The sequence below is a fragment of the Tachysurus fulvidraco genome, chromosome 23, assembly GCF_022655615.1.
Source record: "Tachysurus fulvidraco isolate hzauxx_2018 chromosome 23, HZAU_PFXX_2.0, whole genome shotgun sequence".
NCBI lineage: Eukaryota > Metazoa > Chordata > Actinopteri > Siluriformes > Bagridae > Tachysurus > Tachysurus fulvidraco.
Window position 1 is genome coordinate 11023951 of NC_062540.1, and position 72089 is coordinate 11096039.

Consider the following 72089-nt stretch of genomic DNA (forward strand, 5'->3'; position numbering starts at 1 on the left):
ATATACAAGTATATGTGGTCTAATGTATTATGTTTTCTTTTACATCATGTGGACTGTCTGGTGCTTGTGTGTCACTTACCTGAGGCAAAGATGGGATCAGGATGCACTATGGGATGTAGCCAAGCAGATGGAGGCTGTGTGAAGCTCTAGGCAGTGTTCTGCTGGAAAATGTTGGGTACTGGCATTCATGTGGATGTTACATTGACACCTACCACCTACATGAATATTGTTGCAGACCAAGTACACTATTTAATGATAACACTATTTCCTAATGGCAGTGGTTTCTGTCAGCAGGATAATGCTCCCTGCCACTCTGCAAAAATAGTTTGGGAATGGTTTGAGGATCATGACAAAGAGTTCAAGGTGTTGACTTGGCCCCCAATTTCCCCAGATCTCAGTCTGATCGAGCATCTATCGGATGTGCTGGACAAACAAGTCCAAATCATGGATGCCTCACCTCACATCAAACAGGACTTTGGATCTCCTTCTAAGGCAACTGTAATACAACAGCACTTCAGAGACCTTGTGGAGTCCATGCCTCAAAGGGTCAGATATATTTTGGAAGCACAAGGGGGACAATACTCTGAATTAGGAAGGTGGTTTTTATGTAGCTTGTTGATTATAGAAATATTAGTTTGTTTGATTTTTGCTTTTGCTACAAAAATGTTACACAAAACTGATTGTTCAATTTGCAATTAGAAAATATTTTTTATAATACAAAAAATGTTCCTGTGACCATTTGTTTTGTTCTTACAAGCATATGGCTGTTTTTATAGGCATTGCCTATTGATTTGACTCATTTAATTTGTGTAATCTTTAATCCTATAGAAATGACATTGTTATGTGCAATGATAGATATTTTTCTTTTGCTTTTTTAGCAGTCTGACATGCATTGAATGTTTCAATATCTATGTGTTTAAAGATATTTTAATTGTCTACTATCAAAAGCAAAGTAAACAAACAACAGCTGTTAGTGCATTTTATTTATCATCATTAACATTGCTTAACTCATTCATCATACATATTGCTTAATATGTTTGTGACCGGTAACAGATACTGAAAACAACACAAACAGTCTAATAAACATGTATTACCACATTTTCTAATGTAATGCTTTCACATCCATGCCAAGAGCACCACTTTAATATTGCAATACAGTATGACCTCAACCTTCTCAAGTCACAAACAAATGTGTTGAAATATATTTAAACACTAAGCCTTTCTCATAGCCACCAAGTTCATACTTTTAGGGAACTTCTATCTCAGGCAGATATTTTACAATTCATATCCATATCATTTGTAATAATCAAGACTATTTGAAGCAAATGTAAGCCAATATGTGGTTCCTGTTATGTACTTATAGCTGGTGCGTACATCTTTTATGAATTACAATAGCATCTATGCACTGAAGCATCTACTGGACAACATTGTTAGCCCTGAGGTAAAGCCTGTATGTTATGTTCGTATGATATAAATGGCATGGGAACCTGATGGCCTCTCTCTGAAGACCAATCACTTCTTCTTGGCAAGTGGATTCAGCCAGGAGAAGGAGAAGCTGATACGCACAGACTCGCTTGTAACAGCAGGAGAGCTGACTCCCACCTCTGAGAGATCTGAATCTGCATTCTGTCAAAGATAGACACAGAGCAGATTTACAGATGTACAGCCAAATGTAAACAAATAGAAGACCCTGTCAGCTCAACTTCTAAGTAAAAAAATCTACACTGCCTGGAAGATTTTGGGACCTACCTGACTAATTGTTTGTATGTTTGCTTGCTTCTGCCTTTCTACCACATGGGGGCATAATAGTAGTTGTGAAAGCTTGTATCAGTGTTCGGCTCCATCTCTCTGTTGTCCTGGGCTCCCAATGAGCAGGGTTCACCCTGGAAAACGAGAGAGGGAACACACACTGAGCCCTTAAGCTATGTCTGTTTATCTTTTAGTAGACTGTTATGTATTTGTTCAAATTCTAAATCTATGTAGATTTTCCCTAGGTTCATTTTTTTGCCGAATATTTAACAATTTTGTCATTTGCCCTTTCCCACCCATTATCTCTGCCCCATCACATGACAGATAACAACTGTAGAGGGTGAAGTCTAGTGGGTGTCTCCCTTTATGTAAATATGTAAGAACTAGCAAGACAGACCTTTCCATCATTTTATTTTACATTCATGAAAGCTTTTTAGGGAGAGACGCAAAGGATATTGTCACTTAAGGAAGTGTACAGACAATTCCACTTCCATCAAAGCACTTATAAATTATATTAGTGCTAACAGTACGCATGCGTTGTCAAAATATGCCGCTTCAGTGATTAGCAATACCTTACATGTTGATAAGCAAGTACCTGATATTTTTGTAATTTCCCAGCAGTGCTATATGGAAAAAAGGCACTGAATGTTCCCCCATACTCTCTGGAGGATGACGAGAAAGGCCAGGACGTAAAATATATGGATGATGGCCTGAGAAGAGATGTAAATGAAAATGGAGAGAAGCAGACAGACTCTGGTGTGGAAAATAACAATTATTTGTATAATGGGGTTGAAAAGCAAAGCTAATGTAGACAGTGACACGCCAAGATTTTCTAGAATGGCTGATGGACATGATGCAGGAATCACTTGAGGGAAAAAGAACTGAGGATTGAAGTTTGCAGGGGCAGTAATGATGGAGTTGTTATGGTGATATAGTGGCCACAATCTTTTGAAAATGGACTAACCTGTGGAGATAAAGAAGCCATGCTCTCCTTGTTGGCAGCCCCACTGGCAAACTCACAACAAATATTCTTGTCAACCTCTGACATATTTGGTTGGTTGCTCTCTAATGAGCCTCTTCCAAGTTGGGTCTGGTTCTCATTAGAAAGAGGGATAAGGCTGCCACTCATCCACACAGACAGAGGTGTCTCTGTCTGCTGGAACTGACCTGAGGGTTCACTCATGAGTTTGGGTGTATTTTCAGGAATATCCCAAGAATCCAGAGTTGTTGCTTGGTTTTGGTTAAGCATTGGCCTGTTGTTGAGTGTAAGCCAAGTGGGGAAGAGCTTAGTCTCTGCACCAGCTTCTGAGGTTAAACAGTGGATTCCTGAATCATGCCCCTCATACACTAACTCTGTCTGGCCCTTATAGGGGGGAATAGGGATAACAGTATAGTGACACTACAATAAAAAATTCCCATCACTTATAAAAACCTTTCCTTTTATTTTGACATAGTAATAGATTTAAGATAATATAAAAATAGCTTCACTATACCTGTTGTGTGTTCAGTCCAGTTTTCTCACATATGCCACTTTTTTGTCTTGCTGAACATCCCTCTGCTTGTGCCTGGTTTTCCTCCTTTGTCTGACTTAAAACAGTCTTTATCTCATAGTTTTCCAATTTCAGTTCTTGGTCTAGCTCAGAGCTGTCTATTGGACTGTACACTGGTGTATGTTCAGGTTCATGTTCAGGTTCAGGTTCGTGTAACACTTCTGGCTCAGGTTCTGGTGTTGGTTCTTCTGGAGGCTCTTCAACTTCCTCTTCAGCTGCATATTAAATAGCAACTGTAATATTCTGCATTTCATAAGAGTAACACAATTGGATTATTTGCCTAAATATACACACAAATACTGATCACTCATGGCTCACGTTTGATGAAATCAAGCTGGTAGAGAGCCCTCTCCTCAGCATTAAAATCAACCTTATAGTGATCCATGTTTTCATATCCAGGCTGTAAGGTCTCCACTGGAACAGATTTAGTTGCCTCGCTCACCCTATAAGGTAAGGAGTCAGTTTCATTAGCAGAAAATGCAAGATAGTGAGATAAAGTGGAATGAAACAAACATTTGCCAAAACTTCACATAGAAACTTACTGTTCAATAAGGCTTTTTGAGGTCTACAAGAAAGCCAAAAACATACTGGATTTAAAAAGCAACAGAGCAAACCGAAATATAGTAGACATTTCGCAGAATAATAAGAAACCCCAGATACATGCTTGGAGTACCTGAAGAAATGCAGCCATCTCCGGCTCTTCCATGGCATTCAACGCAGTCTGCATTAACTTTGAGTTTGTGTCAACATGCTCACTGTAGGTATGTACCAAGCTTTGGGCCCAGCTTGTCTTTTCATCATGTTCGTATGTGATTCGCTGTAACATAATCTTACGTCTTTCTTCCAGGATACCACACAGACGGTCAAACTTCTCACACAGTATCTGCTTTTGGTTTCCACTATTTTCCTGTTGGAGTGTGCATATATTCTTATCATGCTAAGCATTTTTGTGTTGTTTGCATGCAAGAAACGAAGTAAGAGATATGTATTAGATGCTTTAGTGTCTCAAGGTTCAATAGAGGTCCAAGCAAACCTCAATACTCCTACAGATCTCCTCCAGATCATTAACGCATGCTTGGATGCACTCATTAGTGGCAACCAGGGACCCAATTCCACCACTGAGTTCGGTCTATAAAACAAAAATTGGGTACAATTCATTCACCTAAATTTGCAACATGATCTGTTTACTATTAGCAAGATTTTTTTTTTAAATATACATTTATATACAAGATATGGCCAAAAGTATGTGGACACCTGACCTTCACACCCACATGGAGAACCTGTTGTCACAAATTCTAAAGAACACAATTTTCACAAATGTCTCGTTCAATTCAGTGGATCTAATACGTACAATCATGTTCCAGCTTGACAATGCCTCTGTGTACAAAGCAAAGTGCATAAAATTGTGGTTTGCCAAGGCTGGTGTGGACGTGCCATGCAAACAGCCCTGACCTCAACCCCAAACCGTGAACACCTTTGGGATGAACTGGTATGCTGACTACACTTTAACATCAGTACCCAAAAGTGGAGGCTGTTATAGCAGCTAAAGGCACTGCAATTTAAAGGCCATGATTTTGTAAAGGGATGTTCAACAACACACCTTTGTGTGTGTGGTCAGATATCCAAAATACATCTGACAATATCATGACAATTTTCTGTGCACATAAAAACTACATGTAAATTTCTGGCAGCAATAAGCTGTCAGTCTTACCTTTTGCTGCTGATATACATCACAGATGGGGGCCACCTGACAGGACTTATGTGCTCCAAACACTTTACATAGTGAACATGTGGGGATCTGACAGGTGATGCAGTAAATGTTCAGCTTCTCCCCTTCATGTTCTTCACAGTTTATTTGTACAAGTGGTTTTGGTGGAGGCCTACAACTAGAGACACATTTTACACAATAACTGTAAGTAACTGTAAAGAATTAACTTAAATGAAAAAAAGATAGAAATCTAAACCTTTCAGATGCTTGCTTGTAGACATCGATAATATTTTCTACTAGAAGGTTTCTCTGGAGCCCATAAACACCATGACGGTCCAAAACAACTTCATGTCTACAGGATGGACACCGAAATCGACCTCCAATTCCAACCTGGAACAGAGAAGGCTGCAATCTTTTACTTAGTAATATGTTCTCTTATCATTAAGCTGCAAAGAACTCCTCCTGCGCTGTTACTGCTGCTTTCAGACATACTGTGGTTCCGAACCTTAGATTAAGTCAGCGAACTGGATAACAGCTCTATTAGCATGGTATTGCATGGCATGACTGCTTATTATAACTCATTTTGGCTTGTACTCCAAGATGTACTTTTCAGAACCACTTTGGGGACATGTGGCCATACGGGGGAATTCTTATCCATGACCATCAGCTGCTTTTGAATTAGGTTTTGTTACTAAGTAAAGTACAAAAATATGTAAAAATCCCCTTGTGTCCATTCTCCTTTGTAAGCTCATCACTGGCTATGGAAACAAACAACAAACTTTTATAAACAACCACGTCTCACCGGTGCCATTATCAAATCCAGATAAGGACAAATAATTTGCAGTTGCTGTCTTTTTTCTTCTGAAGTAGCGGATACACAGGAGACCATGATGTGGAGAGAATGAGAGTGAGAGACTGAGATGGACACAGGGGCCTTAAATAGTTACACCCTTTAAAAGGCTTTAGCAGCTGAGATATACAGGTCAAATGGAAACCAGAGTCCCGGCTCTGAGCAGAGGCCCAGTGACAATCCAGAAACAGCAAGGTGTTTGTCCAGGTTTCCAAATAATAATCCAAAATTGTAAGTTACAAAAAAAAAAAAAAAAAAAAAAAAACTGAGCATCTTGAAGCATATATGTGTTTCAGGAATAAATCAGCTTACATTATAGCATTAAAAAAACAAATTGCCCTTTTTGTTTCACAGATTTTGCTTGTAAATGTAAATAATAAATGTAGGTTATTACATGTATTATTGGTTATAATAATAATAATAATAATAATAATAATAAATAATAATAAATAATAATAATACTAATACTAATAATAATAATAATAGTTATTATTATTATTATTATTATTATTATTATTATTATTATTATTATTATTAAAAATGATCCTCCAGCTTTGCTTGACTGGTAACACTGTTCTGGCACCTGGATGGTGGAATGAACCTTCCTATGTAACAAACTAAAAAAAAAAACTCTTCTTTAAACTACAATGACATATTTTTTCTGTTTTTTTTTTTTGTGCTATTTCTTCTGAACAGAGATCTAGACATATGGTATCCTAGTAAACCACTGTTTATGTATTCATTGAGACTTCAAAGCACTTTTGTACATTGCTCTGAATAGGGGAGTCTGACAAATGGTGTAAATATGAATGTAAAGTAAATTTGTATTAATAAAAGTTTGTGAAAAGCTTGTGAACTAATGCTTTATAAAATGTTGAATATTTATTAAACCAGCACCAAACACCCATATAATCTTAGAACGTGGCAGAAGACGAATACAGGTGCAAAGGTACAAAATTTTACCTCACAGTTCCCAGTGTATTCAGCATGTCCATTGTCTCAGACATTAAAGGGCTATATTTATAGGGTATGTGTACAGTATTTACAGGGCACACACCTGTCTAGGATTTGCGTACTGACAAGATTATCAGCCTATGGTAGTAGAGTGCTTAAAATCTTAAATTTTACAAATTACACTGTATGCTATATTGCATTTTTTTTCTGCTTGCACTTGAGCATTCTGAATATCTTATTATCAACTGGAAGACTAAGCAAAACTGCTCCTTAGCTGCTTACATATATATCTGCTGATTTGGTTGATCAGTTGATATGGGATCCGACTAAGCAGGTAAAGGATTGAACCTTGTTTAAGGACCAAACAGTGTCAGCTCGGTATTGCTGGGATTTGAACTTCCAAACATCTGCTCAAAGCCTTAATCACTGAGACACCACTGAATCATTGCCCAGAGGTCAGAGAGTAATGTTTGTTAAATAATTCCCCCATAACAACAAGTAAACTTGAACTCACCTGGTAAAGTTCATTAGCACATTTGCGGCAGAGGTTGTGTTGACATGGCAGAATAACCACAGGTTTGGTAAAGACTTCCAAGCAGATCGGACAGATGAGCTGCTTCTCCAGCGTGTCCAGTGAAGCATCCTTGTTGTAGGAGCTCAGGTCCAGTGGAAGAGACATGACTGTGTCTCACCTCTGATGTACTATGAAAATTCAGTGTGAGTAAGAGAACTGTTGTGTCTCTTTAAGGATCTTACCATCCTCGTGTCAGCTTTTATATGCCTGTAATTTGTCCTGGATTTCTTCCTCTGCTTTGAGTTTTGTTCCCCTGTTGCTCAGACTGGGTCCTCTCCTGTACTGTTACCGGGCAATAGATGTGCCAAGAGCACTAAGTTCAGTGTGTGTGTGTGTGTGTGTGTGTGTGTGTGTGTAGAGGTGTCTGGTTACTGGCTGGCAACTCCTCCTTCCACACATACCGCAAGTCAATTCCATATCAGCTACACAACATGCTGACAAGTGCAGCTGCATAAATAAGTACACCAGAAACAGGAATATAGAATTAAATTAAACATTAACATTAAATTAAATACTATGAACCTTTAAAGAAAAACCTTTAAAGAATTTTTTTTACATTTATATATTTTTTTATTTACAGTATTGTCTTTAGAACTTTTCACTCTTGTGTTCTCACTCCACAAAATCTAAACCATACCGAGCTGTATTAAAATTCCAGTTAAAATTGGTTTAAGCTTTAGATTAGGAAAGAAGCAAGTGACTTTCACACCTACAGTATATGTAATACTGAAGCACACCTTTGTCTGGCATGTCTTTGAATGCTCCAATGAAATTCAGGGAATGAATTTGGGGCATGGAAGCCTTTATTATCTCCACATATACATTACATTATTTGCATTTGAGGCTTAACTGATGAGGTTGGAGTGCAGTGGCAGCTATAATACAGTGCCCCTGGAGGAGTGATGGTTAGGGGCCTTGCATAAGGGCCCAACATTGGCAACTTGGCAGTGCTTGGGCTTGAACGCCGATCCTTCAATCAACAACCCAGAGCCTTAAGCACTTGAGCCAATGCTACCACAACAGTAAATGTGTTTCAGCATGACAATACCCCTGTGCATAAAGCAACCTTTCATGAAGACCAGGTTTGGGAAAGTTGATGTGGAAGACATTTACATTTCTGGCATTTGGCAGATGGCCTTATTCAGAGCGTCTTATTATATCTCATTTTATACAACAATAACTGGAAAGCCTCCAGCACCTACTGAGCACCTCAGGGATGAATTTAAACAATGGCTGCCCACCAGGCATCCTGTAGCATCCTCCACATCCGACCCCTTTGCCTGACCACATTAATGCTCTGGTGGCTGAAAGGGCAAAATCCCCACAGCCAAACTCCTAAATCTGCTTGAATGTCTTTCTAGAAGAGTGGAGGTTGTTATAACAGCAAATACTAGACCCAGTCCATGCTAATGCCCATGGATTTTAAATGAGCTCATATTAAGGTGATCAGGGATCTTCTATTTGAACCACAAAGGCATGCAGGCTTTCATTTCAGATAAATTGGAGGCAAAGCAGATAGTTGATTGGAAACTAAGATGAACTGTTTAAAATACAGTGAAATCAAGTGGCTTCTGATTGGATGGAGCAAAAGCCTTCAGCCACAACAGCCCTTTATGGATAAGACTGAGAGTGATGGTCAGGTTTCCACATACACACAGTCATGTAGTGTGTATGGGAACTTTCTTTGTCCTGTGAACATCTTATATTCTGTGAAACAACATTTTGTAGGTGTATAAATTTCAATAATAATAAAAAAGCAAAAACACACAAAGCAAAGCTAAAAGTAGGATTCAGAAACATTTATTATACAACAGGAAACAGATCACATCTCTCTCACGCACAATATCCCTGCTACAATGAAAAAGCTAACATAATACATCCTACACAATACAAAACAACTTTTAGCTGAATAGCCACATCCACACACACACACACACACACCATTAGAACTAGTGTTTTACCGCATATGAAAATAAATAATATTATTAGATCACATTGTCTCTACGTTGCCACTGCTATCTTCAGCGTGTCTAAGAATTTTGGGCGGTGATTGCTTGATTTTCATCTGCTGAACTGATGTGCCATTGTCTAGATAAACATAAAAATGCACTATTAAAATCTAACAGAATAAAATGAAAAATCTGAAGGAATTCAAATGAGGCTTCATGATTCCCTTATAAGCATAAAGAGTATTCCTAACTTGTGAAAGGTACACAATTAAAATCTAAGCAGGGACATTAAACTCACAAAACATCTACACAACATAGGCCTTACGTTACACACACACTTCATACACAGATGAAACAATGTTAATAATCATTCAAATACACCTAAGATTAGATTAATCTATTTTCATAAGCTATGGTTTGTTTTATAATTGCAAAAATGATATTCCTAAAGTCTTTTCCTTCTAAAGTGTGAGAGGAGGAAAAAAAAACAAAAGAAAAAAAAAACCCACACACACACATCATTAATAAACCAAATGATGCATTAAATTTCAACATCATTACCAATGTGACTGAAAATGCCATTAAGAGAAAAGACGTGAGGTGAGGAGTAGTTCTGGATATACATTTTCAGAGGTATTTATAGATGATATTTGCCCTCGGAGATCAGTGAGAAAGAACCAACACTAAAGGAGTGAGAGGTTAAACAAATAGATAGATAAAGAGAGAGTTAGAGAGAGAGAGAGAGAGAGAGAGAGAGAGAGAGAGAATACAGAAGAGGGCTGAAGTATACAGACCAAAGAAGCAGAGTCATGATTAAGTAACAATCATGTGGCAGTAATGATATTGTTTACACAGACCAATATGGCGCAGACAAACCCCAATCCCCCCACCCCCAAACGCCTGCCTAACACACACACACACACACACACACACACACACACACACACTTTGTAATTGCACAATATCATACCTGCTATATATAAACTACAGGAACAGAAAGTTCGACTTGCACAATTCGATTCATTCTGTTCTTACACGTGTCCCTAATCTACATGGAAACTACATGCTAATGTGATGAAATACATATGTCCCATATGGGAGACTGGTGTGGTGGCACAGTGACCTACAGATGTTTAGAAAACAAAAGAGAAGTTGCATCTCACTTTTCAGACTGTGATTATTTTGTATTAAAAAAGCTTAAAAAAAAAAATCCGTTTTTCTGTTCTTTCTCAGACATTTTACTTCGTAAACTGATCAGTAAATGTCAGTGAAAGACAGATTCCACTTGTGTTTAGAAAACTATAAACTTGATACACAATCAAGGTTAAGTTTCCTGTCCTCATTCCTCAGCAGATGGCGCTGTATTTCTCTCTCTCACATACATACTCTCACTCACACACACACTCTCACTCACTCACACACACTCTCACTCACTCACACACACTCTCACTCACTCACACACACTCTCACTCACTCACACACACTCTCACTCACACAGACACACTCTCACTCACACACATACTCTCACTCACTCACACACACTCTCACTCACTCACACACACTCTCACTCACTCACACACACTCTCACTCACTCTCACTCACTCACACTCACTCACACTCACTCACACTCACTCACACTCACTCTCTCACACTCACTCACACTCACTCTCTCACACTCACTCTCACTCACTCTCACCTTGTGAGGACCATGTAAATATTAGCACGGCTTATAAATGCTATGTTCACACCTAAATCTAACCCTAAGCTTCACAATAATATCCAAAAGTAAGTGTTCTAAATAATGATTTCCTCCTGAGGACCAACCAAATGTCCCCACAAAGTGAAGACATTGTTATATATTCCTGTGTCTCTGAGGGGGCATTTGGTGTCCACCAAGTAACATACTAAAATATGCCCCCGCCCCTCCCCCCAAATGCGATGTGCACACACACACTACCATTTTTCACAAAACCTCGATCATTCAAATTCAAATCATTCAAATCTATAAATGCGTCGGGGTTCGGAGCCAAAGTTGCAGATGCAAGCTGCCTAGACAACAGGCAGTGTACACTTTTCTTTGCTAAATAGTGCGTTAAAATAGGAACCCAAAGACATTTGAGCTAAAATGGTCCAAACATGATTAACTATTACTCTATTCAATCAAAATCAATGTAAACAACTAAGTTCATAAATCTATTAGAAATGAATCAATAATTTAGTCATTTAGATTCAAGAGATTTGTCTTATGAAGAGAAGGTTAATAAATTAATCTAAATGCCTATCCAAGTACAATGAAGACTATTTCTGAAAAACTATGCATTAGATTGAGGTGAGTGCATGTGACCGCATCAAGTGAACATGTTCTCTAGCTACAGAAACACAGGACTGAGCAGGCTCGTGTGTGGGACCGCATGTGGGACGTGAGAAAGGCTTTCAAACAGACTGCAAAGGAAAAAACAAAACTGTGCTCCATTACATGAGCAGAGGCAAGCCTAAGCTTTGAGAGTTTTGACATTGCACAGCAGAGAGACACAGACACCTGTCCACTCGTTCAGGCCTCACAGCAGTCCCTGGGTGGAGGACGCAGGATGGCTCCCTCTGCTGCTCTGGTGTTCTACAGGAGGGAAAGCGAGCGAGTCGTCTAGTCGAGTCCACTGTCGGTACGGTAGCTGGTGTGGTGACCATCTGCTGTCAGCTGAGTGGTTTCTGTAGCTGAGGAAGGCTGCACCACGATGGGATCTCCGTCTGAAGGATGAGACACGGACAACACGTGCGATTACTTTCGTTTGTTTCAGCCTTTTCATTTTATTATTAATCTTTGGTAGGCATCCTAATTAGTAGAAGGGGTGGCTGTGAACTGTCGTCTATTCAGGCTAGTAGCAGTAATTCAAGGTGACTTGCAGAATTGAAAAATGGTTTTGTCACTCACTTATTCTTTTCCACAGAATCAGTGCCCTCAAAAAAAAAAAACAAAAAAAAAAGGCAAAAAAAAACAAAACACAATTGCATCAAAAAATCATGATGCATGTCTTCAAAATAAATTTAGCTGTCCTAACTTCTAATAGAATAGTACAAAATTTAAAAGATCTGTTAACCAGAAAACCTTCCAAACTGTTCCTTGGTAGTACAAAGAAACTGGATGCATGCTTTTTCTGTTTGGTCATTAATCCAGTATCGAATGTGTGTGTGTGTTTTTTTTTGGGAAAACAAGGCAACGCAATATATATTAAGAACTGGGGGGGTGAAAACTTTTGCACAGTACGATTGCTGTAAAGCATACTGGGTGAGAAACACGTAAATATCTATTGTATCTTCTAAAGGAAGGCAAAAAAACAAACAAAATAATAGCAATTTACACTGATCACCCTGTTCAAAAGTTTACACCCCCCCTTACATGTATAGTTTTGAGAATCAGGGGAACGTTTGCATCTTTTGTAATCGTTGCGTAAAAGTTTCTTAGTTGTCTTAAGTAAGAAAAGATGGATCTCAACATCATACAGACTCTGTTAGAAATGGGTCAAATATGAAGATGTTGGAAAAGCAAATAATGTGCAGGAGCTGGAGAAAGAGCAGTGGGCAGTTTAATCTCACAGCCACGTATTATTGTGGTTCACTGGCGCTACGATTGTGAATGTGTTTTTTACACCACAAAAGAAATAATTATAATAAAGACAGAAACAGACTATATGAACCAAACGTCCAGGGTATGGAGCTAGATCTGATCCACCTCGTATATAAGCCTTAATAAACCCTGACCAACACAACGCTACACAACATGAACCAACAAATGAAACACACATCCACCCTCTATCTACTGCCACAGACTTTTGGGAGGAAAAGCCTGATAAGGTGAAAAGCCTGATCTGTGAACTCCTCCTTGACCGTTTGTTGGTGAATGTAAACTGAAAAAGAAAAGAAAAGAAAAAAAAAAAAAGGTCTCCGAGCCCTTCTCCGGTGGTCTTACCTTTCTCATCTGCCTTTAACTGAGCCTCCAGGTCCTCAGGGGAGACATAAAACTCAGGATCGTTTTCCATAGGAGGCTGTGGTTTACACTTCCCACAGCAGCAGTTACAGCAGCAGCACAGGCAGCAGCAACAGTAGCAACCGGTCGCAATGCCGCAGAAGATAAACAGCGCCTGTGGATTACAGATTGTACTGAATAAGACACGTTTAAAATAAATAAATAAATAAATAAATAAATAAATAAAAATCTCTGAACCCTCAGCTTATCCGAAACATATCCAAAACATCTGCATATGTATGTGTGTGTGTGTGTGTGTGTGTGTGTGTGTGTGTGTGTGTGCGTGTGTGTGTGTGCGTGTGTGTGTGTGTGCGTGTGTGTGTGTGTGTCACTCACTTTGGCCCACCAGCTGGACAGCACAAAGTATGTGTTAACGTTCTCCTCTCCAAACTGCTCAGCCACGTAGAGGCCGAGAGAGCCGTACTGGTCATAAATGTTGCGTTTGGTGGGATCGTTGAGGATGGCGTTAGCGTTATTTATCTCCTTAAACTTATCTGCTGCTTCTGGGTTATTAGGATTTTTGTCCGGGTGAAACTTCAGAGCAAGTTTCCTAGAATGTGAGTGAGAGAGATAACTTTTAACCTGAACACATGTCTGAAGGTGAATTTTTTCAAGGGTTAAAGTGCCGAAACCTTATCGTTATTATAGGGATTTTTATAATAATGACAATGATGATGATTCTTATTAATTTTCTGCCTTAAAACTGATCATGCACACAAAACAGCAAACTGTATAAACTTCAGACTTTAAGGGACTACTGTGTTTCGCTCCAGCAAGCCCCGACCTGATTGACTATAGTTAAGCAGTGATCAAACAAACATTTTGAAAATTATGGCCATAGTTTTCAAACATTTGTCAGAAACAGAGGTATTAATAAAATCTTTTAATATTCATTTTAATATTAATAAGATGAACAAAATCTATTGTGAAAAAAAATTCCTGCCATACTTGTGTGAACTCCTCTTAGACAGCACATCAGGACTTCACCAAATTTCAGTTAAAATCATTGTCAGACACCAAAAGTTATCCAAAGATTACTTTTATAGACCAAATATTGCAGTGCCAACTGTCAAACGAACGATTGTGTGCGCGTATCGCCTTTTGGCCAACCTTACACCAAACTTGTGTGGATTATAACGATACCTGAGCAGTTTTGAAAGAGTGCCACCTACTGGTCATGAGATGTGTTAAAGTGTTTTATTTTTATTGCTTACAACTACTGTATTATTTGTCCTAGTATCATGAAACTGGTATTTTTAGACTCAGTGAAACATACTATGTTGAATGATACCTTATTTTAAACAGTGAGTTGAGCTGCTGTATTTATAAAGGAGTTCTCCATCTGTTTATCACCGTTTTTCACATTGTGATGATTTCTCTTCAGTTCTCTCAGCTGTACAGTGTATAAGAGCTCGTCTCTGTTCTGATGATGCAGTGCGGGGATTTTGATCACTGTACTGATTAGGCTCATGTAAAACTTATAGGTCACGTATCTACAGCCTGATCAAATGCAGAGAAAAGCACATTTTTTAATTCAAAGGTGTCAAATGATATCTCACATTTGGGGTGTTTATTATTAATATTAAATCAATTCATACATATTTTTGATGCTTATTTGTTTGCAAATTTGGCCATTGCAATGCCCGGCTTTCAAAGAACCACACAAACAATCAAATAGCAAAAACATTTCAAGAGATCGGACTGGCAAGTACAATGCAAGGACTAACAGGTACAACGTTCGTATTTAAGTAACAGTTAGCTAGTATCTCTTTTCTCTTACTCTCTCTCACAAACACGCGCACACAGACACACACACGGACACACACACACACGGACACACACATGGACATACACACACGGACACACACGGACGGACACACACGGACGGACACACACGAACGGACACACACGAACGGACACACACACGAACGGACACACACACGAACGGACACACACACACACACGGACACACACACACACGGACACACACACACACGGACACACACACACACGGACACACACACACACGGACACACACACACACGGACACACACACACACGGACACACACACACACGGACACACACACACACGGACACACACACACGGACACACACACACGGACACACACACACACGGACACACACACACACGGACACACACACACACGGACACACACACACACGGACACACACACACACGGACACACACACACACGGACACACACACACACGGACACACACACACGGACACACACACACGGACACACACACACGGACACAGAGTTGGGTTTCTTACCTGTAGCACTTTTTGATGTCATCTGGTGTAGCATTTTTAGTAACCCCGAGAACCTGGTACAGTGTTTCCCCAGATGTGGAGAGAGCACGCTGTCTTTGCTGGTCCATTACTTACACACACCCAAACACCATACACACACACTCCTTCACAACCACACACATACACTGCTGCCTCTGTTGAAGAGAAAGTCATGACAGAAGACAGAAGTGAGAGTGGGTATGATGACAGCCTGTAGTTCCTTATAGTTCAATTGTGCAGGGCTCAATACTGAGCATATTTTGTCATTTGCAAGATGCATCTCATTACATGACCGCCTGATCCATTGATCCATGTGGTTTCCTTTTTGAGTCACTGGTTTCCTTATGCATCAGATTAAGTTGAGCAATGAGTCAGCGATGTGATTCTGTATTTTACTCAGCTGACTGTTTCAGAGATCTCTGGCTAGAACTTTACTGTTGACTGACTGGTTGTTGATTTATGACAGGTTCATCTTGAGACTCAGGTAACTGATTGCTGCTGTGGCTGTGGATGACTATGCGAATTTGGCCATTTTGTAGCAGTGTCCAATAACACAGAGTAGAATGTCTGCTGTCCAGTCCAGTAAATGATTCTAATCCCATAATGCACCATGATACAAGTGCACAAGCATGGTTCTAAAAGCAAGGTCCGGGCAGCTACAGAGGTCCATGTTTTTTTTTTTTTTTTCATTAGTAGCAGGTTAAACTGGTCAAAAACAAGTATACAATTACAACCTTGGACCTTATTATTGAAATGTTCAGGCTTTCTGACCAAATATTATTGAACAGATTTAAGTAATATTCTTGAACTAATCCTGTGCATTAGGGAAATGAATTTTACATCTAAAGAAGCTCAAATTGTTTACAATCTCTGCACTAGTGCCCGGAGAATTCCCATACTGCACTGCGTCGTTCGGTTTAATTCAATCTTCGGGAAGCATTTTATCCTGAGGCAGAGCTGTTTGATGAAGACTTTCATTTCTTCCGAGTTCACGTTTATGATCAGACGCATGATTACATCATTTATTACACATGATCTGATCTTCATGAAAAGACCAATAGTCTGAACTGAATGAAAACTCTTTTTGCAATACATAGGTGTTTTTCTGTTCCATTATAGTTTTTATTTTTTTATTATTATTTTTTAAAACAATATACTAATTCTGTGTCTCTACTATCTTTCTATCACCATTTCATACATAGCATGAATACAGAAATCAGAAAGCCTTTACCAAATACTTCACAGTAACAGAAAATGGATTAAACCGCATAATAATTCAAAGCTGCTGACAATTATATCTATTAACATCTCACGTTCCAGCAATATTCATGTTAGGATATTTCAGCACGTACTAGCTGTCGGAAGAGAAGTGATTCTTTCCACTGGACTTCTCAACATCAGCACATTTGACCTTTTCAGCATGTGAGAAATTTATTCTGAATTTAACTCCCTTGTCCTTGTCTTTTTTACAGATAGTATTCTATCATTCAATCCACAAGTTTGGCAAAATAAACCTCTTCGACAAATGTACAAATAATGACCTCATATCTCTATAGGTCATCTTAAAAAAAAACATATGATTTCTATTAGAAATGATAGAAATATCATATGGAAATGAAGAACATGGGTAGAAACTAAGTATTCAGAGGTTCAGCTATAAATAGGAAAATGAGTGGAATAGATTTGGAGGCATTATAAACATTTTTGTACGTTAAGTGCATACTGTATCTGTACACAAGTGTTTGATAAAGAAATCTTTGCAGACATCGTGGCTGTTTGTTCTACATGGGCGTACACATAACACGGGAGTCTCCGTATTACTAATGTCACGAGTTCGTTAGCTGCGGTGAACTAACAGGAAATATGTCGACACATTTTGCTTTTAAAAAAAAACAAACAAAAAAAACAAAAAGGAGGCTTGGAGAACTATAATAAATGAGTGAATATTTGAATACTTAACGTTATATGTGTTAACACCTCAAAATGCCCCGAGATCCCTTGTAGAAGACAACAATAATAATAAAAAAAACAACAAATTTTTGAGGAATATTAGATGGACCCAGTAATAGCAGGAAGTGCAGCAATTTGGATTATATAACACTGTGTCTTTAGAGCAAGACAAATATTTTCTATATCTAAAGTCTAGGATGGCACATTTTTTGTTCCCATTTGTACTCATCTAATTGCATAGATGATGAAATTCTGAAAATTACAACGGGGACAAATAATGACTTCTAATTTATGTACATTTCTAGTATCTACTGCATGAGAGGCTCAATACGAAGTGTCTGTATGCAGCCTGTGTGAAAAATGCACTCTGTCAGTCCAGTTATTTACTGAACCTACACTGAACAGATGGCCCGTATTTATCAAGCTTTCCAGAGGAAAACACAGCTTTAATGGAACATCTGAATACACGGTGAGTTATTTCCATCACATTTCAAACACTGCATAAAGCTTTACACTGGGATTTAATCTCAGAGTGCCAATCATGTGTTTAAATCATATACACAGACCAGCCATAATATTATATCCACCCAATATTGCGTATGTCCCCCCTGTGACACCTCAACACTTCTGATCCCTGTCAAGGCATAAAATCCACAAGATCTCAGAAGGTGTGCTGTCTTATTTGGAATCAAATCCTTAGCAGGAGATCCTTTAATTCCTGTAAGTTGTGAGGTGAGGTCTCCATGGATCGGACTTGTTTGTCAAACACATCTCACAGATGCTCAACTGGATTTGGATCTGGGAACTTTGGAGGCCAAGTCAACATATTTAACGCAAAACATTCCTGAACGATTTTTGCAGAGTGTCAGGGAGCATTATCCTGCAGAAAGAAACCAATATGACGGAATACCGTTACCAGTAAGTTGTGTACTTGGTCTGCAACAATTTTAAGGTAGGTACAAAGGTGTCAGCATAGGCACTCCATTCCACCCCATAAGCTGCAAGCTCTCATGTACTGTACAGTATGTGCTGACACCTATATATTATAGCCAGCATTAACTTCTTCAGCAATATCTGCTACAGTAGCTCTTCTGTGGAATTGGGCCAGACAGGCTAGCTTTTGCTCTGGACGTTCATGATCCTGTTGTTGATTCCCCGATTGTCCTTCCTTGGACCACTTTTGGTAAGTAGTAGGTGCTTCATACTGGGAACACCAATCAAGGCTTTGGCGTTCCCAGTATCAAGGTCCATCACAGTTTGGCCCTTTTTAAAGTCGCTCAGATCCTTACACTACATTTTTTTCCAGCTTCCATCAACCTCAAGAACCGACTGTTCACTTGCTGCATAATATTGATTACTGTAGCGAGATATTATTATATTTTATTGAATAAGTCTGTGTGTAACTACTACACATGTATCTTTGACATTACCATAAAATGACAATAGACAGTTTTACTGAAGCTTGAAAAGCTTGTAGAAGAAAGAAATCATTTTGTAGGTCTTGTACATGAGGAAGCCATTTTCCCCATTCATCTTCCACTGCGTTGCTGTGAGCTGGCACCCTGAGGCTAATCACTCATTCGTAGAGCATTAGCGGATTAGTTCTAGTGTACCAAGTTATTTCTGTCACCTCTCCAACCCTGAGTGTTTCTTAATACTAGAAATAAAATGAGAGAGAGAGGGAGAGCATTTTGATTCAAAAAGTCTTCTGCAATGTACTGAGTTTTGGTTTAAAACAAATCGCCCCACTTAAAGGCAGGGCCACCGATTTTTGAAAGCCAATGTCGACATTTGAAATCACCAAAACAAACACACCCCTAACCCAAATGGGCCCCACCCCTGTATTGATAGCTCCGCCCACATATACATACGTAACCCAGGCAACTGGAAATGGAAAGAAATGTGTCTATCATAGCTGAAGGAAAGAACAATACGATTGCAGATAAACAAACAAGCAAAAATGACACACAAGCATAATCATGCAAAGGACGGCATATATTAGTTCTGTGTAACAAAGCAAAACCAACGTTCTTAAGTAAAGTTGGCCGCATATTCACAGATCGAGTTTCCCGAGTCACTAACTCCTGAGCTAAACGCTGTTACTACACAAAACACGGTTGTAGCTGCCTCTCTACATTACTACGATAGAAAAGAGGTGTTATTTGTGTAGTAACAGCGTTTAGCTCAGGAGTTATTGACTCGGGAAACTCCAATCTGTGAATATGCACCAACTTCCCGCTCCTTCAGTTCTCTCCTGTGCTGGAAAGCTGATCCTATATTAACACGGGTCCTGCTTCTTGCCTTATCGTAAGCCTTTCTTCGCTTTCTTTCTTTGTTTTTATCCTCCAGGTCAATGTTAAAACCGCTTTCTTCTAATGTCACACATGCGCAATGAACACTCTCTCCGCCCATATAGACAGGCCCCGCCCCTTTCTGCTCATTAAATACACGTTCGTTTTGATTTTTGTTTTGATTCTTGTTTATTATTCGGCCCGACTCAGTTTTCTGAAGCATTTCTCAAAAATCGGAGACCCTGCCTTTAAGTGCCATGTTGTTAAGGCAAAAGTAGATAAAGTGGTGATGGCAAGAATTTTTCTGGAACAAAGTAATTCTTTTGATACAATCACCACTTCTTTTCATCAAATAAATACAAATGATCCATAAATACACACAATTTTACAGACCAGTTTCTTCCAATGACCAATGGACCATTGCAATAACAATTCATGCTGTTTCTAGGATAGATTCTGGATGTGTTTACAGGTTCTGTGATGTACCAGAAAGCCTGACTACTATAAAGCAGTTGGGAGTGCTGCAAGGTTCCATTTTAGGGCCATTTTTGCCAGTCAATACATTGATGTTTTTCCATCTGTATGATTCTTTGCAGAGTCAGATGAATAAATTTATATTTTACATCCTCATGGAAAAGATGCATGTATATTCAGCTTTCTATTAATTATAAAGTGTTACCTGAGGCCATCCTTAAAAATATTTTGGTTTGCATTAACAGTAAAAAAAGTAGTTAGGAAGGTAGGTCTATATATTTTTCTTTTCAATTTTCAATGAAAAAAAGTACAATTTTGGTGATGGTGATTACGTAGGTATGAATTAAAAAAATTAGCATATCGTGACGTCACTGACTGGGTCTTCAACCGGTGCCTTCGGGCGCATCATTGCAAACCCCATTTGCAACCGACAAGTTAAAGCGGTGTCGAGCTGTTTTAATGAATTTTTTAGATGTATTATGGTGCCCGAACCCGTATGACTTTGAACGTTGACCGCGAACATTGTTTACTGCAGCCACAGCCATCATTACCAAGCACAAACCGTTGACTCCGACAGTGAATGCGAGTGTGAGACGAAGCGAACACACAGGCCATAGTGTGACATCTGGTAAACATAGATGACGTCACGGGTCTTTATTCAAAAGAAAAAAACGTAGCCTTCGTTTGTATGTAGGCCTAGGCAATTTATATATTTACAGTACTTACTAAAATATAATTAATATTATTTTATTGCATTTGTATTAGTTGTTTGAAGAGTAAAAAAAAAATTGTCAGTCTTAACGCAAATTTAGAACCGGCAAGTCGGTCGGACTTGAAGCAAAAAAAAAAAAAATTGAGTCGGTCCTAAATAGGGTCTGTCGGGTTACGGCAAACAAGAATATTTTTAAGGATGGTCTGACCATCACACTCGTTTTTTTTAATGTACCCATTCAAAAACAAGGGGCATTAACACGCAGTTTGCCTTTTTATTAACATCGACTTTTCTATTTCTCCACCAGATTTTGGTGCATATCTGTGGGGATTTGCTCATTCAGCCACAAGCGTGTTAGTGAGCTCAAACAATGATGTTAAGTGAGGAGGCCCGGTTTGTAGAACAGCTTCTTAATTTCTCAATCAACCCTAAATGATTTTTGATACATTAGATTATTCTGATGACAAGAAATATTTGTTAATATATATTGTTAAATATTTGTTAAATATATATATATATATATACACATACTATATATATATATATATATATATATATATATATATATATATATATATATATATATATATATATATAAAAAAAGCCATCTGGGATGTGGTAGCTTAGTGGTTAAAAGTGTTGGACTTCTGATCAGGTGGTTCCGAGTTCGAATCTTGTGTCCACTAAGCTGCCACTGCTGGGCCCTCAAACAAGGCCCTTAACTTGCTCATTTGTACAAAATAAGATAAAAATGTAAGTCACTCTGGATACGCATGTCTACCATAAATGTTAATATACAAGCCATAAAAAATCTCTAAGATTTCTCATCGCTGCTGCGGTCTACTAGAGTTAAGAACTACTAAACTTTCAGAATTAAATGACAATCAGATTTTGTATTTTTTTGTTATTTTTTCATTATTTTACACAGAACTAATATTTGTTCATGGCTGAAATTGTAATTATAATGCGGTCATTCGATTTTACCCAAACAATTATATTATTTATATTGTTGTTTATCTGTGACTTCAGATGGTTGTTTTTTTTTAGGCAACATGCACACTGATTATAAGTTTTTTAAAAATTAAAAGACAAACATAAACCTTATTTGTATAACAGAATTTTTTGGTGACAGTCCACGTCATAAAAACAGATTCAAAATGAAATAAAAATAGACTTAAGAATAGAATTACAATGGAAATACAATTGAACTGCACAAGAAGGAGGAGGGAAAAGAAAAAGAGGAAATCTAAAAAAATAACATATGAATGCAGATGGAAAGCAAAACAGAATGATTATTAAGAATTTAGTACAGACTCTGTACAATAAAACTGTGTGCAATGAAGATTTTTGCAAACAAGCAAACAAAAATACAGTTGAGGTACAGAAGCAGGTGTTTTTTTCAAATGCCCAGAAAATCCTAGTTCTACCAATGTCTACTAATATTATAGAATACTTTCAAAATCAAACCGAGGACTGGAAAGTCAAACAATCAGAACAATCAGAACGGATACAAAGAGGCAGGTTTATTTTCAGCATCCACCAGAGATTTGCTGTAAACGACTTGTGGAACTGAGCACAACAGCACTATAAATACAGTGCGGTGTGAAACAGCGAGGCAAAATGTCTTTTTAGCCCGAGACTATAGCCAAGAAAAGACATGCAGAAGATCAGTGAGAGTCGTGTTCTGTCGCAGAGGTGCACGGCTGCTGCTTTCTTTACTGCTCGTATGGTGGGCAGCCATGATGATCATGAAGTCACTTGCAGAGCTCTGGCTTGAGGATGACCCGTGTTCTTGACTCCGAATTCCAAGTTGTGTTGGAAATGAGAAACGTTATGACCTTTAGACAGGTTCAGCAACAGTTCCACCACTTTCTTTCCCTGGCACTTTTCTTACTCATTTGCCTGCCCTCCTCCTCCTCCTCCTCCTCCTCCTCCTCCACCCAAATACAGACAAAATCCAGTCTCAGTTTAGGACTTTTATTTTGAACATAATTCAGAACTAATACTATTCTGAAACTAACCTGCTTAAGTTAAACAGTACATAAATACATATAAGTAAATACATGAATACACACACACACACACACACACACACACACACATTATATATAAATGTATACGCACATATTCAGTACACCTGTACCTGACCTCTCTTAGCTCTATTGGATTATTTCCCTCCTCTGCATTGTCCCTTCCTTGTTTACGCTGTCCTATGCCACTCTTTATGTGGGCTGAAAGATGAGAGCTGTGCACATGGTTGAGCTTCTGCCCTGCTTTGAATCAACTGTTTGCTCTCATGCCGCACTGGCATGAAAATAAACACGGTTCTTTGGGAGTCTGTCATCTTTACACACACACGCGCGCGCGCACGCACACACACGCACACCTCAATACAGAGCTCTTTTGAATCAAAGGACATGGTGCTGTTGCATGTCTGCACCCCCCACCACCCCCACCAACCCCAATGTCATCTGTTTCTTTAAACCTGCTTAAAATACAACCGTTTTCAGATAAAAGTACCTGAATGGCAACATCCGGAATTCAAAGAGCATTCACAAAGCCATGACGAGATTTTTGTGTGAGGGAGCAGATATCTGCAATACAAGAAAACACACTTCCACTGCAGTGACACCAGCCGTTGCCATGGTTATTAACACGGTGGCACGTGTGTGGATGTGTGAGGACGGGCAGAGGGGGAACAGCCAGCGCTCTAAACAGAAATTAAAATCTCGAAATTAAAAACCCGACTAGCATAAGCTGTGATGTACTTAAATGTCAACAGAAACATAATATTTGTTGGTATAATAGATTCATGCGGACACTCTTTCTGGGGTCTAAATATTTTTAATCCCCACACAGAAGTGAGTTCATCAGAGTAGGGAAAATTGCTTTCCTGTGAGTTTTAAGGCCAATGAACCATTACTACACTTAACTGTTAACCGAGCTTCACCTAGCATGTCGTTTTATTCTGTGAGACATCAGCAGGCAGCCGAACGGTGAAAAAAACCCCTGAGTGTCTGTTTATTATATGTTAATTAGGACTATACCAATATTGACAAATTGGTAGTTAATTCAGATTTATTCCTTTTAATAATGTGCCACTAAAAACATTTTCCTGTATCTACACTTTAGCTATGATGCTGAAACCAATCGAGGGCGACATGTAAACAGCGCTGTACGATCAGCTAGCGTTAACGTAGTCATTATTAAAGGAAAGCTTGAGCCTTGGAGGTGAAATGCTGCTATTTTTTTTTTTACCTCCTTGCTGTTATCCTTCTACAGCTCCTGAGGCGAGCGTTGCAATTTTCTGTCTTTAAAACTAGATTTGTTGGACAAAAAAAAAAGTTTTTAGACAAAATATTGCAAACAAAACATAAAAATAAAACCTAAATTTTAACTTTAGCCATTTAACCACACCGGTTTTTAAATTAAAAGCCAACACAATCATTTATTAATATAATAAATTCTACACTTGATATCACTTTAGGGTTAAAATTTAGATCTTATCATTAAGTACATTATAATCAAGAGTAAATTAAAAGTAAGTAATACAATATTATCTATAATTTATTTTTGCCAGTGGTGGCTCTAGTGGTTAATGTTGCGTTTGTAATGTCATGTAATGTGTTTGTAATGTACTGTAATGTAATGTAATGTAATGTAGTGTTGATGTTTGGGGTTCAAGTTGGGATATGTGAAGAAAGACTTTGCTCACTGTGCTGTAATGTAGATGTGACAAGTGTCCAGGTTTCTGCCAAGCTAACGTTACTTTTAGAGGTGAAAGGATGATTGTGAAGCAAAGACTGCAATGTTTGAACGCCAGAGATCCCAATGCACACGTCCCATGGAGTTAAAAAGCAGGCTGTTCACATTAAACCGGTTTATTCGTGCAACATTAGAATGAATCATCTGCACTTTCACAGCTTAACTGACACTCAATATGGACTATGTAGTTACACAAGCATGTTATAATCGGTATTAAAGAGTTCTTTTGTAGATTGTTAAAATGACACCCATTCCACACCAGTGCGGCATTTTAGGGACACCTTTTTGGGAGAATTTCTACATTTATTAATTGCCTGATTTTACTATTTTGAATGTGTAGTACATTTTAATTACAATGTTAAACATCTACTATATTAAAATCTACGATATGAAACAATACTAAACAATTTTTTTTTTTTTTTTTTTTTTTTTCAGTTTATACAGACGACAAGCGGATTGTTTTGCATTTGCATTCAAAATATTCTGAGAATCAAATCCTGAAGCCAGTATTGTGAATCGAATCGTGAATTGAATCGAATCGTTTCGTTACGGTCCAAATCATCTGCCAAGACGTCAGAGTTGAAGAACAACTTTGGGCGTATAACATGAGCGCAGCGTGTATTAGAGTGCTGTCCTTCTACATATAGTAGCTGCATTTATGTTTGGTCCGTCTGGTGCTGCTAAACAAAACCATGGTTATACACCACCATGACAGTGGTTGAAAAATCGTGACTTCATTTGCTAGACCACTGGGCAGGTTGGAGGTGCCAGGGTTCTGTATTTTGTTTGTTGGAAAAAATCTGACTAGGTCTAAGATTAGTAGCTATCGTTATGTAATAAATGATAGTGAATTAGTTCATGTGTATTAATACAGACTGAGAGAAACCTATAACTAATACAGCTCATTACGTTTGGGTCTTTGGTACTGTAAATACCAGCAAACTTTCAGCTACGTTATGTTTTGTCCTCACATCCCACAGAAGGATGTTGTTTTGTGTCGGAATTTTCTGCTGACGACTTATATTTTTATACTTTGTGCTTTCTTTGCCCGTCTTCATCAGTTTTCACGTACTGGAATATTTCTGAATAGATGATCTGTCATTTCTACACTCAAAACAAAGCCTCCTAGTAAAAATCACTCATCGTACAGTAGTGCAGCAGGTCGAGGGTATTTAGATGCAGTTACGTCACACCTCGGGGAAACACACAAAAGCAATGTTTTTTTTACGTTTACAGAAAGCAGGGTTGTTCTTTAAGTGATGATAATAATAATAGCAACAACAAAAGTAGTCTAGGCAAAAACATGCCGATTTGTCCATGCTTGATTAAGGTGAGGCCCGATCCTGTTCAAATCGTGATGAAACGAATGAAATGAAAAAAAAAAAAAAAGAATAACAATATGGTCATAAAAGTAACGCACTACAAAATGTACACAGTGTTATGTTTGAGAACTTCACAGTCACTGTGTGAAGATGCTAGCGGCCAACCTCCAGAGGAAAAAAAGGCAGGATGTGAGATGTTTTTTTTTAGCTCAGCCTATAATATCACATCACATACATATCAATGATTCAATGCCTGAGGTTTGTAAAGAGGCTAAAGAGGTGCTGTATCCGGCTTTGACGGCTCCTGAATAAAACTTAAAGCAAACAAGTTTAAGCCGTCGTGCGAGTTCACATTAACGTTTAAGTCCATGATAGACAATTACACGACTTGCAAGAGTCAAATGCACGATTCGTTGAACTTCATTTTATAACGTTCATGTCAAACAGAAAAAAAACCCCCAAACAAACAGAAAAACAAGCGATCTTAGTGACTTTAACTGTAGCATTGTTATCGGTGGCAGATGGGCTGGTACAAGCATTTCAGAAACTGCTGATTCCTTGGTAGGAAGGTTCACACAGTTAAAAAAAAACAAAAAACAAAGCAACATACAAACAAAAAACATGCCTTGTTGATGATGGAGAGTGGCCAGACTGGTCTGAGCTGATAGGAAAGTGACGGTATCTCAAATAACGACTCTTTATAAACACGGTGAGCAGAAAAGCATCCCATGTCAAACTTGGAGGCAGAATGAGCGACGACAACAGAGAGAATCCAATCCTGTCAGCTAAGAACCGAATCGGCACAGGATCACAAAAACTGAAGGGATAAAGCTGAGGAAAAAAGTAATAAAACTTTTTGATCTTTTACTGGATCTCATGACAGATGACCTCTGTATTGGTTACTGATTGATGATTGCATCCGATCCTCTACTACGATGACAATAATGTAATAATTTTTTTTATTCCCTCAAAATGTTTTAAAAATTTCCCTAGAAACGTATTACAATCACAATTTGTTGTTACATTTGATTTCTTTAAAGGACATGGGTAAAATATGGATGGCACGAGAACAAACACATTCATTTGGCTCAGAAATCACACCCGGCTCATCAACACCAGCTTTTCACCAGCTGCGTCCTCGCTTCCTGACAGGGAGCATCCGTCTTCCTGCACTGGCACGTTCTCACCCTTTTTCCCCAGTTTTGTCCCAGTTCAACTCAATTCAAATCTCCTCCTCTGACTCTTTAGAAAACATTTTATCTGTATATATATCGTCTGTCAACATGGTCTAGAAAACAGAAAGGACAGAGACTCTCAAACTGTTAACGGCCATGAAGCCCGTCCAGTGTTAAACCAGCTTATGATCACAGTACAGATTTATATTAGGGAATAATCCAATTATTCACAAAAGCCAAACCACAGTTCCACTGTGTTAAAATGTAGATCGTAATCTACACAAACCCAACAATGTTACTATAATAATGTCTCCCATCATTAATTCATACATAAACAGCCCCCTCAAACTTATTGGAATGTTAATTCTAATTCCTGTGTTTTTGTTAGACACTGAACACACTTGGGTTTGAGATCAAAAGTCGAAGATTATATTATAGACCAGAATTTCAGCTTTCTGAATTTTCTAATATCTACACCAAGATCTGTTAAATGACTTAGAACATGACAGGAACATGTGACTGAAAAACCCCAAAACACCACAAGGCAGAGAAGAAGGTATCACAACCAACCAACTGAAGATGACTTGAAGAGAAGAAATACAGACGCTGTATAACAGAAACAATCCATGAATTCACAAGTCCACAGACACGTTCACATCCGTTGATGGAGACTTCAAAGCACTTTTGTACATCGCTCTGGATAAGTGTGTCTGCCGAATGCCGTATGTCAAATTTACAGAGAAGTACATCCAATCTAATTGGGAGGAGCTTCATCAAGCAGCAAAACAATGATCCAAATCACACACAACATGACAAAGGACTTTATCAGGAGTCATTATCAGTCTTCAATCCAACTAGGCATCATTTCACTCCCTGAAGAGAAGAATGGAAGGATGAACCTCTCAAAACAAGCAACAACTGGTGATGTCAGTGGTTCGCTGGCTTGATGGAGTTCATGAAAGTGAGGGATATACTGTATAACCAAATACTAAGTGTTATTATATGTTCAATAATTTTGCTCACCTAAAAACTTAGTGGTCTTCCATCAAAAGTACAAGGTTTGGAGTTGTTTAACACGTACAGATATAAACAGCAGGAAATAAAAGCTGAAACTGTAATCTATCATCTCATATTCAGTTTTTGAGCTCAACACCAATAAAAAGAAAGTGGCTGTACATAACATAATGTGCTCTTTGGCTGCATACCGCAGATCATGCTGTTATAACCAATAGGGTTTCAAATGGGGAACTTCACTACTAATCTTTAAGCCATTAATCAGCAGCATTCACACAGGATGAAATCCTCTACAATATTAAGGCCACTCATGAGATCTGTGCCTATATAAAACATACCTCATGCTGGTTGTTCTGTTAAACACATTTTGCCATTTAAACTGACTATACAGATACATAATATAATCATTGAAATATTTATTCAATCTATATCTACAGGCTATATGTGAGAAGAGAAAACTACAGTGTACATAAGCCACAGCACTTAACACATACATTTTCTTAACATTTTTATAATCTGTGTTGCTGTTGTTGTTGTCTTTGTGTACTGGAAGATGATGCCACTAAAACAAACTCCTTGTATGCACAAGCTAACTTGGCAGTAAAGTTCCTTCTGATTCTGATTCTTATATTAATAACACAAGGCTGGTATATTCTTCTGATTATAGTGTGTGACTTTAGTGGGACATGCTGTAGTCTAGTTTAGAGTTAAATTGGAGCAGAAGACTTGCAAAGAAAGTGACGTTTCTAGTATTCACACAAATTTTATATATAAACATTATAGATATATGATTATCTATCTATCTATCTATCTATCTATCTATCTATCTATCTATCTATCTATAAAACATTATAGATATATGATTATCTATCTAATATATATATATATATATATATATATATATATATATATATATATATATATATATATATATATATATATAAAATGTGTGATTTATATGAGATTATTAAATGTCCACTGTTAAATATTTGAACACTATATTTTACATATATTTTGCTCACAGGATTTAGACGACCAGCTGGAATTAGAGAGCTTAATCTGTCCCCACACAGGCAGAGTCCCAAATCACGTCTTACTGCCTTCCCCTAAGCACTTCAGAGTGTGAAACACTAGCTTCTGCGCCATATGCAATGTACTCTATTTAAAAACGTAAGGAAATGTACGATGATTTACCCACACTGTCCATATTCGTCAGTTAGCATCAGTTTGTTTTACAAGGCTAGTGATCAGCGCTGCTCCATAATCCAATCCTATCTTAAATGCTACTGCTAGCTAGTGAAGGTCCATGATTTGAAACGCTGTACTTAACTACATCCGTGGATTCTCTTACCTTTGGAAGGAAGATAAACTTGTCAAGAGGTCGTCTGTGTCTTGCTGGAAATACTTTCTGAGTTTCTTGTTTTGTGTTCAGGAGGCGTTATTCACACATTCATGTACCGGAGATCATAATCGCTTCACCTCGCTTTGGAGGAAGGACTCGTACACTGACGTCAGGGGCGGAAACACAGCGAGGGAATCCGTTTTCCCTACGACTGGAGCTCTTGAACACACCACGTGATGCTCAGTTCACAGCGCTCCACCTTGTTTCCAAATAAAATGAACCGTATACAAGAGAAAAGTCCTTCGGACCATCTGGCTAAACTGGCCTTAAAGCATGCAGAAATTGACATTAAAGTGTCAATGAGTAAAACAGAGGTTAAATGGATAATTGCAAAAGAAACAAGAAAGAAATGGCAGAAGGAGTGGGATAGTGGAACAAAAGGTAGACACTTTCATCATGTTCAAGAGAACGTAGGGCTAGAAAGAAGAAAGTTTGGCAACAGGAAAGATGTTTTAATGTCAAGACTGCGTCTCGGACATCGTGCATTAAATCAGGGTCTATATAAAATGGGTAAACATGAAAATGGAAACTGTGATAAGTGTGGTCAAGCAGAAACAGTAGAGCATGTACTTGCATATGCAGGAGCAAGAAATAAATGAATTCAAGCACTACGATCGTTTGGTATAAATGATTTCTCCCTTCGGGTTCTATTAGGAAACGAATCAAAACAGTTTAGGATATTCCAGGAATTAGTTGTTTTCTTAAAACAAACAAAACTGATCAATAGAATTTAACATACAGTTGTATTAATAATTTTTATTTTAATTTTTATTTTATTATTTTTATTTATTTATTTATTTTTCTTCCAAACCATTATGCGCTCCACACTCCAGTCCAGTATGTGGCGGTAAATGCACCTAAAGTTGGTTTGCCATCCGCCAATAAAAATAAGAAGAAGAAAAGTCATTCAGCTGTGCAAGCAAAGATTACACACACCTCTGATTTGTTTGTAACCGGGCTAATGAATCAGCTCATCATGGAGCCCAGGCATTTATCATATTAAATATAAATAATAGCTTTGCAGTAGTATTGTTCTACTGTTGAAGACTGAGAAAAAAAAACATTGCCTCAGATTCCTGTTGCTGACCAAAAGCATGGAGCCTTATGGAGCCTTGTGTACCCTACTGCTATTGTAGCTCATCCACTTCAGAGCTCCAGGTGCTGTGTTTTTCTGCTGACCACAGATGCACATTGAGGTACACTTGACTTCCTGTCAGCTCAAATGACTATTTTCCTCTGGACTCTTTCATCAAGGTGTTTGGCTGAATAACTGATGTTCATTAGATGTTTTGTTTTCCATCTGTTGTGTTTGAAATTTCCAAGAGATCAGCAGTTTCTGAAATACACAAACCAGCCTGTCTGGCATCAACAAACATAACACACTCAAAATCACTGACATCACTTATTTTCCCATTCAGATGTTTGATGTCAGCATTAACTGAGACCTTTGACCTGAATGTTTACCTATTCCTAGAGCCTTGCCCAGGAATACGCCTATCTATCTATCTATCTATCTATCTATCTATCTATCTATCTATCTATCTATCTATCTATCTATCTATCTATCTATCTATCTATCTATCTATCTATCTATCTATCTATCTATGCACATGAAGTGAATTGGGTGCATCTGGCAACACGCGTAATCTCGTTAGTCACGAACTCTCGCGAGATCACACGCGTTGCGGCCCTGTTAGCGTGTATTACAAGCTGCTGTTTAGCAGTAACAGGTAAAACTGAGTGACGCTCACTTTGTCAACACGATTTGTCCGCTTTTGTATTTTATAGCGTGGTTAATGTTCAGTATGTCGGCTGATTAGCAGTCTATAGTTAGTGAGTATTGGTTCAGACGGGAGAAGAAGCTCGTGTTTGTGTTGTGGAGAATGTGGAGGCTTCAGTGTTGTTGTTGCTGCTGAAGGCCTGAATAATCAGTGTGGTTGTCATGCTGAGCTTAAACTATTATCAATTCAATAACAAAAACCTTTTAAATTGTTTGGCAAAGCGTTTCATCGTGTGAGTCTTATGTTAAGGTGTTTTGTTATTATTGTTATTATCCTTATTATTATTATTAATATTGATTTCTTCTATTATTATTATTATTATTATTATTTTCTTCTATTATTATTATTGTAATTAGTATTATGGTTATTAAATTGTAATAGGTCAGTTGAAATAGTTTGAAAGTCAGCACTTATCATTTTTATGATATATTTATCATATAAGTCATATGATGAAAAATATCCAGTTTGTTTCCAACAAAAAAGCACCATGGCTTAATAGAATTTCAGTAGAATGCAGCCAGTGATTGGACAACTAACTAACTGCCTAACTTTTTTATTTATTCTTCAAGACCCCAATGATGAGTTATGCTGAAAAGCCCGAGGAAATAACTCGTGAGGAATGGATGGAAAAGCTCAACAATGTCCACGTTCAGCGGGCGGACATGAATCGGCTCATCATGAATTATCTGGTGACAGGTACTCACTATGTGTGTGTGTGTTTAATCATTTGTTCTTTATTATTTTGAACAGCTTAAACCTTGTACACAACCTCTTTATTTTTCCAGAGGGTTTTAAGGAGGCAGCAGAGAAATTCAGACTGGAATCAGGAATCGAGCCAAGCGTCGACCTGGATTCACTAGATGAGAGGATAAAGATCAGAGAGATGATACTGAAGGGCCAGATTCAAGAGGCCATTGCACTGATCAACAGTCTGCATCCTGAACTTTTAGATACTAATCGCTACCTATACTTCCATCTCCAGGTTAAAAAAAAAGCTAAACTTATATATGTCCTTGAGGCTTTTACCAAACAAACAAAAAAATGATATGAATTGAATAAACACTGCTTTTCACATCGTAATCTACTAGAGTTTTAGAATTATAGTAAAACCCAATATAATTTCTATCACAAGTGTATACGTGTCTGTGTGAAAATAAAACGTCCTTCTCCTCATTTCTTTGGTGTGCAGCAGCAGCACCTGATTGAGTTGATTCGCCTGCGGGAGACGGAGGCGGCGCTGGAGTTTGCGCAGACGCAGCTGGCTGAGCAGGGCGAGGAGAGTAGAGAGTGTCTGTCTGAGATGGAGCGCACACTGGCACTCCTGGCCTTCGATAACCCTGAGGAGTCACCGTTTGGAGATCTGCTCAACATGATGCAAAGACAGAAGGTGACTTTAAATTTTTAATTTAAAAGTTAGGGACCTTGGAGGTGTGCGAAATAAAAACAACTCAAATAAAATTGTAATGGAAATCACAAACAACATTGGAAATGCCATAATGAGTATAAATAATGGCCCCTGGAATCTAATGAGAAGAAATTAAATTCCTGTAAACATAATGTCCATCAGCCTTTTTTTTAATATCAATATTTTGCCTGTAATAGAAACATATACCTATTGGGTCTGTGGCATTTGTTCTACAGTTAAAGGCATGGCTCGTTTAAAAAGTTTTAAAACTAAACCCCTTGACTAGCTGGAGTAGAGTAGACTAGCTTCTCTTAGACTTTCTTTAGTTATGTTTAGATTAGTTCTCTTGTTCAAATTTTTGTCGCTTGTCTGGTGGTGTTTCTTTTGACTTTTTTTAGATAATTAAATATAACAAGATTTAAATAAATGTGATTAAATAATCAGGATTTACCCAGTAAGAAATAATTGTTGTGTTATGTATTTATTATCGTTATAGTTTGGTCTTACAGTTTTTCCACCGATTCACCGCTTGTGTGTATTCGTAGGTGTGGAGTGAAGTAAACCAAGCTGTCCTGGACTACGAGAACCGAGAGTCGACACCAAAACTGGCAAAACTCCTAAAACTTCTGCTCTGGGCTCAGAATGAACTGGACCAGAAGAAGGTCAAGTACCCTAAAATGACTGATCTGAGCAAGGGCATTATCGAGGACCCCAAATAGAAAGGAACACAAGTGCTGCTCAGATTTAACGCTGGGTGGGAAACAGAATGGACATTTTTGCCTCCCCTTTCACTATTTATATTCAGTCAGTGACTGATTTTTTTTTTCTTCTGTTTAACATACTTCTATTTGCTATTGCTTATCAGAGACTTTTTGCATTAAATGGGTCGTGCAAATGGGAATGTTTGTATTTAAGATCTGATTCATAGCCAAAACAGGAACACTTTTGAACACTGACACATCTGTTCTGATTTTGTTACCTCTGTACTTGACACAGTGAATTGAATCGACTTTTAACCATTGTGTTTTGAAGAGAATTGTTGTTCTGTCTACTTTGTCAAGATCATCTTTGTTTTACGGCAGATCATCCTTACGTGTCAGTTAAACGTAACATTCAGGTTTTCCTACCTCATTCTTGGATCTCTGTCCACTCGAGCGTGAATCATCGCAACGGGACTGATGAAACAGACAACGGTGGAACTTTGTTTCTGTAACTTTATTTGCAGTGCAAAGGACTGTAATTAGCAAAAAAAAAAAAAGACTAACAAAATGTATTAGAGAGTATTCTGGAGGATCATCTGCTCTGTAAATATCTCTCATTTCATTGCCTTCTATTTTCCCTGCTCACATTGTATATTATGAAGAGTTCAGTAAGGTCTCGGATGCTTTAAATAAGTATTAAATCTTTTTTTTTTTTTTTGGATATTACTGTACAGTTTGTAAAGCAGCTCTGTTTGTTTAGTTAGTAGTTTAGCTCTGATCTAGTTCTTAGTGCATGAAGATAAGAGCTACTTTAATTACGTTACTACACTAAGCAAAGCTCTACAGATTATTATGTATATATGAGCATCTCGGCTACACCCAACCTCCAGGGCGCGGATAAACACACACACAAAACCCAGATGCTACAGCGAATGCAGTACATCCGCTGATCACATCCGTGTGCCTTAAACCACAGCAGTCTGTTTTCTGTCTTAAAGGGAGCGACGTGGTCTAGTGTTGAAGGTTAGTTCAGATCCCAGTGTCGCGTTTTAGGGTTTAAACATCAGCGATCTGGATTACGAATAAACCCAGAATAAGAAATATACAACTTTTATCGATCTAAACTGATGGTGTTGCGTTTGTCAGAGCCGCCGTCTGATTGTTTTGGTCAAAAGGGGCTGAGTCACGTTACTTCCTGGTTGAAGCGCACAGAGGGGATGGAGTGACTGCGTGGCTAAAAGAGAGACGGAGAGAGAAAAAAAAATCGCGTACACGTGGATTATTAGGAAAGGCGTCTCAGTTGGTGGACACCAAACCGCCCAAGTGTGTTTATTTCTCCGGCTCAGCTCTCATCTCATCTGTGCAGCCTGTCAGAGATGATGTTACTGAGATATAACGGCGACCCTGAGACTTTAACGCCGTTTGGTTTTCTCGCGTTGATCGACTGAACTCAGACCTCAGGAAATAAGGCACAGAAAAGCAAAGACGACTTCTTATTGAATGGCAATTCTACAAAAACATAGCAAGAACTCCAGTCCAGACCTGGCCAGTGTTAAAGACGGTTCTGCAGATCATTTTGAAGCAGTTGGACACCAGAAAAAATGTCCTGAGTCAAATCAGTGTTGGTCCAGGTGAGTGAGGGAGTGAGTGCGCGCGCTCCGAACCTTTAGCCCAAATCACTACCTTTCTCCCTGTATAGGGTCCCTGTATAGGGTTAGATATAACTAATCAGTCGCCCTTTATGTAGTGCACTATATATCAAATTATGAGGATTTGGTATTGTGTCTGTTTTTCGATAAAGCTGTGTTTGTTTAGCAACAACAAAAACACCTTCTAACAATTATTTCCTTTGTTTTTAATGGAGGCATGATGGCTGTAATGTAGAGTGCTGTTATAAAAGTTTTCTATTTGGTCTAAAGTCAATGTCTAATTATAACTGTTAAATAACTACTACATTAGCAATGGATCAGGAAACTAAAGTCATGTAGCTTGACATGTCTGTGGGTAGTAAGTTCCAACCTCAACACAAATACATGGTGCAGACTATAATTAGTCAACAAAAATATCCGTGTATTAATGTATATTGTATGAGATATACAGGCTGTATGAGAGGGGATATTTAGTTTTATCCACGTTGCCAGATGAAAAAACCATCCACAGTTAAGTTTCTGTGCTTCATGTGGTTTACATGTTTTTTGTGCAGGTGTATTAAATATAAACTTGCAATATTATGCTAATAGTTTAGCCCTTTATTGTGACATATAAAGAGATATAATTATGATGTATTTAAAAATGACTATTTAATCAGAAAGGAAGGCAAGCCTTGGCAAGGTGTAACTTTCCAGACTCATATTTATCATCATACACATTGGCTTCTAGTTTCTCGTTCATTCATCTTCAGCAAATTACTAAATCACAGAGTATATCTTGGAAACACTGGGTATGGGGCAGGAACACACCTGGTTTGGGACATCAGTTTAGCACAGGACGTGTATAAATAAAGAAATACATTCACAGCCAAGCTGGTGTTTAAATTAACACAGTGGCAGTAACAATATTCTGAAATATGTGTTATGGTAACACCAGCTGTCCTGCCTGCCACTGATTATCAGCGTTAGTCCACAACACCGAGCCATCCTTATCCTTTTCTCTCTGTGCAGGCCTGTAGCACGGATCTGGACGGTGGTGCTGCTGTTGGGGACATGTCTCTTGTACTGCGCCCGTGTGGCCATGCCCATCTGTGCCGTGAGCATGGCCGAGCGCTTCAGCTGGTCCAAGAGGGAGTCAGGAATGGTGCTGGGCAGCTTCTTCTGGGGCTACTGCTTCACTCAGGTCCTCGGCGGCTACATCAGTGACAGGTCAGCACTGGGATGATGTGATTATCACTTATATCTATTTTTCATATGATTAAAAATACTTGAATCTGAACTAGCTGGTCTTTAAAGTGACTATGACTGTGAGGAAAGTGTGACATGATGTAATAGAACAATGTTCTGTCTCAGGACTGGGTAATGGCACTTTAGCCACGATGTCATCCTGCTTTACATATTCACACAAAACCAAGACTAAAAAAACAAACTATTGGAAAGTAAAAACTGTTGTGTACTATTGCACACAGTCAGATTTCTTGTGAAGAATACATGACAAAAACAAACATAAATATTGTATGGTTTAATCTGAAATATCTAATTGTGATCCTTTATGTTGCATCAGTCCTTGTTATGGTGAATTGTTATTACTTCGGTATTAAGTGTGACTCCATTTTCAGTCATGCCAAGTATCATTTACAGCATGTGTAGGTTACAGCCTTCTGGTACTCCAAGCATTAGTTTTTGAAATGCTCTTCAGTAAAACTGCATTCATGCCTCTTGTTTGTGATGTAAATAGGGTTGGAGGAGAAAAAGTGATGTTGCTGTCTGCTGCAGCATGGGGAGCCATGACCGCGTTCACGCCCATCCTGGCCCACTTCTGCTCTCAGCCCATCGTCTCCATGACCGTGTCCCGCTTTCTCATGGGCCTCCTGCAAGGTGAGTGACGGGTCAGAGATGCAGAGAGATGTCCATTAGGTCTTCATTTTAGGCTCTCTTCTTTATTACCTTCATCTCTTCATCCAAAGTTGGATTTGATTTGCTCCTCAAAGCCACAGAGGTGCTTAATTTTTTTTTTCTTTTTTTCTTTCTTCCTTAAAAAGCCACTCAACTGATCACATCATTTTGTTTTACGTGTCTATGATCAGACCCATAAAGGTGAAAAGTATACAGCGTGTACATTGCAATAAAAGGTGCGCCTTCTCAAAACGACCAATTCATGGTTGTCACTGAAGAGCTGAATTTTGAGAGAAATTATTTTTAAGAGGGCAGTTTTTGTGCAGCAGTAATGAGTGCCATTGTAGTGACTCTGCACTCCCTGGAAATGTTATACTGTAATTGTTGCAGAAAGAAGTAGGCATAAAATGTATTTTATGGACTACATCTGATGTGTTATGTCTCTTGCTTCTTCCCAAGTATTATGGCTCCAGTCACTCGCTGATGTTTGATTGATTTTTGCTCTCAGTGAGCACAGTTAGCAGCTGGATTAGTGCATCAGTGCCAGATGCTAATGTAGACTCTTAAATCTCTGTCTCTTCTCAAGGTGTTCATTACCCTTCTCTGGCTAGTCTGTGCTCCCAGAAAGTGGTGGAGAGTGAGCGCGGTTTCCTCATGAGCACTGTAGGGAGCGGCTCATATCTGGGGTGAGTCATATAGCAGCTCATAGATACTGAAGTGAGCAATTTGAGCTAGTTAATTGTGAGCTAGCTGATTTAAAAAAAAACAACAACAACAATACATGGAATTATAAATCAGTTCATAAAGTGTTTAACCCATCTCGGGGAATAATAAATATGATATTCCATGGTTTCTTTACTGACCTGAGTAACAGGTTGGAGTCTCTTTAGCATGAATACCAATTTTGTTTATCTGTTATTGCTGCGCTAATGACATTCTAATGATCTACTTCAAAATAAATCTTATAGCTTCAGTCTGTAATTTAATTAGCAGGGATGTACATTTAAAGTGATGATCAAGAATGATTTTTTTTTTCCCTGTTTTGAATTCAGCTGATGCAACTTCCTGTTTAACAGTAAAGTATGACGGACGGAAGTACAGTGTACAGTACAGTTCACACTTTATACAGGTGTATAAAGGCTGTTTAACAGAAAAGAGTGAAGCATGTGATGTGAGATGGATTCACGCGTGTTGACAATCCGTCCATTCACTTAAGACATTAGAATCTGAAATTACTCATCTTCAGCTTGTTTTTAGCTTTACAAGTTACACAAATGTATTGAAAAGAATACTGTGTGTGTGTGTGTGTGTGTGTGTGTGTGTGTGTGTGTGTGTGTGTGTGTGTGTGTGTGTGTGTGTGTGTGTGTGTAGGACATTAGTGATTGGAGGAATAGGCTCACTCATGCTGGACCTGTACGGTTGGGAGAGTGTGTTCTACATCTCCGGCCTCCTGTCAGTGCTTTGGGCTTACTGTATGTGGAAATACCTTCTGAAGGGAGAAGGTAAGGCTTCACTGCTCATGCTCCACATGCTGCACCAGGAGGGATGATGATGAATTACATGGATTTAGCAGCTTCAGGCTTTAACTATTGGCTGAGATGTTGCTCAGTTTTTTCCTCTCTGAATTGTCATTGCTTTGGATAAAAGTGTCAGATAAATGAGGTAAATCTAAGAATGTAAACAGGTTGTTTTTAATGTTGTCATCTGGATGTGGAGTTTTATTCTTCATAACTGACTGTAAACTTAAAACTACAAAACAATTCAACTAGTTTACAGCAGTAATGCTGATTTAAAGCTATTACTGACATCCTGACAAAGACAAAAGCTTTTTTTTTTTTTAATAAAAAGTGCCGTATTGTAAATTAAAAATCATTAGAATGTTTATTTAAAGGAATTTGTTTTTCAGATGCAATTAAATATTAATGTGCAGGTAATTTTTCTATAAACAGAAGAAACATTCTGTGCCTTTGTAAAAAAAGAGAGAGAAAGATGAGGGGGTGAAACAACTTTGTGTTGCACGGGGTAATTTTCTGTTCACATGTTTTTTAGATATTCTTATTTGTATATACATTCAATTTGTATGTAATAATTAAAAGTATGCCAAAAAGACATCATTTCTACATCAAGAGATATAAAAGTATTTTAGCGAAATAGTTTAGGAATGATAAAATGATTTTTATTTTTAAAAGCAGGATATGGAATGTTATTATAACGAAAATAGTGGCATTATAATAAATAATTTTTTTGAATGTATATATTTCATTTATTCATTCATTTTCTACCGCTTATCCGAACGTCACGGGGAGCCTGTGACATCTCGGGTGTCTTCGGGCATCAAGGCAGGATACACCCTGGATGGAGTGCCAACCCATCGCAGGACACGCACACACACGCACACACACTCTCATTCACTCATGCAATCACACACTGGACAATTTTCCAGAGATGCCAATCAACCTACCATGCATGTCTTTGGACCGGGGGAGGAAACCGGAGTACCCGGAGGAAACCCCCAAGGCACGGGAAGAACATGCAAACTCCACACACACACAAGGTGGAGGCGGGAATCGAACCCCCAACCCTGGGGTTGTGAGGCGAACATGCTAACCACTAAACCATCGTGACCCCATGTATATATTTTAATAATAATAATAATAACAATAACAATAATAACAATAATTATTATTATTGTTATTATTGTTATTGTTATTATTATTATTATTTTTTTTTTTTAGGATTATGATAAATTGAAATGATGTCCTGGTGTGTGTTTCTGAATGTGTGCTGACTTCACTATGTAAATATTTGTGAGGTCTTTGTGTGTAATGTGATCAGTGTTACTTCCCTGTCACTGTCTTAGTGTATATTGTACAATTAGAGCAAATAGTAACAAATGGTTTATGTGCTTTTGCATCTCTGGTGCTTTTAACATGGAGAGACCACTTACTGCTGCAACTCTAGTCATGTGTATGTATTGAGCTGCTGAGATGAACTGTTGTTGGTGCAGTCATATGAGAGATCTGTTTAATTTTTTGCTCTTTCAGTTGATGGCTTTAGCTTTTAGTTGATGTTTTATACCATTGTATGTCTTCAGGTCCCATCATTACACTAGAATCACTGGGCAGCGCTGGAACCCAGTCCAAATTGTCCCGAAGAAACTGGCTTCGTCTCTTCAAACAACCAGCTGTGTGGTAAGATAAGTACCTGGGTGTGTGTGTGTGTGTGTTCAGTCATTTGTAAAGGATCTTTTATTGACATAATGTCTTCCACCTTGTGTCTATTTACTTCTCACTCTGCAGCAATAAAATATCCTGTTTTCAAAGTTTACATCAGATTATGTTAACACTACTTCCTTAGATACATGCCGTATATAGCCATTTGTGTTAGTTTAGAGCTTGGCAATATACAGCAGAGCAACTGTTCTAAAAAATATCAGGAATTATGATTATATTAAATATACTATTAAGGAGACATTTGGATGTAATGATCTGGAGAAAAGACTGAGTAGAACAGTAAAAAACTTAAAATGTTTAATAAATGGATAAGAGCCTTAATCATCTCTCTCTATCTCCGTGTGTGTTTGCTATCTTTCAGTGCGGTCATTATTACACACCTGTGCACTGCTAGCACCTTCTTCACTTTGTTGTCGTGGCTGCCGACTTTTTTTAAGGACACCTTCCCTGATTCCAAGGTAAAATACTTTGCCCTGAGGTGTGTGTGTTTGTGTGTTTGGTAAAAGTATTTTACATTATGTCCAAATAATGGTCCCCTATCCCACACTTAAAGGGGAAATTCCACTGGAAATTAATTACTACAAGGTCACATGAGCTCTTTCGCTTTTCTCGTGACAGAATGCCTCCTGCCTGCTTGGTTAAAAAAAAAATAAACACATAGTTTCCTAAAATACACACTGTATTTGTGTCATCTTAAATCTGCTCATGTCGGTCGCATGCATGCAAAACGCGTATCGATCCTGTATCGATCTTTTAGCTATAAATAGGACGACAGAGACTTAACTAAGAATAGAAAGCTCCGAAACATCTTTGGGGAAGACGTAAGGATTAGATTGTTATATTGTGTGCAGATGGGCAAAACCGCCTTAACACAAATTCCACTGAAGCTTTTGCTGTGGTAAAAAGTTTAAAAGAGCAGCTTTAGCTCTGCCTATCATCAACCCATTTCATCCATCCATTGTATATACCACTTACCCTACACATAGGGTAAGAAGGCAGGGCACAATCTGACACACTGCAGACAATTTGGAGATACCAGTCAGCCTACAACTAATGTCTTTGCACTGGGGGGGAAACTGGTTTACCCCGAGGAAACCTGACCCATGGGGAAAAATATGGAAACTCAACACACAAAAGGCAGAGGCAGGAATCAAAGCCTCAACCCTGGAGCAAACGTGCTACCCATGAAGCCACCATCAACCCTGTGATTTTTACATTAGTAGTAATATGTGGGGTTGTTTCCTCCTGGTGGTCCAGCAGCAGGATCCTTGGCTCTCATTGCTGCAACCCGGGTTCGATACTCTGTCAGGGAGCTAACCCAGTTGCTGAAGAGTTAAACTCTCACTGCCGGTCCCATACAGTATGGATAAAATGGGAAGGTTGTGTCAGAAACGCCATCCGGCGTAAAACCTCTGCTAAATCTAATATGCGGACCACATGATCCGCTTTGTCGACCCTGAACAGGGAGCAGCGGAAAGGAAAAGATTAAATAATAACAATAACATGGGGATGTGCTAGGTTGTGAATTCAAATCCCAGGTCCACTAAGCTACTTCTGATCCAGTGTGGAAATTTTGATGAAATCCAGTGATTACAACATGATTATAGCTAACGCATGCTCCTTGAACGTGTGGAATTACACAAATGAAGATTTAACAGTAAGAGTGCATTTTAGATGAAATTCCAGCAGGGGGTGCTGTCACATCACTGCTCATGATTGAGCTTTTGGCATTGGCATTCATTAGCAAAATACAGGGAAGAAAACTTTGACACAATTCAAAGTGCTGGGGCTTGAACCCTGATCTTCTAATCAACAACCCAGAGCCTTAAACGCTTAACTTTTCTGGCTTGGATTTTTTTTTTTTAGGTCTATACAAATTAATTGATAACGAAAGTAATCATTGTGGAATATTTTAGGGAGTGAACATTCTAGTGCACTGGAAAGATTTTGTAATCAAGGCAGCCTTTAAAATGGCTGAATCTCTGATCGATGCTCTGATCACTGAATTAGCAAGCTAATTAATACACATGATTCGAACGTTGTAGAGTTAAAGCATGTGTTGAGTGTTTCATGTTTCAGCCAGAGCTATGCTTCCCATCTTGGCTTAATTTACTTTCTCATCTTATTGTTGCTTTAAACTCTCAACCACTGCTCTGTCAGTCCTCTTGTTCTCTGCCTAAGCTAATATTTGTACAAACCTGTGTGTTTACAGGGTTGGATCTTTAATGTGATCCCGTGGCTTGTGGCCATTCCCTCCTCGCTGTTCAGTGGCTGCCTGTCCGATCACCTGATCAGCCAAGGTATGAAGTTGTACACACAAACACACATGAGGTACATGGGTGTAAATCCCCCCATCCGAGGATTGTCCGAGAAAAATTATTTAAAAAATATCGCACTCTCTTGTGAAAAATATATGTTTGTATACCTAAATAATTGTGTAAGTAGAAAAAAAAACAACGCAAAAATGCATTTAGAAACAGTTGAGTTCCCCCTCCCTCCCCTTCCTCACAGTGGTTTGACCCACTGCCTGCTTTCCCAGGTCATCTCACCTACTCTGCACACACGAGTCAGGTGTGTGGCTGCGGCTCAGTTAATGTTAAACTCCATTAAGTAGGGGATTTTTATTCACTTTAAATAAAGCGATTCTCTTTCATGTAGTTGATGCAGACTCCTTCATAAATTAGTTGCGGCAAAATGCTGATTACCGATGTAATTTTCCATGAATCTGCTATATTAGCGATTACAATATTACTTATATAGTTAACATTAGCTTGTTTACAATAGCTTGTTGCATAGTGCTCTGCAACTAACATTCCAAAGTCGTCGAAAAACCTTGAAAATAACCATAATGACGCAGTCTCCATGCTACAATAATAATGATAAAAGCAAAGTTTTTCACTGTGGGGACATTTTTGACTGCATTATTTGTGTCCCCTTCAAAAATTGCTCATGAGAAATTTTAGATTTATTGTCCCCCCTACTGTTAAATGAAATTTACGCCCATGATATGGTGTGTCCCAAATTGTACAGTTATGCACTATTCTACCATTTTGTAGTATAAAGTGTCAGAAATGTTGTCATACTGAATAAAAAAAGATGATGCAATAAATCAACTGAAAACAGTCGCAGCTTTGCTCACGTAGAGAGAGAGAGAGGGGGGCCGGGCTTCCAGGCACTGAGGCCGGGTGAGAAAATCTTCAAGATGGCCGACGACACGCCTGTGGAAAGGCGTCTTACAAAAGCCATTTAAATTAGTTGACGTTGTGTGATTATTTTTTATTTGTTTGTTTGTTTGTTTGTTATTTTTTACATATATTATTATTGATCAACATTTTTAAAATTCATATTCTTCTAAAGCTAATGGTATTGCATCATGTGCATTTCACATCGTTTGCTATCTAAAGGAAACAGTATTCATTAAATTTCATGGTGTTTAAATTTCATAGTGTAAGTGCACAGTGTATAGTACATCATTTGGGACACGACTATGGGCTCTTTGATTAATTCCCTCTGATTTGTGCCAGTAATGTGGCTCTAAATATACAGCAAAAGTTGTCAAGCTGTAACCGAGACTTTTCATTAATGCCTGGCTTTTAGTGATTGACATTTACTGTGCTGTAAACCCTTCATTTAACGCTCTCATAAACTTCTCAGCCTGTAAAATGCAACTCTCTTTGACTTTAACACATTGTTCTGTGTATTTATTCAGTTTTCCTCCTCTCACTCTGTTTTGTTTATACTGTTGTGGTCCCGGAGGAATGACATGCTGTTCTCATGTGTGTAAGCTTAATAGAGGAATGACAAAGAAAACCCACTTGACTTTATTTCTGTGTTTCTTGTAGGGTTTGATATCGCTTCAGTGAGAAAGTTAATGCAGGTAGGCATCACACTCTCGTGGGTAAGGGCTAGTTACAAAACAGTGCAGAGATGGTCTCCTAATCTCGCTCTCTCTCTCTCTCTCTCTCTCTCTCTCTCTCTCTCTCTCTCTCTCTCTCTCTCTCTCTCTCAGTTCTTTTCTATGGGTGTATCCAGTGTGTTCACACTGTTTCTATGTGGCACCACTACCTTCCCCATGGCTGTGGCCTTTGTGTCTGCTACTATGGGCCTGACCACCTTCAGTCACAGGTAACAGCACTGTTTGCACTATTAGGACAATTTTCAGAAACAAGTCATCGTTACAGTTGTGTGAGATTTGCCCCTGCAGGGTGAAGCTTGCCAGAAGCAGAAGTGTATTTCGGTTATGTGCTAATCTGACCATTTTCCTTGCGAAGCATCGACTTGAGCAAGGAGTCATTATAAAGACGAGTGATATGTTACACTGAAATGTATGTACCAGGTTGTTAAAATACTCAGGAAACTGATCGACAGTACTGACAGTAATAAACCATTGTACAGTATTTTGTTGTCACATCATCTTTGTCATTGCTTATACATTGTGGACTCTATATTGTTATATTAAACCTAACCATCATCTCATCTATATAGAGTATCCTCAAATTAGAAGTTTTTTTTTTGTTTAACTTTACAATTCATTTCAGTTTTTTTGCAAGTGCTTGTGTTTTTAAAGATACTATTAAAACTTGTCTCCTATGCCTTTTAAGAAAGCATCTGAGATTGCAAAAGCTAAGTGTTCACACATTAAACCTAATGTGTCCATTAATGTTTTACTATCTAAAGTTTGTATAACTGAGCTTTTTTATCGATTTGTTTGTGTCTCTGCAGTGGTGTTTCAGTTAACGTCCAGGATCTTGCACCGTCCTGTGCTGGTGCGTTGTTCGGTACGTGTTATCTTTCCTTCTGCCCCACAGCTGTATGAGCATATAATAGACATCTGACAGAGAAAGCACATGTGCTGCTGTAAGTAATGATTGTTTGTGTTTTGTAGGTGTGATGAACACTTGCGGTGCATTTTCAGGTAATTTTTTTATGTTTGCTCTGTCAGGTTTTTTTTCCCATGTTGGGTTATAAATCTGTTGCTGGAAAGAACGAGGGATGCACGAAAAATGAAACGAAGCGTATCCACCTGTAGAATATTTGCAGTACAAATCATTTGAAATAATGAGATTGTATGATAAAATAAACGTTAAACGCATATTAAGAAGTTGTGGAATTCCACACTGGATATGAAAAGTCTACACACTCCAGATGTTTAGATATGTGATTGATTGGTTGACGGATTGAAAAGATTCTTGGTTCTTTCTTGATTTAGATGTTTGTTTTGGGTAATTGTTGTGTGAAAGGTGAATATTCCTTTTCATCTTCATCTTACTAGCAGAAGGTTTTGCTCTAAAATGGTTTGGTATTTGTGGCTATTCCTGATTTCATCCATTCCATTTATCCAAGTTCTGGCTAAAATAGCAGCCCTAAAATCACCACCACCACCACCACCATGCTTCACTGATGGTAATTCAGTGATTTTTTTTCTTCTTCCCTTCTCTCCATTTTAGGACTTGGTCTCATCAGAACATAACACATTATGCCACATGACCTGAGGTGGTTTAGTTGAGCTTGGATGCTTTTTGGGTAAAAAGGCTTCCACCCTACCTCACAGTCCAGACCTGTGAAGATGATTAGATTTGACGAGACACATGTAGAGAGTGATCAGTGCTGGTCAGATATTCCTGCAGCTCCATTAGAGCAGTGGTCCCCAACCTTTTTTTCGCCGCGGACTGGTCAATGTTTGATCATTTTACCGCGGCCCGCTGGTGTTGGTGGCTGGCGGCTGCCGGCTATACAATTAAATTAAAATTAATAATTTTAATTTAATTGTATTTAAACATGCCTTCTTAACTCACTACAATGCTAAATCAATGAGAACCCTGAGCTTGTTTCTTTGCAACGAGACGGTTCCATCTGGGGTAATAAGAGACAATGATACCCGAAGTGTGTTGCTTATGTCCAGTTTATTCCATTGGTTTGTTTTGGGTGCCGTCACTGCAGAAAACCCCGCTTCACACAGATAGCATGTCGGAAATGGCAATAGGGATTTAAGTGCTGTGGTCTCAGGGTATTCCACAATGACTTTAATCCAGAACACCGGCAGAGTTTCTAACTTTCTAACGACGTCTGTTTCGTGCTCATTTTGCTAATTTGTGGGTTAAATTTGAGCAAACACAATATACACGTACACCAAGCACTGTTAAACATGACAAAGTACCGGTGAACAGAGAGAAGAGCGATACACACCTTCTCTCTCCACCAAAGCTACAACACCACTGCCGCTTACAGCCGCTCAGCTCCAGGCGTCACCTAAAACTGCCCCGATATCACGATATTTTGCGCATGCGTGGTATTGGTGCGGCTTTAGGTGACGTCTCTCAGCTCCCGGTTAACCTCTCGTGCATGGAAAGTCGCACAAACCCGAGAGAAATACACCACAGTAAATAAAATGGACATAATTTAATGTTCCTTGGGTGGCCCGGTACCATTTGGCCCGGGGGTTGGGGACCACTGCTTTAGAGTAACCGATGGTCTCTTAGTGGCAGAACGAACCAATCACGTTTAACCAGTGGAACTATTCCGATCAACACCAAATATAAAGATATTGAACTATTTCAGGTTAGTTTCTGTCTTGTCCTTTTATACATTTCGGAGAGACGTCCTCTGCTTGGTGAAATCTCTGTGCTGCTCAGATTTCTTTTATTACCGATGATAACCTTAATGTGTTACACGGTATATTTAATGTTTTGGGAATTCTTTGACCGATAAGCTTCTGGAAGTTACATATCATGTACGCTACTGAAATAGCATACCATTGTACACTTGGAGTTAACAAAATTTGTTAACAGAAATGAACAAACTTTAGTTTTGGTGGATGATTTCAGCTGAACAGGATTAGCACTTGCTATTAAAAAAAGATAAGATTTTCAGATATTTCTTCATTTAATACAGTGTATTAAAACATAAAACATAGATTTCAACTCCTTCTTTTGTTGTATCACTAGAAAAGAGAAGCTTTTTATGAAGAAATTGCCTGTGAAATATGTCAGATGTTTTAATTTTTAACCCTTTTTATCAGGACACTTGTGTTCTAGGCTGCCGGTAGAATGGAAATCGGCTTATTAAACTTTTTCAATCCGTATAAACAGATGAATTATTAAATTAAATGAATCTTTTAAAACGTTGGCTTTCAGCCTGAGACGTTTTTATATCTGATCACATGACTTGGCTTTATAACACCTTAAGATTTAACACTTTTAAAGGATTGATATCACCTTGGGGGCATCTCAAAGACCAGAAATGTGTTTCATATCAATATTTACTTTTGACTTGAGACGTTTGTGTGGGAAAAAAAAATGACTACTGAAATTTACTGCTATGGATGGCCACTCCAAACCAGGCAGAAATGACAACTTTTGTCCTCTGGTAAAAAATAAATAAATAAATAAAGCGCAGAATTTTCATGATTGGTGATTTGATAGTATTTGTGTGTGTCTCTCCACAGGAGTGATCATGGTGTATTTCTCGGGCTATCTGATCGAGACCACAGGTTCGTGGGCGTCAGTGTTTGCCCTCATCACCGTAGTGAACCTCTTGGGTTTAGGAATGTTCCTAACGTATGCCGAGGCACGCAGGGTTGACCTCGAAGCTATGAAGGGACGCTACATACACATCTGAGCAAAGAGAAACGGAACAAACCCCCGTTTTTAACGGATGCCTTCTGCAGACTGGGACGCTACAGAGTTTGCAAGGACAGTCTGCACTGTAATTTCCATCCCTTCTGTACTGTCACGACTTCAGCAGGATCTGGCAGCATTGGCTCGATAGGTTCCGACGCCAGCTACACCAGTCTTTCAGTATTAGTTTTTCTTCTCGAGTGTCTCACGGTTACAATACGACAAAGTTACTGAATCTGAGACTATGAAGAATGTTGGCTGTAGTTGTGTAGTCTATTCTAAAGTAAAGTCGTCTACAAAGACTTAAAATTCTGTTCTGAAAAAATGTAAAGGTGAAAAAATGTAAAGACTGCACGTTTTGTTGTGTGGTCCTTTTCTGTATTTGTTGAGCAACATGGCTTGACAAAACTCAGGCATCATCATTGTCATTATTGTCTATATAGGAATTTTTTATTTTAATTTTTTTTAGACCCTTTGTTCCATTGCTTTTGCTTACCATTTGCTCTCATCTTTATTTAATTTGAAGACCAAAGATAATCAGTTATTGACAATTTTTTCCCCACATTAATTCATATCATATTATTAACACTGTATGATTTCCAGTCCTAGACCATGTTCAACATTCCCTGTTGCACATTTCAAGCTTTCATGTTTTTGTTCATCGATCAAGAACCGTAGCCTTTAAAAGCTGCTTTTGCGAGGTATTTGATGTTCCTGGCAAAGCTGAGCACTTAATGATGTGGGTTGATGTTTCTAGCAAAGAAGCAGCACTTACAGCACTGTGTGGCCTGAGAGAAACATCACAGATGTACTAGTGATTTTTCTAGTATTACTTTGGTTCCTCCACAGTGGTGTAAGAGTAGACAGAGTACAGACTAAGTACAGAGCTGAGCAGTGGATGGTAAAGTGTCTCGGTCAAGGGTTCAACAGTGGGACCTTTCAATCCCGGCTGTTAGCGCAGAGCCGTCACTTCTCACAGAGCAGAAAGTCTCCCCAGGACAGAACACCGATCTGAAAGATCTGTAAGATCTGTAATGTAGGAACTGTGAATGTTGCTTCCTTTAATAATGAGATTATTCTCTTACCTTTTTTTTTGTTTTAGTTGTTTTTTCTTTAAAATCGTTTTGACCAAATTTCTTTTGAATTCCACTCAAAAGTATTTATTACTGTGATTAGTAGCAGATCTTCACATACTGTAGGATGTCAAGGATTGTCGAGCGAGCTGCTTTCTAGCCACACGTGTCCGACCATTTTAACGAAGCTTAACGTGACCTTTTGTTTTAAAAAATATCCGACATATCCTGACCTCTAGACACCGTCATTATTTCAACCAAATTATTTTAGTTTGTGTATTATTCACTTTAATACATAACTCTATATAATATAGACTACTTTTATATGTATCACTTTTTTTTTCGAAAAAGAAATCTAATCAAAGGAAGCTTTCGTGAGAAAGTTTTTGTTTTAGTTTAGCAATTTTAGCATAAAATGTCTGTTGGAGTAGCTTGTTTACTTCTTCAGTTACTCGAGGCCTGTAGAGAGATTATGGCAGCACCGTTTTTATACGTTTTTCTAGAATGTTTGTTACGTGGGGAAAAAGCACCTTAACAGCAGCTTGGTTAAGTTTTGATTAGTTTCTCGGTCAGAAAGTCTGACTAAAATGAATTAAGTGGAGAACTAGGTGTCGAGCTAGACTGACATTCAACCTGAATACGTTTCTGAAAAGCATCTTTATTGTTGCACCATGCCTTATATCCACAAAGAAAACGCTTACAAATGTTTATTTTTACAATACTGTTTATTGTAGCTGTCAAGCTTGTGCACAAATGTCATGTTCACAAAGGAGTTCAAATGCAGTCTGGTTTTGTTGTTTTTCTTATACATAGTGGTTTAATAATAATAATAATACTAATAATAATAATAATAATAATACATCAAACTATTTCAGCTGGTAACATTTCAAAAACTTGCTTATAGTGTAACTGTTTCTGTTAGTGTGTCTCTTTTGCCAAAAGTATGCTTTGTAAATGCTTTATATTAAACGTCGCCATTATGTTTTGAAGTCCACAATATTTCATCATTCCGATGTAAACTGAGTAATTGCATTGATCATGTTTCTATGGTTTACTTGACTGTCATATTCTGTAAAAATACAAAGGAGCATCGTGTGACCAGTCATTTTATTTTTAAAGTAGAAAGCTATGAGAATATTTGTCAAATTGTTTAAACATAATGACCTTGAAAAGAAGTGTCAGAAATGCAATATGCTTTAGAAAACCTGCTATTTGTAGACCTTTTGTCCTAAAAAATAAAAATATATTTTATCAAGTGTAAGGATTATTTTTCAGTATGAGAGAGAGAGAGAGAGAGAGAGAGAGAGAGAGAGAGAGAGAGAGAGAGAGAGAGAGAGAGATCTGATCTTAAATCAAACAAATTTAATTTAGGTCAAAGAAGTGTAGTGGTCAGCATTCACCACACAGAGGCAGTAGAGAGCTAGGTTTCTAGCTCGACAGTTCAAGAAAAGTTCAGCTACATTTAAAAGCTCAAAAGTTTAAAACATGGTTCATCCAATCATGTTCTGGCTCGTGCATGATGTCACCTGACTCAAATCAGCACCTTATCTTCTGCAGCTACAATGTAGGATCAATATGAGCGTGAATGGACGTGCAGGTCTCTCGCCCTCTCTCTGGACGTATGTTGTGGCACCATATGGCAGACTGCTGTGTGCCATGCTGGTGAGCTGGCAGTGGGTGTGTGTGCCACAGGCCAGGCGTCAGTCACCCCTCTCATGGGACCCGCTCAGGTTAGTGAGGAGACAGATGGCCCTGCCCGTTACCGTAACTTTGGGCAGGGGGAGGTGAGATCAGCAACCCACGGTGAAGTAGAGCAGGCAAACCTGTGTCATAACCCAAGATGAGCAGCAATGACTGGCACCAGGACCAGATTCCGACCTATGTATGAATCTAGGGTACATTTACTGTCTTTATATTTAGGCAAGCACATGTATTCTGAAAGGACATTTTAAAACAACCGAGGGTTACCCAAAGTGTTGTACAAAGGCAAGCGTAACAAAATAAGGTTACAGTATAATAATACTTACACAAGGTTGTGAGTTCAATTCTCAGGTCCACCAAGCTGCCACTGCTGGGCCCCTGAGCAAGGACCTTAACCCTCAGTTTCTCAGTTGTATAAAATGAGAACAATGTGTCGCTCTGGATAAAATGCTTGAAATGTAATATAAATGTCATACAAATTACTAGACAATAACAGGAATAAAACACATCCACACACGAGGTTCGTGGCAAGTTAAAATCCCATGAAACTAAATGACTTTCAATTTTAAAACTAGAAGACATGACATTGTTCTATTGCATACTTGCAACTTACAGCAAAAGCTCAATCACCTCTATGTTTTAATCATGATCCTGGGGCAGAAAGTAACCCAAGATCCCCAGATCTAAGCGATCCAGATGGATTGTGTGGGCTCAGCATGTCTCACAAAAATATAAAATCATTAATACAATTTTGAATTCAATTTTATATTTGACAGTCTGTCCGTGCAGAAAAATTAGAGTAAGAAATATGTGCTTATATTTACTCCCATCAGAAGCCTGGCTGAGGCATTCTGGACCATTTGAAGGCATTGCTGTAGATGTCTGTTTCACTCCGCAATAAAGAGAATTGCAGTGATGTGAATAACTTGCGATTTAACCACCATTTGTTATTCAAATACAAGGCTGTTGTCAAACAGAAAGTTATGATTTTTTGTGCTAACATGATTAATAATAAAACACTGGCTTTTTTTTACTGGAAGTGTGGTAGTTAGCAAGACCGAGCTAATCACCAAAACCAAGACGATTGGTACTCTCACTAGATCACACCGCAAAGCTGCTCTTTTCAAACACATGTATATTCTGTACACCATTCATAGCCTGGAGAGCAGAACATCAGTTGTAAATGGAAAGCCAGAGTAGGCAAATCACACCCATCTTTCCTTTCTGAACATCCCATTATAGATTTACTTCACTTCACTGATATAACAACCTCTGCTAGGTTTGTGTACATTCAGCCACAAGAGGATTAGTGAGGTAAGGTGCTGATGTTGGGTGAGGAGGCCTGGGGTACAGTGTTCCAGTTTATTCCAGAGGTGTTCACTGGGGTTGAGGTCTGGGCTCTGTGCACACCACTCGAGTCGTACATCAACCTTGGCAAACCAGGTCTTCATGGATATCACTTTGTACACAGGGGCATTGCCATGTTTCAATGTTATTGTCTAGCTCTTATATTAATGAATATTGTTGCAAAAGTTGCTTTACAGGAATCTAAAAATTCAGAATAAAAATGTAAATGATTTTAGATTTATGTTTATGCTTAAAGACCAAGCCAGTGGCAACAGTGGCAAGAAAAAACTCCCTGAGACATTATGAGGAATAAGCCTTGACAGGAACCAAAAGGAAACCCATCCTAATTTGGATTACACCAGAGAGTGGTTTACTTTCTACAACTGTATATAGTCAAGTGGAGTTGTGTAACCGAGAGCTTTTTAACTCAACTTATAAATATGAGCATCGGTGTAATATCTGAATCCATTATACTTTGAAATAAATTATACTTTTAAATCCATTACACTTTTTACATTCTACTTTTAAATAGATTCTTATCAAAACCATGAACATGTTCAATGATGGAGACTGGAGCTCAATGTTTGGGCCCTCCGCATATGAGTGTGATAGTCAGGCGTCCACCTACTTTTAGCCACAGAGTTTACAACTAGGTGAGCAGCATGGTGGCACAGCTTTGGGTTCCTGGGCTTGAGCCTGATCTTGGGTTTCTGTAATTTTGTATGTTCTCTGTGTTTATATGGGTTTCCTTGGAAAGACATGGTAGTATGTGGACTGGCAACTGTAAATTACCTTGAGGTGTGTGTGTGTGTGTGTGTGTGTGTGTGTGTGTGTGTGTGTGTGTGTGTGTGTGTGTGTGTGTGTGCCCTGGACTGGTTTTCTCATCCAGGGTGTATTCCTGCTTTGCACCCAGTGTTCCCAGTATAAGCTCTGAATCCACCAGAACCCTCTGCAGGATGAAGGCGTTACTAAAGAGTATCTAATTACAGCTTTAGAATGGGTCAGTGTGACAAATTTGTGTATGGAAAAAGCAATGTGAAAAGGAGATCTAGAAAATCTTCACTTATACACCCACTCCAATCGCTTACGTAAGTTAAGAACAGGAGGCCAGTAATAAGATGAGAAACACAACAAGCAGCAGAAATCAGCAAAAGGTGCGAAAGTATGTGAGGGACAGAATGTTGGAAAAATATAGCAAAGAAAGGTAGGTCTTTATCTGCCCAGAGGGCTAACAAGCTGTTGTACTCCACAACCATGTGAAGTAGCACACACTCTCACCCTCTCCTTGCCATCTTTGTCTTCTCACTACCACTATCACTGTCTCCTTGTCTTGACTCGACGTTCGAGGATTTGCTGTGGAAAAGAACTTCCCCAGGCCTGCCATGTCTGATGCTGTTAACGTTCAAGCGGTTTGATAGACAGGCGACAATATCCAGACCTCTTGTGACACAGGTGTGTGTTTGAGTAAAAAAGAGACAGAAGGAGAAAGAGAGATTTAACAGCAGTTGAGACATCGTTGCCAAAAACATTAAGACTACCAGCTCTGCACTGTAGAATAGACCAGAAACTAAATAAAGAGTGATGCATAAACATTGTCCTTATGACTTTACCTATCAGAAATAATAAAAACATATCATCATCAATCCTTAACATCAGGGTTAAGGATTACGGTGTACTATAAGTGTTTCAGTTCACATCTGGTGTGGACATGCTTGCTAATTCCGATCCCTCAGACCAGCCCATACTTCTGTCACACTCTTCATGCCAACACGAATGCATTACTAATCAAACAAAGCCAAAGGACTCACTGAAGCACGCGATAGTGGAGGACAAAACATGTTTTTAAACAAAATGGATAACATTTTAAGTGAATAATACATCACATACATTGTGATTCCATTAAACACGTAGCATCATATGAACAATACGAAATGACAAAAATGTGAGATAAAAAAATCATTTGAAGAAGATTTTATTTGAAGAAAAAATGACAAGAACAAAGAAATCATGTAAAAAAAATTGTGTAAAAAAAAAATTTATGAAAATCTAAAAATATTAAATAAATAAAATGGAAATAAGCCTGAAAATATGCAGGTTAGGACCGAATCATTTGTGAGAACGAATATTTATGATCTATAAAAATCCTAAAATAATAAATCATGTTTAAAAATGTGACAATAAATACTGATGTTTCTCATTTTATAAATCATGTGATTGACCGTGCGCTTCATTTATGAAAAATCAATCCTTACGTCACAGAATAACTCACCTTGAACTAAACCATATTCTATTGTGCACTATTTGAGAATATTTAATTATTTTAATTTGGATTAAATATCTTGCTAAGCGTTTGTCTTGTTCCTGCAGCCTAAAAGACGTGATAATTTGAATATTCTGTATTGTATATCCACACCTGGCTATAAAAAGTGTCAAATATCCTTAAATATCCTTAAATAATATTAAAGCGATGGCAAAAGCACTTAATTAGTCGGCCTGAAAAATGGCAGAGACACAAACCCCCCACTTGCTTTATTGGTTTCCAGTGAGACAGAGCAGTAAAGAGCCTGTCAGAGGAACAGGAGCTGTGCGTGAGAGAAACAGCCCCGTTAATTACTAATTAACATCAAGCTAATGACAATGTCAGTGTGTCACCAGCGTCTCAGTGAACGTCCTCTCTGCGTATCTCGGCGCTCTCTTGCAGACTGAGCAGCATATTAATTAAACAATGCCATGCAACATTATGGGCCTGTTGCTAAGAACTCCTTACATGTCATTCAACATTAGATTCACAGTGCAAGGAATTAAGTACCAGGTATTTTGATACAAACATCATGAGCAATACAAATCACTTCTAAGGCATGCATGCATAATGTGCTTATGAGACACCGTGTGAGGACTTAACTCATGTCCTACCTAAATATTCACTCATTAACAATGTTTAAAATTAAGAAAATGTAAAATAGCTGTTCAGAAACTTTGCAGTGACTGATATTGTATGATTCGTCTTCCTTTTACGCCTACTGTTTGTGAGAAAATGATTAAAAATGTATTACGGTTAAGGTATTTAAGGCTAATTTATTAGGATTTGCTTTTCTGTTCTTCTATTACAAGTGTGTCCAAAGTCTGGTCTCAGGATCAGTAGAGATTTGTGGATAGATGTTAGGTGGCTTGTGGTTTCTCTCTTTGAATGTGTTGCAATTTCTCAGTAGTAGCAGACTTAGCTAAACTCAAAAGGCTTGTTTTTCTCTGACTGTACATGCAAATGAATATTGCAAATGTGTGCAAATGTGTGTGCCGTGTACATGAAGGAATTTAATATCGTCAGACATTAAAAAACAAATGACGGGCAATGGAAAGAAATGAGAGGGCATAGAAACGGATGCAGCTGGAATCTATTCTGGCCGAAGAAAAGTTTTATCATAGTAAACAGCTTTAAAATAATATTTTGTTTTCTGTCCCTCAGATATTTTGATGTGGACTAATCAGATCCCCTTGAAAATAAGTTTGGACACCCCTACTCCATTAATACACCACAGTTTGGTTTAAAAACCCAATGTAAATCTTCTCTCTGTGGGCCTGCTGATCACCAGTCATTTGTTTTGTCCTTCTTTACACACACACACACACACACACACACACACACACACACACACACACACACACACACACACACACACACACACACACACACACACACACAGGGCCAGATATGTTGATTTCCATCAATTAAACTCAGTCAGCTGTTGGCCTCCTGCTAAGCATATGGCCAGTGTTAAAGATAAAGTCCTGTGGCTCAGGCAGAGAGCGGGGCACCATTTTAATAGACCCCTCCGGGACAGGACCTCACACCTGCGCACACGTTACACTAAAGCACTGTCAGTCGATATACAGGTTGTTGATACAAATAAAGACCTGTACACATCTATAAGAAAACAGAAAAAGCTACTTAAGCATAATGTAAGTCACACTTAGGCTCAGATTAATTATACATTACAAGAATATTGCAGTTATTCTGTTGCTAATGCTCCACTTTTTTTTAATGTCTTAATCAGTGTGAGGTATTTCTAAACACAAGTATGTGAAAGAAAGGCAAAAAAAAGTTTATTCCATTTAAATATGTCTACACTGTATATACTGGAAGCACGATAACATAATATCATTCATCATTTAACCACTAGTTCTAATTACAACACACAAAGACTCGATATAAACTTGGATTAAATGTATTCTTGCTATAGCACATGAGATTTAATATGAAAGTAAAAAAAGGATATATTCTGATCACTCAGCCTATATACTCAGCCACACTGATCATTGTTACAGAGCACAAAAATGATTAACCTTGGAAAGCCATTTAAAAGACCACTAAATGCTAAGTGTAGAAATGCAGCTATATCAAAGACAGTGAAGACAAATAAGGGTCGCTGGCTCAATTCATTTAATGTTTTATTTTTAATGTTTTAATGTTTCATATGAAACAGCAGGATAATGAACTGCAATTTATGTGAGTTGAAGTCTGGGGAGATTCGAGATAATGCCATTTCACAGCTCAGCCTCCCACCTGTGGAAACTTATAGAGGTTAGCCTTTAGCTAGCTGAGTGAGCTGAACTAGCTAGGCAGATTGTTTGTTTTGTTTTATTGTATTAAATCTCTGTTAAATTTAATATGATGTAATGTTGGTAGCGATTGCGTGTTATGTTAAATATATCCACAGTAAGTGTTGCTATAAATCTATTGCCAATGTTCAGAGAAATGTATAATTGCCATCTTTGACTTTGCAAAAGTGCTAACTATGTAGCTGTAGATATGTAGGAATAAACATAACATAGCTAGCTTAACTTAAAAAGCTACTGCAACTCCAATGGCATGTGGCTAAATTTTCTGGACAGCTAATAATACCTTGAATTTAATTTTCATGATAATTAGTTTTATTTTACTCAAGTGACTTATTACTACAGTAGCAGGGTTATTTTCACTTTCCCTCACTGCTTACAAGCAAAAAGGGGTAGAATATAGTATGCTGAACTTTCTCTTTGACACACTTAGTTTGAATATGGCTAGATTTGGGCAATCTTTTCTCAAATTACTGTATCCCATAGCAACATAACGGTAATCCAAAACATGTAAATGATCTTTATAAACATTGCAAGTTTCCATGATGTACATAGACAACTATTCTATACTGTGTGAAATATTCTGAGCTGAAGAATCCTACATTTAGTAGTGTGCAAAGTTAATGTGTTTTTATTTCGGTTTACTTTTTAATCTCAGGTTGAGTGAACATTTCAAAACAGGGTCTCATAAAGCATCTTCTTTCTATTCCAGCTAGCTACTTCAGTATAATCTGTTGATTAAACTGTTTTATAGAACAAAAAAGATGTTTATCCGTTAGAGAAAGGCCAAAAGAAATTCTCTTCAAAACAACTAGTTAGAAGATCTTGTGGTCTGAGTTCCAAAACAACAAACTCATTGTTTTCAGGTGAACAGGACTGCATATGATCACCAGTCTAAAGAGACTTTTTATTTGCTTATTTTAATTGAACAGTAGTTTGTATAAGTCATTAAAATGCTTAATGGAAAAGCGTTCACATTGGCTCTCAGCAGCACAACTAAATTAATTATGTCTGAGGTGAAAATAAAAGCAGGTTATGTTGCTTGGTGTGTAGCTGCCATCACAAGGTAGGACTGTTTGCAGTAATAATGTGAATCCCGAAAGATATTTTTTCACATTTATAAAGGCGCTTTCTTTTCTTTAGCCTCAACCATGAAAATCAGAAATCCATCCATTCACCAGTCTCTCTCTCTCTCTCTCTCTCTCTCTCTCTCTCTCTCTCTCTCTCTCTCTCTCTCTCTCTCTCTCTCTCTCTCTCTTTCTCTCTCAAACTTTGCCTGTCAATCTAATCTACCCCTCGGGCTATGGGCACTGATTAAAAGGCCCTAGAGATAAGGAGACCTAAATTAGGTTTCAACAAGGACATTGAATATTCATAACAGGAAAACATCTAAAGGTAAATGCTTTTTGATCTCTGCTCACAAATATTACTTGTGTTCATTCTCAGGTTCTTTCGCATCAGTTCCAAGTGTCGCAGCGTGGAATAAACCAGCCTGCCATTAACGACTGCTTATACCAAAGGGACCCAATAGAAAGGGCACCCACACCATGCATTCATTAATTAGTATTTAGAAGGCATTGATCAAGTGAAAAAGCGGGTATGGGGAAAAACAAAGCTGACTAACATGCTAAAGGCATTAGCACTGTGAATTCTGTGGGAAAAATGATGGTAAAAATGATTTATTTAAAAAATAAAACAAAAAAACCTTAAAAATCTGAGAAGGCCTCACTGGAATCCATATGTAAATGAGTTTCTTTTCTGCTGCCAGCTTGTTTATTTCATTTCCACTGCTTTCTGCCTTTTTATGGAAATGTCAGCTGAAGAGTTTGTCAGCAGCTACTAGCCACTTCTACTAATTATGCTGCTAGTCATAAACCCGAATGCCCATGCGAAAGCAAGTTATTAGAGAAATATGCCTCTATTTGCTGTCACCTTCCACCGTGAGTATTTAATGTCATCCACTTACTGACAAAGCGTAGAATTATGGTCCATGTGCATTTGTACTCTGAAGCAAGCATCTCTTTATAGAAAACTGTACCAATCCTCTCTGTACACATAACCTTTTAAATAGTGTTCAGATTATTAGCTGACCTTTTTTCTGAAAGAAATCATTTCACATAAAAAAAAAGCATATAAATAGAAATCTGAATGGTCCCTCACACAGACATTAATCTCTTGGTTGTGAATTGGAAGAGATAAAAAATGTACATGGTCGAGTCTTAAAGTTTTAATTCCTTATTCTGGAAGTTTACAGCCACTAAGAAAAAATCCTTCAAAACTAGCGAAGCATTTCTCACTAGCTCTCATTTCAACAGCAAAGTCATCAGCACATGACTGTGATCTCGTGAGGGCAGCCTATGAAGGGGTTCCTACTAGATAAAAGTGTTCCTCTTTCACAGAGATCCACTGTGCCAATATGCTGCTCCCCTATTGATAATATATAGCCAAAGGTTTGTGGACATCTGGTCATCACACCCATATGTAATCCTTCGCCCACACCTTTTCCTCAAACCTGGAAGTACACAGTTGTCTAGAATATCATAGTAGGAAGATTTCCCCTGACTGGAAATAAGGGACCCAAACATGTTGCAGCATGACAAAGCAAACAAATTCGAAAAATATGATTTGCCAAGGTTACGGTTGAGGAATTCGAGTGGCCCGCACAGAGCCTTGACCTTAACTCAACAAAAAATCTTTGGGATGAACTGGAAAACTGTGCACCAAGCCTTATCACCTGACATCAATGCCAAACCTTTATAATGCTGTTCTAGTGGAAAGCTTTTACAGAAGACTTGGGGCTTTTATAGAAGCAAATGAGGTACTAACTCTATATTAAGGCCCATTGTTTTGGAATGCATGTAAACAAGCATATAGGGGTGTGATGGTCAGGGGTCCACATACTAATGGCCATATTGTGTATCTGTTACATCAAAGAAGTGGTTACAAAGATGCACTAATTCTTTACTGATACTAATAAATCTTTGACAAATGGTTGTCAAAGTATTTTCCAGTATTTAACAATTCACACCTCATTTAACCATGCCTGTGTATGTGAATTATTTGTGGAGGCTTGTGGCAGCCTGAGAGCTGAGAACACAGAGACAGAATGGTGAGCTGTTTGCTCTGCCAGGCCCGATGTAGTTCTTTGGTGGATTTGATCAGTGCCCAATCTGTTTGGAACCAGAGCCTCTTCAACATACATGTATAGAGCCTTACCCTAACTGCTTAATGTTGGAAGCAACGTGAGCTGACTGCTGTACAGGCAACTTCCTTTGATGCTGTATTGTTAAAGCTGTGGAGTCCTCTAGGATGATTCATAGAAAGAAAATTAATAAACAGAAGAAAGCTCAAGGGAGGCACGTTGGTTTAGTGGTTAGCATGTTCGCCTCACACCTCCAGGGTTGGGGGTTCGATTCCCGCCTCCGCCTTGTGTGTGTAGAGTTTGCATGTTCTCCCCGTGCCTCGGGGTTTCCTCCGGGTACTCCGGTTTCCTCCCTCGGTCCAAAGACATGCATGGTAGGTTGATTGGCATCTCTGGAAAATTGTCCGTAGTGTGTGATTGCGTGAGTGAATGAGAGTGTGTGTGTGTGTGTGCCCTGCAATGGGTTGGCACTCCGCCCAGGGTGTATCCTGCCTCGATGCCCAATGACGCCTGAGATAGGCACAGGCTCCCCGTGACCCGAGAAGTTCGGATAAGCGGTAGAAAATGAGTGAGTGAGTGAGTGAGTGAGAAGAAAGCTCTTCTGCTTAGCCCTGTGGAAAAGGAAGTTAGAATGCAGAGTAGAGGATGGTGGGGTAAACCCAAAAAAGTTAACTGACTGTTATAAGATAATAGAAATCAAATAGTAGATTATATATCTGAAAGGTGCATAGCTTGATATTTCAAATGTCATTTGCACAGCCGGTTATTTCTCTTTCACATAAACAGTGACATATCAATTTATAGTCCTCCCCTCTGGATTAGTTTTAGCATCCAAACTGTTAACAAAGTTTGCGTGAGCCCCTTAAACCCTGTGTAACCCAGAGGTCTGTGCGTATTAGATTATCTGGATGATGGCTGCTGTGTGGATAACTCAACAGCAGGTGATGAGCCAGACAGAGCTACTGATCTCTCATGTGGGAGATTTAGGATTAAAAGTCAATCATGGACCATTTGACTCTCATTGCAGATTGTAGAGTCCACTGGCTGGAAGGGAGTCTCTTTGATTAAACAAGCAGTCGGGAAAGTGTGAGTGGCCACACACTGCCCATATGCATACTGGCTGGTTATGTTGGCAGCAGCAATTCCAATATTATTGAAATATGGGAATGTTGCACTACATATGATTTTAATATTGATTGAATGCCCACATCTTGTTGGATATATATCGTTGCATAGTCTTCATCCTTAGCATCAACACTTCGGAATGGCACAGGGGCCCTTTAATAGGCTACTCAGTTTAAATAGGACAGTAATCAGCTTTATAGTCTGTAATATAAAATAAAAATGGCAGTATTGTTTTTACATTATTAGATTCAACGGAGAGAAAAATATGGTGGAAGGATACATTAAAGCTTCTATAGCATACACTATATGAGCATAAGTAGGTGCACACCTGACCATCACACCTATAAGTGCAGTCCAAAAGGTGTTTGTTAGGGTTGAGGCCAGAGGTCTCAAACTACTAGAGGTCTTTTACTACAAACTTGACAAGCAATGTCTTCATAGAGCTTGTTTTGTGCACATGGGCATTGTCATTCTTTTGTGCACATTGTCATTCTTTTGTGCACATTTTTGTGCACATGGGCACTGTCATTGTCAACTTTTTTGAGCCTCTCAGTTTTCACTTGCCAAAGTATACCGATACAAGTCATACTGTTTGCTCCCAATATTTTGGTAAGAGTTTGGAGAAGAGTCACATGTGGGGATGATGATCATGTGGCCACAATCTTTTGGCAATATACTGTAGTGTAGTGGATAACAGGCACAAGCAACATATTTCAATGGGTATATAACATTAAATATAATTATAAAAGGAAAAAAATATTTGTCATTTTTAAATAATATTAATAATAATTAAAAATTAATCATTATCATTGGAAAGTTTCTTGGTATAAAAAAATAAAACACTAGTCTAGTAAAGGTTCAGAGTTTTTAAGTTTTTCTGAGTGAATCTGATAAATTATTTTATACATTTTATTTTAATGAATGCAAATTTATTTACAATTTAAATAACTCGTCATGAAATGTAAAAGAAAGAATCTATTCAAACAGAATTATTAAATATTTTATGATGTCATGAAAATACACTTTAACTACAGAACTAGATAACTAAGTGAAAAGCTGGAGATATATGATAGGATGACACTTGATTTATATAATTTATATAAGAAGCAATAAAGGATCTGATGGGTCAGACAATTTGTGTTATTCCATTATAAGTGGCTTAGATGGACAAATCAGTTGATTTGTTTCCAGTTGAATTCATTTAAAATGGATATGATTAAAAGAAACTACAAATTTAATATTATATAATAAATTGGTCTATTCCATGACGCCATGTGAGATTACCGTGTGCTTTACTCTGTGAGTGTCACTAATAACTTTGTACAAAGTTTTGTTTGTGGATTTTATATTTATATATTGCAGTATTTATTTATTTATTTATTTATTTATTTATTTATTTATTTATTTATTTATTTATTTATTTTTACTTCATTATTTTGGTCTTTTGAAGGCTGTGCATTGATTAACATGATCATATCACTTTTTGTAGCATTTGATATACATTATTGCAATAAATTGTACAGAAACATAAATTTTCAGATCTTCTGGAATCAGGTATTTGTGCAAACTGTCACAGTAAATCTTTAAAGATTTATTATGGTCGTTTATTATGGTTATTTAACAAGTCTTTAAATAAAACAAAACAAAAATAAAATAAAATAAAATAAATAAATAATACACTAATATACCTTCTATGTGGTGGACAGCAGGCTGAACCACTTGTGCCTTGTCTGGAGATAAGCTCAGAGGAAGCCAAATTTTTATGGATGAACAGCTCAATCTCTCAGTCTTATCCTGCCAATGTGCATTAATGTAGAACACTAATTACCTAGAGACTTACAATTGGAGACTAAACCCATTTTAAGGATCCTTCTCATACTGAAAGCCTGGGCCAATGGTCTGCCTACTCATTCGTGATTCTCTTTAACACTCCTGTATGAACAGAGAAATCCTTCTATACAACTTTCTTTACTCAAACCGAAGGCCAGTGCATGTCAGAATAGTTGTGCTTGTTATCAGTTGTACACAGTTCAAGTACAAGTCTGTGTTTTTATACTGAATTATTAAACATGGCTAAAAGTTAGGAATGAGGCTGAATTGTGTGTGAGAGGAAAGGGGCATGTCATGACACGCATTTCAGAATAATATCAAGCTTCATGCAACAAGACACTTGAAAACACGCTGTCAGCCGCTGATGGAGTCAGTGGGAATCTATGTAATTGTACAACACTATATAACATAACACTTTGCAGGGATGCAGTAATTGAAAGGACTTTATAAATGTTACTATAATAAGAAAGCAAATATGCATGTTGTTTTAAAAATAATTCTTTAATATAGAGATTAATTATAACTAATTATTTTTTATGGCTTGACAAGCTAGACATAAAAACTGCTATTTTGAATTTTCTTTCTTTCTTTCTTTCTTTCTTTCTTTCTTTCTTTCTTTCTTTCTTTCTTTCTTTCTTTCTTTCTTTCTTTCTTTCTTTCTTTCTCTTGCTCTCTAACTCTATCTCTTTAGTGCCAAATGATGGTCATTCGGTTGCCAGGCAATCTGCTCGGCTTCGCACTTTCTTTTACCCCCAGATTTTTGCTATCTCCAATTCTATTTCTCTCTGCACATTCTCTTTTTCTTTTAAGAGGACAGCTAGAAACACAGTAACACCTTCCGGTTATGTAGTCTGTGTACTGGCTAGCCGCAGTTTGACTGGCAGGCTGTGTGTGTGTGTGTGTGTGTGTGTGTGTGTGTGTGTGTGTGTGTGTGTGTGTGTGTGTGTGTGTGTGTGTGTGTGTGTGTGTGTGTGTGTGTTTGTGTTTGTGTTTGTGTACCCAACCTGGAGGTATAGATGAACTCAACACAGGTCATTTGAACCAGTGAGGAAGCTGAACAGGGCTTGACCTCCAACCTGTAGGAGATGTGGAACAAATAATTATACAGCATATTTGTGTGTATATGTAGAATTACACTCATGAAACTGACAAGTGTGTGTGTGTGTGTGTGTGTGTGTGTGTGTGTGTGTGTGTGTGTGTGTGTGTGTGTGTGTGTGTGTGTGTGTGTGTGTGTGTGTGGTTGCAGAGGTGATTGTGGCAGACATACCTGTCTCTCTGACAGCTGCCTCTCAAGCCGCAGGGGTCTAGCAGCCACAGTACCTCTCTCTCTCTCTCTCTCTCTCTCTCTCTCTCTCTCTCTCTCTCTCTCTCTCTCTCTCTCTCTCTCTTTCTCTCTCTCTCTCTCTCTCTCTCTCTCTCTCTCTCTCTCTCTCTCTCTCTCTCTCTCTCTCTCTCTCTCTCTCTCATTTTGTGTGTACTGTTCCCCATAAGATAATATACCCAGAGGTAGGTTTCTCACAGAGTTTTAAACAAAAACAAAGAAAGAAGAGGTATTTAGCATTGTATATTCACAGCACAAGTTGAACAGACATGCCATTTTATAATAAGAAAAAATTCTAATACTTTTAAAGGATCGATATCCTTCCTAACATTAAAAAAATGAAATAAAACAACCAGTAATATTAAAAGGGAAGCAATGAAGTCAGACTCCAACCTTGGATCAAAACATTGCGTTCATCTGTCCATTTTTCTACTCATACATCCTGTTAATCCTCCTCACGCTGCTCGTCCATTTTAATTAGATCACTTACACAAATGCTGCTGCTCTTACAGTAAATGTTCTGAGCTCGGCCTGTGGGTGTTTGTGTGGTTGAGTGTGTCTGATGCACATGAAATCAAAGACTTTGATCTGCAAAATACTGAGTGTTAAAAGATTTGATATTTGTGTGGTGACCTGGAAAAACCTGTGTCATTTATCACATAAAAACTAGACTTTCCTGAACCCTGAAAGTGCAAAGGAAGAACAATTCAATTGAATTAAAGATAATTTTTTTGACTCCATTGAAAGAAGCTGAAAAGCATACATCTATTCTTTTCTTTCTTATTATTGTTTGTATTAAATATGTAATAAACTATTCAGAATTTTAACCAATTCAACAGTAAAAAAAATAAAATAAATAAATACAGAAATAAGTAATACTACTACTACTACTACTACTACTACTACTACTACTACTACTACTACTACTAATAATAATAATAATAATAATAATAATAAAAATAATAATAAAGTGAGCTAGAGTGGGCATGGTGGCTTAGTGTTTAGCATATACAGTATTCCTTGCATCTCACATGCAAACTCCACACACACAAGGCGAAGGCTGGAATCGAACCCCCAACCCTGGAGGTGTGAGGAAAACGTGCTAACCACTAAGCCACCTTGCCCCCAAGGTTAACATAATTCCAAAAAAACAATATTAGACCTATGTTTAAATGTTTGTTTTTATCCCCAATGAGCAAACCTGAGGTGATTGAGTCAAGTCAAGTCAAGACAAGGTGACTGTGGCAAGTTAAAACTCCCTTAGATGGAAGAGGATGAAACCTTGAGAGGAACCAGACTCAAAAGGGAACGTAAATATACAGTCCAACAATTGTGTATTGATGAGGAGGTTGTTGTCCTCAAAGACCAAATTTCCTCTTAGAATGCCCAAATTCTCATGAAAAGGAATCAGACTGGAGCTGGTACATCTCTAGATGCCTCTGGATCCTTACATTGTTGGACTCATCTCAATGAAGCTCCAAAATCTTCATGACACGAAACACAGCTGGAGCTGGTATAATCTCTGCAATAGTAATTAGGAGAAGGTTTCTGTCAGTTTTCCTTGTGCACAATACCTTAAAACAACGATCAATCAAAAAATCGAATTTCAATGTGTGAAAAAAACACACTTCACTAGCAAGGCTTTATTCAGACTGACTACCATCTTGTTAATGTCAATTACACTGGCCACCCTCTTGTCATGCTAAGTAACTGTAGAAGAACTGAAAAGTGTGTGTGGTTTCGGAACTGTGTGTGTGTGTGTGTGTGTGTGTGTGTGTGTGTGTGTGTGTGTGTGTGTGTGTGTGTGTAACCTGTAGGTAAAATGTAATATCACTTTGCTTTAGGTGCCAATTCAGACTCTGATCAATCACATCAGCTTACAGGCCCTCACCAGCCAATATGTGCCATTACAGTGTAGTACAGCAAGATACTGTATAAATCCAGAATAGAAAAAAAAAAATGACATGAGAGAAGAAATAGAAAACAGAGCTACGATTTGAGAAGGACAACAATACAAGCAAAAATGTCACAGGCTGGTTAACTCAACAGAGACTAAATGGCTTTATCTAATTGCTAATTATACAACATTTAGTTCCAGTCCACTAATCTGATTGGTCGAGAGGCATTTCAAGATTGCTTCCATTTCCTATAACCGTCTGTGTTCACAAACTAAAATTTCACCTAGTTTGAGTGAAAAAAGGAGGTTAATTTTAAGCACATTTAACAGATATGTATATATCAATGTGTGCCAGCTAGCTAACATGCTTTGAAGAGATTGTTGCTCTGTGGGGTCTATTTACACTAGCGATGCAGAACTAAACAGAACAATTGAGCATATTTTGTGAAAAATGTCACATACTCGATATTCATAACTAGTTTATTGTTTATTTAGTGTTGTATGACAATGCTCCTGTGCACAATGTGACGTCCGTATAGACAAGCTGTGAAAAGGTTTGGTGGGAAAGAATTTGAGTGTCCTGCACAGAGCGCCGACATCAACCCCACAGAACTGACTGTGATAAACTGTAATGTGAACTGCACTCTTTATGATGTCTCCATGTCTTTTGAGTAGGGTTGGGGGTTCGATTCCTGCCTCCGCCTTGTGTGTGTAAAGTTTGCTCTGAACTATGTCTCCTCGTGCGACATCGGTGCCTGACCTCATTAATGCCTTCACAGCCATAGTGGAAGAGAGGAGTTTATTATAACAGCATAGGGGAAACTCTTCCATGGGTCAGAAACGTTTAGACACATAATGTAGTTATGTATAAAATAAACCACATTGGGTTGGAAGTGGACTCTTTCTCAATAACAGCACATCCTAGAGTGTTTTATTATTAGCATTATTTAATTTATTAATTAACAACTAATCATTGCGAGTGTATACATGTATGAGGCAAAATAATTTATGTTGTTCTGTTCCTTTATAGCTGTTACTAAAGACATAATAACGTATTAGAAGGAGGGGAATTATATAAACCTGTGATATGTATTACAGCTGTAACTACAGTGTTAGCTGCTGTTATAGAAAGCTAATCATTGTTTTTCACACACATTTCTACTGAATTCTACAGTATTATAATTTAGTGCCTTGTTGGGTACAGTGGGTTAGTCGTTCGCCTGCTTGCATCGCACCCCTGGGGTTAAGGGCTCCATTCCCACCTCTTCCTAGCATGCACAGGGCTCTCCCCATACCTTAGGGGTTTCCTTCTGGTATTCTGCTTCCTTCACAGAGACATGACTTGTAGGCGTGTTGGCATCTCTATATTGCTGTAGTGTTTGATTGTGTCATGAGACAGGTTGGCACCCTGTCCAGGGTGTCCCAAGTCCTCTGGGATAGGCCTCATGTTCCCCATGAGCATGTGTAGGATAAATTCAGAAAATGGATAGATAGATAAACAGAGGTACTGCCAAGTTTGCACATCTTCAAGTTCCACACTATAGGTTTATGTCTTATCCATCATGTATACAGAAAGCTATAGCACTAATCACATTATCCAGCACCAGAAGGTCACTGATAGCTTTTTCTAGCATAATAATTTTTTTTATATAAACTCCAGCAGAGTGATTGGCTGGATGAAAGAAGAAGAAACCTTTGAGACCTTGTTAGTAACGAGAAGTTTGAAAGTGTAAACAGAAAAGTTTTATTCCTTGTGATTAAGACTTCAAAGCCCCATCCCTATTGTCCATCCCTACATGATTAAGAATTATTTATTAACTCTTTTCCAGGAGGCAGGACTATTCATAGATGAAGAAGTGGAATTTGTTGAATTGCAGGTCCAGATTTTAGATGTATACATCTTTATACAGAAGTTCTGCATGTCTGTGCATCTGTTTATTGTGATATCATCTTTGAAGAGTTTGCCAAGTGAGCTTTGATCCCTTTTCTGCCAAAAAGCCTGCATACACCACTGAGTAAACAGGACCCTAGAAATCATACAAATGGTGCAGAACTTGACTGTCTAGATCATTTTCCCTGTGTGTCTGTGTGAATATTTAGTTTAAGATAAATTGGTGAAATTGTATTAAAAATAGAGAAAATGCTATACTGTGTCGCTGTAAATACTAGAAAGTTATTACAGTTTATTCCAAAATCTGTTGGTGTAACTGGATGCACAAAAAGGACACAGACAAGCTTGTGTACTCTAGCAGGAGTGTAGCTACACGTACCAACATCAGCAGACAAATCAGACGTTTTAGAACAGCATTAACTTCAGCTCCTAAAGCAAAGCTGGTCAGTATGAACTCCAGCATCTAAACACGCAGCTCAACACCAGTGCCACACACATCCACATCCAAAAAGCCACACATCCACATGCATCCACACACACAGTCTCACAAATCCAGTCCCTCCTGTGACGACTACCCATCATTCCCCCGAAAGCCAACTCCAAACATTTCAGCTCAACAATATTCTCCCTTCTCTGTCTCTTACACACACACTCACACTCACACACTGAATTGTACACACATGCATGCTTTTCTCTCACGTTTTTTTGTTTTGTTTTTTTTTCTTCTCCTAGTTGCGTGGTGAGGCCAGATGTCCAGGTTGACATAGCGCTTAAGGCGTTTGACTTGATAAAAAAAGCGGCAGGGCCATGGGTAAAGGGGGATTAAAACAGGGCCCGAGGCGCTCCTGCTAGATTGAAAACATCCTGGCCTGCTTTGTATGGAGATTTGCATACATCGGCCCCGCGCAGCGCCGGCCCATCTGCTGGAGTGCATTGTCCCCAAACAACAAAGTGTGTTTAAATATTTCACATCTCCATCTACAGGGAGGGAGAGAGGCACACAGAGTGAGCAAGGGGAAGAGAAGAAAGGGAGGATGATTTGGCAGGTCTTTGAATGTGAATAGATCCCAAATGTGCATCAGTGCCTGAGTAAACACAACTCTTCACAGGCCAGGGTGAGCGAGAACTCCAGATCCCTCATTTTGTGTTTTTTTCTTTTTGCTTGAGGAGAGATGAATGACAGAAACAGGTATTAGGAAGGAAAAGTGTTTTAACATGCATTGCACATTAAAATGAACTAATACTTTATTTACTGGAGAAAACCAGTAATGTGTTTAAATCGTTATCACAGACATTACGAAGCTGTCTGACATGAAAATAAACACCATGGAAGTAAACACACACACATGCAAAATACAATTGATGGAATTACACACATAAAGTATTAAAAGAAACCACAAGTATATCAGTATAATTAATTTATAAGTTTACTGCAGAAGGTAATTATGAAGTGAACTGAAATAAATTAAGAATTAAAATTTGAAGGGAAAAGATAATCTTGCTTGTTATATTATGCAATTATCTCCATTCATATTCACACACATATTGTCAAGTTATTATTTTCCATCCACAGCTTTGAATAAACACATACTGATAGTTTAGTATAATAAATGTAATAAATATGACCTTCATCCACTATCATGAAATAATAATAACTAAATAAGATCACTACAGTGGTATCTTCATATCAGCAGTGCACACGCAGCAGCAATACACACGTTGTATATTTTAAGTGGCTCAGTGTAGAGAAACATAAAATCTGTTTTACAAACTGCATCAAGATTCACTGCGCCAGCATTAAAGAGCCGATATTAATTCATCCCTAAGCCCAAGTCTCTCTTTATAGTATTAATTTCTTAACACGGCCTGGATATGACATTTAAAGCCATTGTAAAACAAGATAATTACTGCAGAGTACTCATCAGTAGCCCATGAGCTAAAGATATAAAACTTAGCAGATAGAGATAGAAAGAAAGAAAGAGGAGGAGAAGGAGGAGGAGGAGGAGGAGGAGGGAAGGATATTAAAATTGGTATGAAACATGATCTGATGACAGCCTGTGTGTAATCGAAAGTGACCTTGTCTTTTTGGTGGTAATAGAAAAGCGAGTGATGGTAGAAAAAGTGTACCTCTTTTCTCTAATGAGCATTTGCCTGCTAAACTCTACCTTCAGGGCAGGACTGTCTGTTAGGTCTTTTTTTTTTTTTTAAATGTTCCAAAAAGACCAGTATTTTCACATATTAACTCTATCATGATACTCGTTCAAGATCGACTAATAAAGTAATATTTGGCTGATATTTCAGAGATATTTTCCAACAGTATCTCTGCTCTTAAGGTACAAGTCAGTGATGGACGAGTGGGCCGACGTCCTGGCACCATCCCCGATGCCGATCTCACACCAAATGCGCGCACACACGTACAGCGGAGATGGACGTTGGGAAAGTGTGGACTGCACGGGGGAGGATTTTTGGAACACAAAGCCTGGTCAAGCTGTCTGCTCAATAAGACGTCCAAGAACACAGAAATACAGAGAAAATTCCTTACTGCCATCATGACAGGCCATCAGGAGCGTCGCAATTCAGCAGAGGAAATACACTTTTTTGGGTGATTATTTTTGTATAATTAAAGAGAGAATTGTCTACTTTGTTGACAAAATGAGTGTATTTGTCGCGACACAAAGCCTGGAGTTACTTACATGTGAAACATACATTAACCTACAGTGACCTGGATTAACTGCAAGAGTAAGCCATTATTTAAAAGCCATTACATGTTTAACTGGGAGAAAGAGAAGGAGAGAGAGAGAGAGAGAGAGAGAGAGAGAGAGAGAGAGAGAGAGAGAGAGAGAGAGAGAGAGAGAGAGAGAGAGAGAGAGAGAGAGAGAGAGAGAGAGAGAGAGAGAGAGAGAGAGAGAGAGAGAGAGAGAGATGAATCTGTGGTATGCTGAGTAAGTGACTTGGACTCTGAAAAACCTAAAAGGCAACACAATCAGACTAATGCTGTCCATTAGTTAAGCGTCCAAATGTTCAGCCTTTGACTTCAAGATTCTAAAAAATAAATATGGTGCACAGAGCAGAGTAATTAAACCAGTTCCCTTAAATCACTACATATTTGAGTGTATTTAACATCTCTTCTGTTAAATGTCACTTTGCAGATGAAATCATCTAGGACACTAAGTTGGCGTTCTGTGTGTTTATATGTGTGAGTGCATACATTTGGCTGTTCGCCTCCTAATAATTTTGTCCTTGTTTTATGATTCACGATAATATACACAAGTGTAGGCGACTCTACAGGCAACACATACACCCCCCCATGCACACACAGACACACACACACACAGTCTGAGCAGGACACTAGGGGCTGTCAGTAGGAGGCCTGAGCTGATGGACATTCTGGTTATGCAACGCACTGATCACAGCCATGAGAGACAGGTGGCCCACCACACTGTGTGTAGGTGTGCGTGAGAGAGTGGGGGGTGACAGAAAAAGGGAAAGATGGAGAGGCAGTGGATAGAAAGATAAGTAGGATTGACTGACCATGTGAAGAAAAGTATGACTATGAGTATAATAGTGTCTTCAGAAGATACAGACATATGGGCAATTAAACATCATTAAACTTAGCCTTGATCAGGACATCTGTCACTTATTCATCTATAAAATCTCTACAGCTAAGTCATTTATAATTGATTTTAAATTGTTTCTGACTTCTGACTATCCATTTCCTAGAAGAGAGGTCGTTAATTTCAGACTGCAGGAACATTAGCTTTTTAAATTCCCTATCAAATGGGCTCTGTATTCTGACTTTTGAAACAGGAACATTGTGACAGCATGTTGAAGTAAAGCTTGACTGATTTCTACAACAGCCAATGGCGTTCCAACTTGACAGCAGGTTTGCAAAGTAGCTAAATATGTGAACACTGAAGAGTTTAGCTAGAGCCATTTTTCAACAAATTCTCACCACCTCAGTCTGAGGTAGCAGCACATTCCAGCTTTAAAAACTGGGGAAACTTTGCCTCTCTCACTGGCCAACTTATACAAATTCCACCCACTTCCAACTAAATAAACCCCAACCGTTTATTCCCAGTCAAGCGACGTTGA

General features: G+C 38.3%; 4 protein-coding genes across 14 annotated transcripts; 2 read left to right on the forward strand and 2 right to left on the reverse strand.

Annotated features, from left to right (window-relative positions):
• Window positions 1–1522: 1522 nt before the first annotated feature.
• Window positions 1523–7724, reverse strand: trim101 (tripartite motif containing 101). 5 transcript variants are annotated; one of them, XR_007139338.1, is made up of 12 exons: window positions 7326–7724; window positions 5264–5397; window positions 5011–5185; window positions 4333–4428; window positions 3973–4206; window positions 3842–3864; window positions 3618–3742; window positions 3243–3514; window positions 2714–3112; window positions 2345–2459; window positions 1750–1883; window positions 1523–1626 (listed from the first exon to the last, which is right to left on the reverse strand). XR_007139338.1 is itself a non-coding variant. In XM_047807619.1 (11 exons), the coding sequence occupies exons 1-10, from the start codon at window positions 7488–7490 to the stop codon at window positions 2373–2375; spliced, it is 1725 nt and encodes a 574-aa protein (XP_047663575.1). In that variant the 5' UTR covers window positions 7491–7724; the 3' UTR covers window positions 1523–1626; window positions 2345–2372. The 5 variants fall into 5 exon arrangements, 2 of the variants coding, with proteins under 2 accessions (XP_047663575.1, XP_027000517.1); XR_007139337.1 differs by having other exon boundaries at window positions 5264–5412; XR_007139339.1 differs by lacking the exon at window positions 2714–3112 and having other exon boundaries at window positions 5264–5412; window positions 7326–7720.
• A 2799-nt stretch (window positions 7725–10523) lies between these two features.
• Window positions 10524–29924, reverse strand: dnajc5ab (DnaJ (Hsp40) homolog, subfamily C, member 5ab). 3 transcript variants are annotated; one of them, XM_027145046.2, is made up of 6 exons: window positions 29725–29924; window positions 24356–24416; window positions 15653–15825; window positions 13692–13905; window positions 13299–13470; window positions 10524–12079 (listed from the first exon to the last, which is right to left on the reverse strand). In XM_027145046.2, the coding sequence occupies exons 3-6, from the start codon at window positions 15757–15759 to the stop codon at window positions 11976–11978; spliced, it is 597 nt and encodes a 198-aa protein (XP_027000847.1). In that variant the 5' UTR covers window positions 15760–15825; window positions 24356–24416; window positions 29725–29924; the 3' UTR covers window positions 10524–11975. The 3 variants fall into 3 exon arrangements, with proteins under 3 accessions (XP_027000847.1, XP_027000846.1, XP_047662731.1); XM_027145045.2 differs by lacking the exon at window positions 24356–24416 and having other exon boundaries at window positions 29725–29922; XM_047806775.1 differs by lacking the exons at window positions 24356–24416; window positions 29725–29924 and adding an exon at window positions 15959–15979.
• Window positions 29925–30688: 764 nt separating this feature from the next.
• On the forward strand, window positions 30689–34379 carry gid8b (GID complex subunit 8 homolog b (S. cerevisiae)). Of its 4 annotated transcripts, none has more exons than XM_027144629.2 (5): window positions 30689–30971; window positions 32126–32252; window positions 32342–32538; window positions 32746–32943; window positions 33507–34379. In XM_027144629.2, exons 1-5 carry the CDS (start codon window positions 30960–30962, stop codon window positions 33678–33680), a joined length of 708 nt encoding a protein of 235 aa, XP_027000430.1. In that variant the 5' UTR covers window positions 30689–30959; the 3' UTR covers window positions 33681–34379. The 4 variants fall into 4 exon arrangements, with proteins under 4 accessions (XP_027000430.1, XP_027000431.1, XP_027000433.1 ...); XM_027144630.2 differs by lacking the exon at window positions 30689–30971 and adding an exon at window positions 31364–31505; XM_027144632.2 differs by lacking the exon at window positions 30689–30971 and adding an exon at window positions 31623–31805.
• Window positions 34380–34478: 99 nt separating this feature from the next.
• On the forward strand, window positions 34479–50385 carry slc17a9b (solute carrier family 17 member 9b). 2 transcript variants are annotated; one of them, XM_027145146.2, is made up of 13 exons: window positions 34479–35293; window positions 36323–36520; window positions 37050–37189; window positions 37794–37893; window positions 38579–38709; window positions 40302–40398; window positions 40802–40898; window positions 42653–42740; window positions 44283–44317; window positions 44450–44565; window positions 45163–45218; window positions 45326–45355; window positions 45888–46197. In XM_027145146.2, exons 1-13 carry the CDS (start codon window positions 35163–35165, stop codon window positions 45908–45910), a joined length of 1242 nt encoding a protein of 413 aa, XP_027000947.1. In that variant the 5' UTR covers window positions 34479–35162; the 3' UTR covers window positions 45911–46197. The 2 variants fall into 2 exon arrangements, with proteins under 2 accessions (XP_027000947.1, XP_027000946.1); XM_027145145.2 differs by lacking the exon at window positions 45888–46197 and adding an exon at window positions 47885–50385 and having other exon boundaries at window positions 34503–35293.
• The last annotated feature ends 21704 nt before the right edge of the window (window positions 50386–72089 follow it).

Coding starts and splice junctions, on each gene's coding strand:
- trim101 (XM_047807619.1), bottom strand. CDS start 7,490: ATGTCTCTTCCACTGGACCTGAGCTCCTACAACAAGGATGCTTCACTG. Junction 3,515..3,617: donor CCAGCTTGATTTCATCAAAC/GTGAGCCATGAG, acceptor TTTAATATGCAG/CTGAAGAGGAAGTTGAAGAG. Junction 2,460..2,713: donor TGGCTTCTTTATCTCCACAG/GTTAGTCCATTT, acceptor ATCTCTTCTCAG/GCCATCATCCATATATTTTA.
- gid8b (XM_027144629.2), top strand. Junction 32,253..32,341: donor CATGAATTATCTGGTGACAG/GTACTCACTATG, acceptor TTATTTTTCCAG/AGGGTTTTAAGGAGGCAGCA. Junction 32,539..32,745: donor ACCTATACTTCCATCTCCAG/GTTAAAAAAAAA, acceptor TTTGGTGTGCAG/CAGCAGCACCTGATTGAGTT.
- dnajc5ab (XM_027145046.2), bottom strand. CDS start 15,759: ATGGACCAGCAAAGACAGCGTGCTCTCTCCACATCTGGGGAAACACTG. Junction 13,906..15,652: donor GACATCAAAAAGTGCTACAG/GTAAGAAACCCA, acceptor CTCACATTCTAG/GAAACTTGCTCTGAAGTTTC. Junction 13,471..13,691: donor TGTCCAGCTGGTGGGCCAAA/GTGAGTGACACA, acceptor TGTAATCCACAG/GCGCTGTTTATCTTCTGCGG.
- slc17a9b (XM_027145145.2), top strand. CDS start 35,163: ATGGCAATTCTACAAAAACATAGCAAGAACTCCAGTCCAGACCTGGCC. Junction 37,894..38,578: donor GGGAGCGGCTCATATCTGGG/GTGAGTCATATA, acceptor GTGTGTGTGTAG/GACATTAGTGATTGGAGGAA. Junction 38,710..40,301: donor ATACCTTCTGAAGGGAGAAG/GTAAGGCTTCAC, acceptor GTATGTCTTCAG/GTCCCATCATTACACTAGAA.